The sequence below is a fragment of the Rutidosis leptorrhynchoides genome, chromosome 8 (assembly GCF_046630445.1).
Source record: "Rutidosis leptorrhynchoides isolate AG116_Rl617_1_P2 chromosome 8, CSIRO_AGI_Rlap_v1, whole genome shotgun sequence".
NCBI classification, from domain to species: Eukaryota; Viridiplantae; Streptophyta; class Magnoliopsida; order Asterales; family Asteraceae; genus Rutidosis; species Rutidosis leptorrhynchoides.
This window is the reverse complement of record NC_092340.1, coordinates 284,766,845-284,838,933: the sequence shown is the minus strand read 5'-3', so window position 1 is coordinate 284,838,933 and position 72,089 is coordinate 284,766,845. Positions and strand designations below refer to the sequence as shown.

The 72,089-nt window shown below is 36.2% G+C and overlaps 1 long non-coding RNA gene across 4 annotated transcripts; it reads left to right on the top strand.

Annotated features, from left to right (window-relative positions):
- Window positions 1–20,752: 20,752 nt before the first annotated feature.
- LOC139861563 (uncharacterized) lies at window positions 20,753–24,878 on the top strand. Of its 4 annotated transcripts, none has more exons than XR_011763813.1 (6): window positions 20,753–21,039; window positions 21,346–21,402; window positions 21,485–21,557; window positions 22,464–23,227; window positions 23,459–23,524; window positions 24,483–24,878. It is a non-coding gene; the product is annotated as an uncharacterized lncRNA (long non-coding RNA). The 4 variants fall into 4 exon arrangements; XR_011763814.1 differs by having other exon boundaries at window positions 20,753–21,085; XR_011763811.1 differs by having other exon boundaries at window positions 20,753–21,402.
- The last annotated feature ends 47,211 nt before the right edge of the window (window positions 24,879–72,089 follow it).

Below are 72,089 nucleotides of genomic sequence, written 5' to 3'. Positions count from 1 at the left end.
AGGGTAAGGTGTTAAAATATTAATGGAGAGTTTTTGCTACTCTTCCTTCAGAGAATCTTGGACAAACCTTAGAGAGATACCGCATACTGGTTGCTGAAATGGCAGATTATGGAATAGATATTTCAGACGATAAAGCAGTCAGAGTTTTGAAAGATGGACTTCCTGAGAAATGGGACAATGAAATTGAAAAGATTCAGAACAGGTACATTGCATCAGGTCGTACATTAACCTTGACGGCCTTTACATCCAAGCTGATGGAGAAGGATATTCAGGTTGAAGCAAAAAGGAAGAGACTTGGTACAGTAGCTGGTTCATCCATCATTGGGTCATCTTCAAGAGGTCATGCTCCTCTGCAAACGGCTTTCATTTCAACTAAGGCGGCACAGACCTCGGTACCACAGTCAGAGTTCGGGTATTTCAATGCTAAGTCTCAAGCACAGCACTCAACTGCTAAACTGATTGAGTCATGTACTATTCAACAGACTCAGTCACATGTGATAAAGACAGAAAACATCAAGAAGAGGTCTCTAGAGTTGATTCAGGAAGATATGGCTTTAGCAGCGATAGTGGTTAACTCTTACAATGACATGATCAGTGGGCAGATAATCAATGGTCATCTGGAGAATGAAGACTATGATCAGATTGATGAAGATGAAATTGAGAGAATGGACAACTTATATGCTATGGGCAGTGTTGTGAGACGTGCTAGAAAGTATTTGAAGAGGACAGGTCAGAGTACATTGAGTTTGAATCGTAATACTAAGTTTGGTTTTGATATGTCCAAAGTGAGATGCCATAACTGTGATGAACTTGGTTATTTCAAGAGGACATGTACAAGACCACCTAAGCCTGGTTTTCATAATCCTTTTCATAATACTTCAATTGAGGTGACTCCTGGACATGCTGGTCCAACAGTGAACAAGGAAGCAACTTCTAGTGGTCAATCCAAAGCTTTGACTACTACTTATGCTGATGAAGTGTGTGACTGGTCGATCTCAGTTGATACTGAGAAAGCTAATGTGGTTTTTGTTGGTAAGAGTGAAGCTGAGATAGAAGAAGAGAGGTTTATCAGAAGAAATGCTGGGTTCATAGGTAAAGATGATCCTGCTTGCACATGCTATGTATGCAAATGTGACGCCAGAATGAAAAGGGTAGAAGCGGTAATGAAGATGTGTCTTAGGAAGAGAATCAGTGATAAGTTGTATGATAAGTTCCGCAAAGCTAAGGACTTGTCTAATTTTGAGTTCACTACCGATTCCTCCGATGATGATGAATCCTCAGGAATGAGTTGTCATACGGGTACCTGGTTTAAAAAAGAGCTTGCACACTTGATCAAGAGTGATGTTGAAGGTAATGATGAGAAGATAGTCATGGTGACCAGTTCGGATAGTTCTGCTAAAGTTGAGGGCAAAGGAGGTTATGATGCTGATTATTCAGACAGCACAAGTTCAGAATTAGAGTCGGAATCAGATGCGGATTAGCAGGTCGGTAGAAAAGATTACGCGTTCATGGCTAACACATCCAGCAATGACAAGGTATGTAATGATTCAGACTCTTTTTGTTTAAAATGCGTTGACCTTGAACAGAAAATAGCTAGACTTGAATGTGTAGTTTCTAAGCTTAATGAGATACCTGCTACTTGTGAAACTTGTCCGAAACTTAGACTTGAACTTAAGAATTTGAGTCTAGAAAATCAAAAAAATAGGAAGAACTATGATGATGCTCTCTACTACCTTAATAAGCAGAAAGAGTATGTTGATGTTATTAAGTCCTTAGAGAATCAAGTAGGTCATTTAAAATCAACTATTGTAGATGATGAGAAAATGATTCACCTGTATTTGAGCCAGATAGAAGCACTTAAGGCAGAAAAAGATTCATACAAGTTAAAGTATGAATCAGAAAAGGCTAGGATTGATAATTGGCAGAGAATGTCATACGTGACACAAACTTTGAAACATCCTAAAAATCAATGGATAGGCTATAATCAGGTTGTACCACCGCTTTTGGGAGAGTTTGTCAATAAGCCTGTTGAGAAGAGTAAGGATCCGGTTGTAGAACCGAAGTATGGTAAGTCTGAGAAAAATCCTGTTGAGAGTAAAAGTGAGAATGGTGAGGGTAAGAAGCCCTTAGATGTAGTTTATGAGACGGAGTTCGATACTGATGTCGACACCGAAAAAGACGGGAAAACTTTTGTAGTTGTGACTAAGCCCACTACTATTTTGAAGAATTCAAAGAATGAGGCAAATAAGAGTGAGAGTAAGAAGACTGAGAAAAGGAGTGTTAGAAAACCGAAACAAACTAGGAAGAAAAACACTCAGCTCACTCCTGTTAAGTTTGTTAAGGATAGTAGTACTTTGAATTCTCAGGTTGTTGATCCTAAAGCTGAACATCCACCAAAAGGTGAGAGTTCCAATTCTGGGAGCGTGACGAAATATATTCCGCCTAATCGTCGACAGACTGTTAAACAACAAGTCTCGTCACCCCCTCCGTCTAGACAACAGACTACACCGCCGAGGAGTCAGTTTTCACCTACTAGACGTCAATTGTTTAATGCTAATAATTTTGATAAGGTTAACTGTTTCAATTATGGGATGTTGGGACATCGGGCCGGGAATTGTAAATCTGTTAATCAAACACCACATAGGAAGATTGATCATGGTCCTAAGTGAACATCTTTAAGAAGATCGTCTTCGCCTGTGTCAAAACAGTTTTCTGTAAAATCGAATGAGCTTAAAATTTTCAATGCAAATGATTACTACATAAAGCATGTTCCAAAGAATTCTATGTGGCTACGAAAAGCAGAAAGTCCATCTTTAACAAAAGGGAAATGCGTGGAGTTGCTAGTGTTTGGCGCTGATGGAAAACCCACTGCCGTTAGGGCATAGGTGGCCCTTTCTAACTAATTTCCTTATTTTAATGTGCAGGTCGCCTACAATCCTCACTGCAGTACATGGATTGTTGATAGTTAGGCATCCAGGCACATGACAGGGAACTTGTCCTTACTCTCCAATGTGAAAACAGTGGATGGAGGACCAGTTTCTTTTGCAGGTAGTGAAGGAAGTTTTATTACTGCGCAAGGGGTGATTGCCAACGAGAATGTCAGCTTTGATAAAGTCAATTTTGTGGAGCAAATATCGAACAATTTGCTTTCAGTTTCACAGGTTGCTGACAAAAAGTATACGGTTGCTTGATGACAAATTGTGTTATATCTTGAGAAAAGAAATTGTAATTCTGGAAGACATGATTTTGATGACTGTTCCAAGGTGTAAGGATCTCTATATTCTTGATATGCGAAAGGCTCATGTTAAAGCAGCTACAGGCCATCAGGCTTTTGTTTCCAAAGCTATCGAACAGGAGTCTATTATTTGGCACAAGCGTTTGGGTCATCTGAGTCTAAGAAAGATGAATAATCTAGTTCACAATGGACTAGTTGATGGTGTTAATCTTAAGAGTTTTCATATTCCTGAAGGGTGTCTTATGTGTAAGAAAGGGAAACAGACAAAGAAGTCTCATGCTACCAAGAGGCATCATTCTGTTAATATTCCTTTGGAGTTGTTGCATATGGATCTCTTTGGTCAAGTTAATTGCAAGACTATCACTGGAGAGTCATATTGCTAGGTGGTTATGGATAAGTATTCATGTTTTTCTTGGGTTGTGATGTTGAAGCATAAATCAGATACTTTTGAGCACATTAAAGTTTTGATTCTGAAGCTTGAAAGTTTGTATAAGTTGAAGTTTAGAAAGATTCGTACCGAAAATGGTACGGAGTTCAAGAATAATCAGATGCTGCTGTTCTGTAATGAAAAGGGGATACAGCAATAGTTCAGTCCTGCTTACACACCACAGTCAAATGGTGTAGCTGAATGAAAGAATAGGACGCTAATTGAGACCGCAAGAACTATGCTAGCTGATGCGTGTTTACCTATTGTTTTATGGGGAGAAGCCGTGAGCATAGCGTGTTATGTGATGAACAGAGTTCTAGTGGTGAAAAGACACGGTAAGATGTGTTATGAACTGTTGCACAAGAGAAAGCCTAACATTAAACATCTTGAACCCTTTGGTGCTCCTTGTACTATTCTGGTACGAGATACATGAGGGAAATTCAATTCGAAGGTTGTCTCTGGTATTTTCTTAGGTTATGGGAACCCAAATAAGAGAGTGTACAATACTGAATCAAAGTGTGTTGAAGAACGTTTCGAGGTTGATATTCAGCATAACGCTCCAGCTCGTTTTAGTAAAGGGTTCGCACGGCAATTTGAATATGATAAACTTTTTGATTCTTTTAACTTTCCACCAGATGCTACAGACGATGAGGTACTTACTCAGATGTTGTATGATGCTCAGAATTCCACAGAGAATGTCATCTCAATTCCTGGCCAGACTCAGGTCCTGACTCAGAGTACTCATCAGAGTCCGATTCAGAGTCTGCGGCAAAGTACCCAGAGTGACCATTCTAATGCCGATCCTAATGTGGAAATAGTGTATGAGACATATGAAGACAGTGATTCAGAAGAAGAAGAGGGTATTAATCGGGCACGGTTGACAGAAGAGCATTTGAATCCTCTTTACAATCAACCTCCAACTGTAACAGGGACTGAACAGTCAACTGAAGCAGGAGGAGTACGTAGGTCAAATCGTGTTATCATGCCTCCAAAACATTTAGATGATTATTATGTAGACACAAGGGGCATTTCTCATATTAGCATTTCTCATGCCAAGTTTAATGAAGCATCTACGTCTGAAGTTCCTACTACATCTGATGTTCCTGTGGTAAGTGAAAGTTCAACGGCAGCAGAAGATGTTGAATCAGAGAGTGCGAATGTGGTAACAGCTTTCTATTCCTCATTGAACAAGACATGGAGAGTATTTGTGCATGCTCATTCATGCTATGTGTGTCAAATTGAACCGAAAGATGCTTTTGAAGTATTGAAGTATGATGAGTGGGTTAGTGCAATGCAGGAAGAGTTGTTACAGTTTAAACATTTGAAGGTTTGGAGACTAGTCAATCCACCGCATGGTTGTGAACCCTATGGTCTTCGATGGGTGTTGAAGAATAAGAAAGATGAATGTAACAGACTGAAACCCGGGCTAGTTGTAATTGTTTATTTTTCCCTTAGGGTTTGTGCTTAGTCTTAAGTGCTTTTATATTAATTATTTTACTAGTGTTTTATTATATTTGTGTTGTGACCAGTTTGTGACAAGGGTCCCAGAACAGGTTTGTTTATTTTATTTGGACCTCGTTTGGGTTACCTAATCTTGTGCGAAAGATATCAGATAACTGGTAAATACCCGTGTGTGATGGGGTATTGTGTTTTAACACAAACATAAGCTGGTGACCAGCTCCTTTCTTGAAGTTTCCTGATTTTTCCTTTCTCTCACTCACACTCTCACCTAACCTCATCTTCATCATCTCAAACAACCCTAAATCATTTGATCTAAAATTGAAGCTTGATTTTGGTGTCAAAACTTTCCTTGTGTCATTGTGATTCTAACAAGGTAAAGTTTGTAAGATTTCATGATCAAATCTGTGATTAAATGGGTTTTTAAGTTAGTTTTTGTTAAAATGGGGTTTTGTGTCAAATTGGTTCAATTTGTGGTTGTTTGTCCATAAAAGTTGCGGGTTTATGTTTCTAAATGTCTAGTGTAAAAGATGTAACCTGTTTTGAGGTCAAAAACGTGTCCAAAGTCGAGATTTGGTGATTTTGGGTTGAAACCCGTCACTTTGCTGCTGTTGCAGCTGATGATCTACCTTTGGCCGATGGTCGTTGACCATCGACCGATGGTGAGGACGATCAGCCGATGGACGAGACCATCGACCGATGGTGTATGATTTCTGACCAGCGGATGTAATTTTGACGATCGATCGAATGGGGGAGACCATCGACCGATGGTGTGTTGACGATCGGCCGATGGATGGGACCATCGACCGATGGTCTTAGACAGTGAAATTTTTACTAAGTGTTGAATTATAGCTGTTATGCTGCCCATTTGTATTTTGGTGTTCAGGATATAAATTTTGAAAAGCATGAAAATTTTAGCGGACACATTTTTTTACTAATTTGCTATAATTCACTGTCAGTGTGTCTAATCTTGATGAGAACACTATTCTAACTTGGTTTTTGCTGTTCTCAGGAGATAAGGACAAGGAGGAAGCTCAGAAATAATAACTGAGCAGTTGCTGGTAATTGGTGAGTGGGTCTATCTCCGGATAGAGTTTAAGTAGCATATCATGCTACTGTGGTTGACTCTTTTACCATGCATAATGTAGAAATTGCCATGATAGAATAATATCGTATGCCTGATGTTGTATGTGAATTATGTGTACACTGTGTGAATGGCACCAATCAGGCTTAGGGAGACTGGGGACTCGAGACCGTGCCTAGGAGAGGTTAGAGTCCGTATGAGGTCAATCGTGCCTAGGGGAGGTTGGGTCCATATGCTACTAATTGCGGAGTATAGTGTGAATGATGCAACCCCTGCATCTGGATAACTATACTTTGAATTGAGTAGCAGGGACTATCGGTAGACTCAGGCCCGATCAGCTGGGAGTCGTGTGCTCGTACAAGCCGTCGATCCTCATATTGTCTTATTGTATGCTAGTTGGTTGTTAGCAGGTGTTGTTGTTAGTATATAGCTTGTGTGTGGCTTAAGCTATATCTGTTAGATAGATTCCATTCACTTAGCGGTGCGCTAATCCCCCACATATTCTCCCCTTGCAGGTTTAGGTACTGCTAGTTGGGATGGGTGCTGTTGCAGAAGACATGTTTGACAACCCAACTCTGATGTGGACTTTTGTATAAATAATGTTTTGTAATAACGTAACACTTCTGTGTAAGCTTAAACTTAATTATGCGATTTAATGTAATGACATGACTTATATTGTGTTTTTTATTAAAGTCTTCCGCTGTGTATAAAAAAAATGGCCGGTGTTACAATGAACAGGGTATCGTTATCAGAAATAAAGCTAGGTTGGTGGTAAAGGGATATCAACTAATCCCTGAGATTGACTATGATAAGGTTTTTGCTCCGGTTGCTAGACTAGAAGCAATTAGAATTTTCTTGGCTTTTGCATCCTTCATGGGATTTAAAGTTTATCAAATGGATGTTAAAAGCGCATTTTTGTATGGAGAGATTAACGAGAAGGTTTATGTTGAGTAACCACCTGGTTTCGAAGATCCTCATTTCCCAAAAAAGGTTTATCGACTTGAAAAGGCACTTTATGATTTTCACCAAGCTCCTAGAGTGTGGTATGTCACGTTGTCCAACTATATGCTTGAAAATGGTTTTAGGAGAGGTGTCATTGATCAGACACTTTTCATCAAGAAAAAGGGATAACATCTTATGTTAGTGCAAGTTTATGTTGATGATATTATCTTTGGGTCAACGGATCAGGGAATGGTTGATGAGTTTGAGAAGGTCATGCAGCGGAAGTTCAAAATGAGTTCCATGGGAACTATAAAGTTTTTCTTAGGTTTACAGGTAGCTCAGACGGATAAAGGCATATTCTTGCATCAGACCAAGTATGTTGCTGATATTCTGAAGAGATTTCAAGTGGAAGCAGAAAGACCAGCTAAGACTCCATTGTCAGTAAATCACGGGATCTCACCTGATTGTGAGGGTGCTAGAGTGGATCCTATGTTATACAGGGCGATCATAGGTTCTCTAATGTATCTGACAGCTTCTTGACTAGATATTATGTTTGCTGTTTTCTTGTGTGCACGTTATCAGGCGAATCCTAATGTTCATCATATGTTTGTGGTTAAGAAGATTTTGAGGTATTTGAAAGATACACTGAGTTTAGGGTTATGGTATCCGTGTGAGGAGGGTTTTGATCTCACAGCTTATAGTGATTCTGACTATGGCAGTTGCAAGAAAGATTTCAAGTCAACATCAGGAGGTTGTCAGTTCCTTGGTAGCAAGCTAGTTACTTGGCAGTGTAAGAAGCAGACAGACAGCAGTGGCTCAGTCCACATGTAAAGCAGAATATATTGCCACGGCCAGCTGTACATCACAGGTTATCTGGATTCAACAGCAGCTACGTGACTACGGTTTGCATATTTCTAACACTCATATTTATGTTGATAATACTGTTGCTATAGCTGTCACTAAAAATCTCGTAAATCACTCTAAAACGAAACATATAGGGATTAAATACCATTTCATTAGAGATTTCTATAAGAAAAAGCTGAAAGATGTAGTGCAGATAGACACTACAACCCAACGGGCTGATCTTTTCACTAAAGCTTTTGATAAACCACGCTTTGAGTTCTTGTTAAAAGAGATAGGTATTAAATTGCTGACTGACGTGGTTCCTGAAACTGAGACTCCTAACACAGAGGAATTTCCCAAAGAGACTGAGTTGTGAATGCCTTAGAACTGCCTGTATAGTATGTGTTTTTGCATGGTAGTTAGTAGGTCATTTACATGTTTAATTTTCATTTGCATGATAGATAGTTCTCTTCTGATGCTACTGCATGCTAGTTTGTGTTTTTAGTTTGTTTTTTTATGTTTTTGTACAGATAAAATCAAAAAGCCGTAAAATTATAAAACCAAAAAATCAAATAAAAAGTTGAATAATTGAAAAACAATAAAAAATTGAAAAATTCAGAAAATGAGTTGCTTATTCTGTCCATGGGAAAGTGATTGTAATACTGAACTGACATGTATAAAGAATGATTGATAGTGTATAGGTAGACTTTATTGACATAATTCTAGATAGAGATGATCACAATAACAATGCGTAAATATCATGATGAGAAAATCATGGAAAGGTTTACAGCGATTGAGGGTAGTCACCTACTTATCACTGAATATGTACTGAGAAATGATTGTTCAGAAGCTCAACAGACGGTTGGGGTCTCCCCTATTACGATTTATAATCGGTAGCAAAGGATAATTCTGTGAGTCCCCAAGGTGAGCATACTTTGTCTAGGATGCATACTTGTTTCTATTTACCTTTATTGCTTGGACCGAAAGTCAACAACATACATGTCGGGTATCTAAAGGGAGGTGTTCTCTCTAGACGGGTTGAGAATTGCAATTTTGTATCACCGACATATAATGATTTGTACAATGCAACGACATCGGGTTATAGACTTCAATATCAGAAGATTGATTTTCCGTACAAAAGTCAAAGACAGCGGTGCATCATCATGAATAATTGTGTTTATTTTATTTTATTTTTTGTAACCTAGCATGGAGAAAAATGCAACATAAAAAAAAATATGATGCACCATATTATTGCAAGAGAATCATGGATCAAGAATTGAACAAGTTTGAAGGATTCATACGTTATTTTCGTCTGAGACAACAGATATTTCAATCCAAGATCTGTTTGGATGATTTAATTATCTACATCCGAGGGGGAGAAATGTATCAGATCATCAGATATAGAGAACTTAAAAAATTATGTGATATGAGATTATACCTATTGGCATGGATAGCAGGGGATATCGTCTGTATGACACCTTAGCGTTCCATCACTCAAATATATGTCACTACCATCCATCCAACATCATACGATTTTCGTTCAAGTATGGAGTTTATAGCGACCGGTATGCGTCTTTTCAAAGTATGCAATAAATTTGAGATAAACAATGTTATCTGAAATGAAAAGTGTAAGTTTAAAGTAGAAGCTCATGTCTGACAGGGTTGCTAGAAACATCGTGAGATGGTTCTGTCCAATTAAATCGAAAGTACATTGATGTGATAAGAGGAAAGTGTCAATATATTTGTGCTCAATTGCTCTGCCTGAAACATCTTACGATCTCAAATGTGGACTGACTTTGTGATCAAATCTAACATTGAAAAATGTTAAAGTAATTAATCTAACGTGATCATCAAAGTCTAGGGTGAAAGTTGATAAATGTTTATTGATATATTTGAAAGTTGTTCAGTTTATACTATGAAAATGAATGAATCATTTCGACATAGTTCAGTTCTGATCCCTGAAATCAAATGATTAAATTAATTTGGTATGTCAACTCACAAAAATATGTGTTAAGTTCTTGTTAGTGTTGTTCATGAAAAATGATATCATTTATTGATCGATGAAACTGATGTTAAAAGCTGAATTATTACAGACATGTAAGGTTTCATATTCGCTGCATATGCTTGCTATAATAGTGTTTATCATGACATACTGGATCGTATACAATTTTTTTTTCTTGCTTTGTAGCTTTGCATGTGCTTTTATATCTGAAAACCCAAAAATATTTGCATCATTAGTTAGTTGCATGTGCATTTAAGTTTTTAATCATTATGCCTGGCAACTCAGTTCTTCGAGAGGTTCTCTGTGAAAGGAATCCCGTGCTTTTTCTTTAAATTTGAAAAATAAGTTGTTTTGAGCTTAATGGAACAAAGCGTGTTTAATTTTGTACTGTTGAGATCAGTCCCAGGGGGAGTGGACTAGGAAGGGTTTGTAGAATTGAATTTAAAATTTTCTAAGTTGTAAACCCTAAAGACCGTCGGCCGGGTGAGGGTACACACACGACCGAGTGAGTGTACACACACGACCGAGTGAGTCACTCACACGACCGACTAATGTTGCAAAAGAATGAGATGTGTTTAGAACACACTCGGTCAAGTGAGTCACACTCTCGACTGAGTGAGTGACACACTCGACCGAGTGTGTCTGGGGGTATAAAAAGGATCTGAGTGTTGAACGGCTCAGAACACTTTGTTGATTTTGGACGAGTTTTACCTAGATTTTTCAAAGTTAAGGAAAGAGTTTTTGATCTTGCGTTTTAGATACATCTTTTGATTGTGATTACATCACCATTAATGAGGTAATCTAACTCTTTTCCTTTCGTTTTAAATCGATGATTTTATGTTCGAAGAGCAAAACCTTAATCGAATGTTTTTTTTTGTTATGATATGTTGAAATTGATGGTATATGTATGTTATTCGGCCTTTATAGAGGCTTCTGTGACCAGGACTCGAACCAAAAACAACAGAATTGATTGATTTGTGAATTTGGGTGTTCTCAGATCTGAAGAACACGCTCGACCGAGTGTGTGACACACTCGACTGAGTGAGTTTACACACTCGACCGTTTGTCTAAACACACGATCATGTGTGTATACACACTCGACCGAGTGTATTGAAACCCTAATTTTTGATTTTTGCTGTCTTTGGTTATTTTTTTGAACTCATGCCATATTGTACTGAATGTTTTGTATAGTCTTGCTCTAAGTATGTCAGGTAGTGTGTTAGTTGGAACTTGGGGATTTGATCTTGACCGTAGGCGAGTTTTGGCCAAACACAGGCCTATCCAAGTGGAATCCAAAGTTGTTGCCACTCAGACCACTCATGAATAATGAAAGGGTCTAGATTGCTTAACATTCCTTGAGATAGGAGACTATTACTGTCCCAAGCTTATTCAAGAATTCTATACTTGTGTGGCCTTAGAAGAGGGTAAAAAGAAGTATGTTCATGCTATTTTCTTTGGGAAAGCATATAAGTGGACCCTAGATGAGTTTGCTGATTATTTACTATTGCCATACTGGGGAGCCAAGATTTATTGTCCTAGCAAAGATCTTAGGAAGATTTCTAGCAAGTTTGACGCTGGAGGAGTGGCTTCTCACATCACTAAGCCAGGGTATTTTATGGGTACCAATAGAATCGAGGTTAGAGACAGTGATGTTAGAAATGATTTGATACCTAACATGAGGATAACATGAGGATAATCCAAATGATGATTTGCTTTCTGGTACTGAATCCGTTCTGTTATATTGTCTTACGGAACGAATCAAAGTGAATTTTGGTCAGATTGTCATTAATATCATGAAGGATATCATGGATACTGAGGGAAAACCATTTCCCTATGCCGTTATGTTGAATCATTTGTTTGATGAGCTAGATCTGTTTGAGAACAAGAATTAAAATATGAAGCCAGTCCCAGAGGATGTTATTGTGGGATAACTTTAATGTTTGTGCTTTCGTTTGTTTATATTTAGTCTTGTTTAATGTGTAATTTGATAAGGCTAGTCTATTGGCCTTGAATCTATGGTTTGTAATAAACGATAACATCTGAACGATGTAATTGTGCGTTTATCAGTTAATGTGCTTATCATGTTTGTTTATCCACTGATTCATATAATTTACTTGATACCCCATGATTCATGGTGGTAAATGCTTAACAGTTGTGTTGTTTTGAGTTTCATACAGATTATACGAGATGTCTCAAGAACAACCACATACATCAGAGGAGACAGTACATGAAGAGCAACAGATCCTATTATCTTCTAATTTACCGGTCTCATTGGACGTGAAGATACTAACGTGTTGGCTTGTGTTGATGTTACTGGAACTGAAGCTCAAAGGGGAGGTTTTGGTCCTATTATCAAGTTTCTGAAACAAACTAGAATATTCAAGGCGATTACTATTGAAGGCACACCATATTATTCGCATCATAGAAAGTTCTGGGAGGTTGCTAGTGTTTTATTGAGGATAACAAGAAAGTGATACTAAGTTCAGTCAATAACACTATTGTTAGAATCTCAGCTCAGACTATCAGGGAAGATATTGGTTTTCCAGATGATGATACAATGCCAACTTCTTTACCCACTTTGAAAGTAAGAAGGTGTTTGAAGCGTTGTGGGTATGCTGGTGACATTACTAAGGCTGTGAAGCGTACTAAGTTCAGTAGATAGTACAGATACTTCACGTACGTGCTTTTGAGATGTTTGAGCCCAATGCAGGGTGGTTTTGATGAAATGACTGCGAAATACAGTTCGATGTTTGTTGCATAAGTTTTGAATGCGGACTTTAATTTTTATCAACTTATTTTTGATGGAATGTTGTTGAACTTGAAAAGGAAAGTTCATCTGGTGTTTCCGAGATTGCTGCAGATAATGTTGGAGAAGCAAGTTCAAGGTATAGAAAAAATTCCTCAGGATGTGCTGAAACAAAATTATTTGAATGATCAATCGTTTAATAGGTTTATGCAGAATAGAATTGGTTCTGTTGAGATTCCAGAGAAGAGATTGATTGGTCATCTGGCCAATGAAAAGTATGTATGTCCAAAGGGTCTGAACTGTCGACATGAAGATATTACTTCTGATGATGAGACAGACATCACTGTTGCTGGTGAGGAAGAGGTGAATCAGCCACCACCGAAGCAAACAGGTTCTCACTTAGTTGATGAAAATGATGTGACTGTTCTTGATGACAGTCAAATTAATTTTCTTAAAGAGAAAGTTAGCTGAAGCCCCAAAGGTGTCTACCAAACAGAGACAGAAACGTTTGAGGATTTTGGTCAAAGATGGGAGTTCGTCTTCAACTACAAAGTCTCAACCGAAGGTCACCCCAACTACTCAACCTACTGCTCAGGTTGGTGGGTCTACTTAACTTCCACCCACTCAACAACAACAAACACCACCTACTCAACAAGTTCAATCCTCACATCGACCTGAGGGTGTTACTGGCGATTTGACTGGAATAGTTAATCGACGACTTATTCAGTTGACCTCGGATTTTGCAAAGTTCCAAAAGGCTGCTGAGGAGGATAGGCAAAGAAGAGAAACAGAGATGTCTGCTATGAGAGAGTTAGTTGATAGGCAGCAAACAAGAATAGATGAACTTGAGAAGAATGTAGGAAGTCAGGCTGGTGAGATCTTGGCTTTACAAACTCAGAATCATGATTTGACAGAGAGGTTAAATGAGTGGGAAAAGAAAATCGTGATTGAAGAAGAGGGGGAAGGTCCAGATCCTTTTGGTACCCTATGATGAGGAGGACAGGGCACTAGAGATTGCTAAAGGTTACACGGAGGATAACCCACTGTACGTAACTCCACTTCAAGTTATAACTGTATCCGACTTTTTAGCTATGCAGGATCGACTTAATCACTCTACTGTTTATGATGATTTAGAAGAAGGGAAGATCCCTCCGGATCTAACCGAGACTAAACAGGAATTGATGGCGCGTCTAGAGCGAGAAGCTAAGGAATCTGCTGACGCGACATCAAAAGCCTCGACTTCAGGGGCTCATAAGTTTGATGAGGATTTGAGTGTTTCTAACGCTATTGATGAGAGCGATAACAGTTTTGATGAGGTAATAATTGAGGATGAGCCGACAGAGCCTTATCCACGTTATGAAGGTTTTGCTGAATGTTTTGTATAGTCTTGCTCTAAGTATGTCAGGTAGTGTGTTAGTTGGAGCTTGGGGATTTGATCTTGACCGTAGGCGAGTTTTGGCCAAACACAGGCCTATCCAAGTGGAATCCAAAGTTGTTGCCACTCAAACCACTCATGAATAATGGAAGGGTCTAGATTGCTTAACATTCCTTGAGATAGGAGACTATTACTGTCCCAAGCTTATTCAAGAATTCTATACTTGTGTGGCCTTAGAAGAGGGTAAAAAGAAGTATGTTCATGCTATTTTCTTTGGGAAAGCATATAAGTGGACCCTAGATGAGTTTGCTGATTATTTACTATTGCCATACTGGGGAGCCAAGATTTATTATCCTAGCAAAGATCTTAGGAAGATTTCTAGCAAGTTTGACGCTGGAGGAGTGGCTTCTCACATCACTAAGCCAGGGTATTTTATGGGTACCAATAGAATCGAGGCTAGAGACAGTGATGTTAGGAATGATTTAATACCTAACATGAGGATAACATGAGGATAATCCAAATGATGATTTGCTTTCTGGTACTGAAGCCGTTCTGTTATATTGTCTTACGGAACAAATCAAAGTGAATTTTGGTCAGATTGTCATTAATATCATGAAGGATATCATGGATACTGAGGGAAAACCATATCCCTATGTCGTTCTGTTAAATCATTTGTTTGATGAGCTAGATCTATTTGAGAACAAGAATTACAATATGAAGCCAGTCCCGGAGGATGTTATTGTGGGATAACTTTAATGTTTGTGCTTTCGTGTGTTTATATTTAGTCTTGTTTAATGTGTAATTTGATAAGGCTAGTCTATTGGCCTTGAATCTATGGTTTGTAATAAACGGTAACATCTGAACGATGTAATTGGGCATTTATCAGTTAATGTGCTTATCATGTTTGTTTATCCACTGATTCATATAATTTACTTGATACCCCATGATTCATGGTGGTAAATGCTTAACAGTTGTGTTGTTTTGAGTTTCATACAGATTATACAATATGTCTCAAGAACAACCACATACATCAGAGGAGACAGTACATGAAGAGCAACAGATCCCATTATCTTCTAATTTACCCGGTCTCATTGGACGTGAAGATACTAACGTGTTGGCTTGTGTTGATGTTACTGGAACTGAAGCTCAAAGGAGAGGTTTTGGTCCTATTATCAAGTTTTTGAAACGATCTAGAATATTTAAGGTGATTACTATTGAAGGCACACCATATTATTCGCATCATAGAAAGTTCTGGGAGGTTGCTAGTGTTGTTATTGAGGATAACAAGAAAGTGATACTAAGTTCAGTCAATAACACTATTGTTAGAATCTCAGCTCAGACTATCAGGGAGGATATTGGTTTTCCAGATGATGATACAATGCCAACTTCTTTACCCGCTTTGAAAGTAAGATGGTGTTTGAAGCATTGTGGGTATGATGGTGACATTACTAAGGCTGTGAAGCGTACTAAGTTCAGTAGACAGTACAGATACTTCACGTACGTGCTTTTGAGATGTTTGAGCCCAATGCAGGGTGGTTTTGATGAAATGACTGCGAAATATAGTTCGATGTTTGTTGCATAAGTTTTGAATGCGGACTTTAATTTTTATCAACTTATTTTTGATGGAATGTTGTTGAACTTGAAAAGGAAAGTTCATCTGGTGTTTCCGAGATTCCTGCAGATAATGTTGGAGAAGGAAGTTCAAGGCATAGAAAAAATTCCTCAGGATGTGCTGAAACAAAATTATTTGAATGATCAATCGGTTAATAGGTTTATGCAGAATAGAATTAGTTTTGTTGAGATTCCAGAGAAGAGATTGATTGGTCATCTGGCCAATGAAAAGTATGTATGTCCAGAGGGTTTGAACTGTCGACATGAAGATAGTACTTCTGATGATGAGACAGACATCACTATTGCTGGTGAGGAAGAGGTGAATCAGCCACCACCGAAGCAAACAGGTCCTCACTTAGTTGATGAAAATGATGTGACTGTTCTTGATGACAGTCAAGTTAATTTGGTAAAGAAAAAGTTAGCTGAAGCCCCAAAGGTGTCTAGCAAACAGAGACAGAAACGTTTGAGGATTTTGGTCAAAGATGGGAGTTCGTCTTCAACTACAAAGTCTCAACCGAAGGTCACCCCAACTACTCAACCTACTGCTCAGGTTGGTGGGTCTACTTAACTTCCACCCACTCAACAACAACAAACATCACCTACTCAACAAGTTCAATCCTCACAGCGACCTGAGGGTGTTAATGGCGATTTGACTGAAATAGTTAATCGATGACTTATTCAGTTGACCTCGGATTTTGCAAAGTTCCAAAAGGCTGCTGAGGAGGATAGGCAAAGAAGAGAAACAGAGATGTCTGCTATGAGAGAGTTAGTTGATAGGCAGTAGACAAGAATAGATGAACTTGAGAAGAATGTAGGAAGTCAGGCTGGTGAGATCTTGGCTTTACAAACTCAGAATCATGATTTGACAGAGAGGTTAAATGAGTGGGAAAAGAAAATCGTGATTGAAGAAGAGGGGGAAGGTCCAGATCCTTTTGGTACCCTATGATGAGGAGGACAGGGCACTAGAGGTTGCTAAAGGTTACATGGAGGATAGCCCACTGTACGTAACTCCACTTCAAGTTATAACTGTATCCGACTTTTGAGCTATGCAGGATCGACTTAATCACTCTACTGTTTATGATGATCTAGAAGAAGGGGAGATCCCTCCGGATCTAACCGAGACTAAACAGGAATTGATGGCGCGTCTAGAGCTAGAAGCTAAGGAATCTGCTGACGCGACATCAAAAGCCTCGACTTCAGGGGCTCATAAGTTTGATGAGGATTTGAGTGATTCTAACGCTGTTGATGAGAGCGATAACAGTTTTGATGAGGTAATAACTGAGGATGAGCCGACAGAGCAGTATCCACGTTATGAAGGTTTTGCTGATGATAATCTTCCAACTTTTGCTGATTATTTTAAAATGAATGACGAGCTTTTGAATAGAAAATGTAAGGAGAAAGAACAGAAAGAGCAAGAGAGTGTGTTGCCGGAAGGGTTTTTGCCGGTGAAGATTAATAAAGAAAAAGTAGAAGTTTTGGAAGAGGATTGGAAGATTTCAATGAGAATCCGTAAGTATGTGATGAAACCTGAGGTGGAGCCTCAATTTTTGAAGTTTATTGAGCACTGCGAGAGTTTGCGTGCTAAAGGGAAGATTCTTTCTTGGGCCTACATCAAAGAGTTTGATATTTACGCGATCAAGAAAGAATACGGAGTGGATTATATCAGATATGCACACGAGTTCACTTCGTTACCATATTTTGAATTTATGCAGGTTGCAAGGCTCAAGATGTTATATCAGGATTATGTTAGTATTCCTGATCTTTTGGCTCGTAAGATAAGAAGATCATTTAAGTCACCTAATTTCATAGGTTTCCGACCTCAATTTCCTAAGATCTATTACAGGACGAACAAGAAAAGGGGCATTAGAAGGAAGATAGTTAAATATCAACCGGTGAAGTATATGCGAAAGGTTCCATTGAGGAAAATGCCGCAGCACTTCAGCCCTCGTTTTTGTTGGTGGTATTATGATGAACGCTCGGAGGAAGCGGTTATTGTGTTAGATAAGGATGGAGGAGATGTCAATGATAGTATCAGGGTTCTTGATCCGATCTGGTTGAGAAATTGCTGTGCAGAGGATATGTTTACCCTATACTACAACAAAATGCTCTATCGCCCAGAAAATCATGTGCAGGCTGAACAGTATTGTAGGGTTGTGAAACTCTGTTACTTGAAGAACTGGGTGACTGATCCTTTTACTGATTAGTTGAATTTTTGTAATACAGTTAGGTCTTAGGGGGAGTTTGTTGGTGCATGAATCCCCAGCCGTGGTTTACATTATCGTTTTAATACATTCAACTATGTAATAACGTTATGGTTTGACTATTGATTACATTCGTGTTTGTGTATGCTTAATTATATAATATTCAATATGTTAATCTGCACACACAGTCAACCGAGTGTGTTCACACACTCGACCGACTGTGTGACTCAGTCGACCAACTGAGTGACTCAGTCGACCGACTGTGTCTGATATGCAGTATATATACGGGTTAAAGCCTCCTTTGTGGGGTTACATATTCCATTAACCCTAATCGTCTAGTTTTCATCTCCATTGATCCCTAACACAGATTATCACCGAAATTAATCGTTTAGGCTTCGTTCAAATCTAGATTCACCTCTAGGTTTGACCGATACGAACCCAAGGCGACCTGAATCTCGGTTTAAGTCGTCTCTAGTGTTTTCCGCCTCTAGATACGATCCAAGCGACCTAAGATCCATCCAATATTCGTCTACACACGTAATATATATGTCGTTAATATAAAAAAATCAAAAACTGAATGGAAACTAGCAATATGGTAACACATATAATACGCTAAAAACTACTCTTAAAAGATAAGAACAAAAATTTTAAACTAAAATAGTAGATAAGAATAGATAGTGTTGAAGTTTATCCACTCTTGACTTGCTGAACTTCCACGTGCATTTTCTAACTCCAAATGCTATCTTTCCTTTTCAGTATACGACAACCTCCCACTAACCTTGGCCCACTCGATCTCTACGCAGCCTAATAGGCCCAAAATAGTAGTACAATTCGATAAGTCCTAAATTGCTTTTAACGGATCATGCATCATCCTCCCCTTCTTTGAAAAAACTCGTCCTCGAGTCTACAACACCGCCACTATCCGCGACATATGGTGATAAATCAATAGCCTTAAAAGTAGCTAATACACTAGAATGACCTGAGACCTCACTCATATAGACGACGTCATTTATCTTTTTTACCACTTGAAAAGGATCATCAATTTTCTCGACTTCAATATTACGAGTGATTGGCGACATCAAAGGAGCAAAACTGATGCTTACCCCATTCGCTTGTGCCTCTTCATCCTCTTCCTTACCGGTCAGTATCATAAATAAGGACGGTATCTTCAACCACAAAAGGCTCGGGAACATACTCCATGTTGAAAACTTGATCGACCGGATTAACAAAGTCATCCAGTTGAGTATGCCCTAAAAATTTAGGATTTTCAAGCTTCATCTCTATATGACACAAGAGATGTTGCATGTCTTCCAACTCTTGAATCTTGCGATTCAGTCTCTCGAACTCAGCTTGTTTATCCATGCCTGAAATCAGATACCACATAATGTACAACCTTCTCGGTTAAACAATTAAGAATCGATCGTGGCTAAACATAACTTGAAAAGATAGAACAAGATAGTTAGTCTTGGATATTACTCACCAATACAAAAGCAAAATATGATTGGATATTACTCACCAATAATATTATCGTTAAAAGAGATCAAAGCCCAATGGTTCCCCCCATGTACTTTATGTCATGAGATAGGGAGAGGTCATGGTTTTAATCCTTAGGAATGACATGATTTTCTTTAAACTAATTGAACACCAATAATGGTAGTATATATATTGACCCTATATGGAGGTTTTACCGGATTCGTTCACGGACCTCTACCAGGACCACTGCCTGAATGGATGTGTTCTTGGGTACCGTCGATCGGGTTCAGGTTTTCGCCCGAACGTGTTTGTTACTTGCAAAGGGTCGTTGAAATAAATGATTTACTGACGCCAAAAAATCGTCGTTAAAAAAAAAGAGATCAAAGCCTTCTCGGCTATTTATTATTTCACGTAATATATATATATATATATATATATATATATATATATATATATATATATATATATATATATATATATATATATGGGGTCATAATCAAGAGGGAAGCACTTTTTTGGGGGGAAGGGGGAAGCAAATTTTTTTTTTTTTTTTCATTTTTTGAAAAAACTTTGTTCACAAACATTATAGATTAGATAAAAATATGAACATTTAAAAAAGACACTTTGTGATGAATGTCATTAATTTGGCGGGAAAATGCTCAAATAAAAAAAAATAAAACATTCAATGCATTGAATGTTTTGTTACTGAGTTTATTTGTATCGTTTTGTTTTCATCTTGTGTGAAGTGTTTTTTTCGAATTTAACCGGATTTAGAGTTTAGGTTTTAGGATTTAGGGTTTTCGGGTTTACTCCGTAAACCCTCAACCCAAAACCCTAAACCCTAAATTCTAAACCTTTCGTGTTAAAATATTCAATCTAAACCTTAATTTCTAAACCCTAAACTTAATTTCTAAACCCAAAACCCTAATTTCTAAACCCTAATAGCTAAACCCTAATTTTTAACCCCCTAATTTCTAAACTCTAATTTCTAACCCCTTAAGAAAAACTCAGAATCAAAACATTCAATGCATTGAATGTTTTCATTTTTTTCTTCGAGCATTTTACCGCTAAAATAATAACATTCATCACAAAGTGTCGCTTTTAAATGTTCATATTTTCATGTGATCTTGATGCCTGAAAAAAAATTCGAAAAAAACGAAAAAAAATTACTTCTCGTCAAAAAAGTGTTTCTCTCTTGATTAAATCAATCTCTCTCTCTATATATATATATATATATATATATATATATATATATATATATATATATATATATATATATATTAATAACAGAACTCAAAAACTGAATGAAAACTAGCAATATGGAAATCTTCTCTACACATTACAAAGCACAAAGATAAATCTGAAGTGTCACACTGCTAATTACTCTACTAATGACTGTTCACGTGTAATTAACTCTGTTAATTACAATTGAATCAGTTAATAACCAAAATAATACACGTGTCCAAGAGAGAGCCGATCCTATCAGTTTTACAAACAATATCGCTTCTTAAACACACCCTCCTCCTCTTTGTTCCTAACTGAAAAAACCCCAATCTTCAAACCGTCGATTACGGCTGACTGCCATCGTAAATCATCACGCCGCTATCACTAATTAATCCGTTGCGATTTTATCATCTTAACGGTACCAATTTCATAAACTATAGCCACTTTTTTCAAATCACCGGAAGGTTAGTCGTTACGCCGTATGAAGAACACGGGAATTACAGCCTGTTTTTAGCAGTGCTTTAATTTGCTGTTTTTAGTCGATGTTTTTGATTCTAAAATTGGTACAAAAATCATCGTCTGTATCTTTATTAGGGTTCTTAAACTACTTTTTCAAATCGGCCGAAAAAATCCATCCGTGTAAATCGAATTGATCTGTACTCCATTAATGATGAGGATGTTTGCTTTATATTATTCCAGTTATCTTTATTTTTGTTTATTACAGACCATCTTATAAGTACAATTGTGGTGATATCGACGGTTTACTTGAACCTTATTTTCGGTACTTTTAAGATTAATTTGCACTTCTTATTTTGTTTACATAATGAATGGGTTGAATTTTGTTTTATCTTAATCACATACAGGTAGCCTTTTTCTTTCAAGATTTATTTGTTCTTGCAACAACACAAATTCACTATTCAATTGATGACTACGAAGGTTAACTTACTTATACTCTCTGTTTCTTCGAACATAATTAATTATGTATTGTTAGTTCATAATTTTCAGTTGATGGTTAATTAATATTGAATGTTTAATTTGTTTTCAACACTTCACTGCTAACGTAATGTAGTAAATAACTTCTGGGCTAACAATCAGAAGGGTCACACACTGAAAGAAAAAAAATCCTGAAGATATCGTAATTTTTGAGTATATTAAAGGATTATGCAGGTGTTGTTGTTTGTTAGGGTTTTTGGTTACAAATAGATTTTGGCTAGGATTTGTATAGTAATTCAATAATAATGGGAATACTGAATGTAGCTTGACAGAGTATACATCTAAACACATTCTTGGTTATTCATTGATTGATTGGCAGTTTTCAGGTTATTCATCACAGTTACTATTTCTATTGTTGTTTATGTTTGAAATTAGGTCGTGGACGTATATGTTCTAACAGTTGATTTTAAGTTGCATCATAGTTGCTTTGGTCCAAAAATTCTTTGTTTTTCTGTTTTGATGAATCCAACGTAGAAGCTATATGCGATTAAATTGTGTTTTTTGTTAACCAGATAATATGATTTTTTGTTGATATTATATGATTTTGTTATCAAAATAATATATATATGATTTTGTGTTTTTTAAGCTATATGATTTTGTTGATATTATATAATATATCAACTTCGTGTTGGCATCTTCCCAAGTAAGGAGTTCATCTTATTGTGTGTGCTAATTTGTTGGCATCTTTATATTGTATAAGTTTTGAACTTTGATTTGGTGATGATAGTAATAATCATAAAAAAAATTAGGATGTACACTCATAGTTGTTTACTAGAACTCTAAAGACACCTACTTTCTTAAGAACTGCACATAATTGCACTCACTGATTGTTGTTATTTGTCTATTTAGATTCGAAGATGTGCTTGATGAGTGTCCAAAAGCAGCCTAATTTCATGGTACTACTAACTTCCAAGTTAGATGTCGATCACCTTTTACTTAATGTTCGAATTTTATATTAATTATCATTAGTTTAAGTACAGTTAACTGTAACGGCCATATACATGCTTAAATTGGCTTCCACATAGATCCACTTATTCTTTTGTTATGAACGTGAAGGATTATGTGCAGGTGCCTTTTTGTTGTTTCACTTCATTCTCTTTTAGAAGTTGCAATTGCAATTGACCCATTTATAGATTAATGAGACGATATGGGTTGCAATTTGCCTCTTAATGGGTCATGTGAATGACCTTAAAGTACAAGATTTTTCTAACAACAGTAACTCTGTTTGACTTGGATAATGAGGATGATCAACTTGTCGAAACATGCAACTATCCCACAATATTTTTTATATCGTTTGTAGTAACATAATATATGTTTATGTTAAATTTGATATTAAGGTTATAAGTTTGTACTAAAGTTGTAATTATGCTACGGTTAGTCCAAACCATAACTTTCTTATTAGTTATGTCACTTCTTCCTACCTTAGTTGTAAAAATATTCTTGATGGACCAGAAAGAGCAGTCAAGGAACAAAAGATGAAACAAATCAAATGATAGTGCTTCTTTAGAGCTTATTACTTCTGCGGAGGGAGAAAAAGCATAACTCCCCGGTCTCATAGGTTACCCCTATTCACATCAGCATCCAGGAGTTTAGTTTTATGGTTCTTTTATGTGGTAAGATTTGGTAAGGTTGTTACCTTTGCCCATTTGAATCTTTTTTAGTTGCATAATCTCTTCGAAACCTCTTTGCATTTTCTGTTAGTTATGGTGTTCCATCATCCAACATTAATCTTACTATCTTTTTTAGTTGCATAGTCTCTTCGAAACCTCTTTGCATTTTATGATAGTTATGGTGTTCAATCATCCAAACATTAATCTTACTGACTTTTTTTTACTGTATTGTAGGAAGCGGATTCATCAACTACACATGCGATATTAGTTTTGGAGTACAATTGTCTTGCTACTTTTTAAGTAAGTACTACATTATAAATACTCCTTTGAGCTCATGACTATATTTTTGTAGAGTTGTTAGTTTAATATACGTTACCCATTTGAGTACTTCACGATATAACTTCAAATATGTTGCATGGTGTGCATAATAAATGTGCTATTTTTATCAGCAAAATTCTGAACATCAGATCCTTCGCCAGACTTCGTTACTAACTTTGATAAAAACTTTGATTTGAATGTGGAAGAAAAATAGTACAAAAGTAAGCATTTTACGTAAAATTGTATGCTATTACATCTATTGTATTGGAGGTGTCAACCTTAACTGGTCGGGTATGTTGGGAAACGAGGCAGGATGTAACATATGACTTGGGTTGTAACAATTTCTAATTAAATTGGAGTTGCTATGGGTTGGGTCAAAGGCCTTACAACTATGCATCTTTGGCCTCAGTGGGTCAGAAACTCACAACCACATGTTTGGTGATCGCCTAACATTCACATTGGCCACCCTTATGCCAAATGCCTGTTAGCGCAGAATGGGTAGAGATATGTATATGTTTAACAAGTAATCTCAGGAATATTTATGTTTATTGTCTAGACTAGAGGTGTCAATTTTGACCCATTTACATATATATGGCTCCATGTTATGTACCCATCTTCATTTTCTTTGGTGCATATATATGTGCACGTTGCATAAATGATTTATATATGCAATTGTGTATACATAAATAGGTGTATAGATAGGATATGTTGAATGCTATATACGAATATGTTGCTACTGCCTATACTGTTAAGATGATGGTTTATAGAAAATGGGTTAGGATTCAACCTACATACAATACAAAGTTACCATGAGACACGTAGCATCATATATGACATGCATATTCATGAGTTTGTGAAAACGTAGTTTTACGACTTCTGTTTAACGGACGGGTTCATAAACTGTTAACACACATAGACTAACTTTTAATGTTATTTTCAGGGTTATAAATTTGTAAAAAACGAAAGAAGGAAATCTGGACCAGTAGTTTGAAAATGCAGTATTCAAGGTTGAAAACTTGCTAACATCAAGTAAAGCAAATAGCTTATAGCTGGAAGACATGACTGCAGCCCTTTTACCTATGAATACATTCCTTTTTAGTCTAACATAGTAGTAGTTTTAGTTGAATGTGGAAATTATGACCCATTTAATTTATATTGAGCCGGTTTATGATGTTGTTGATATATATTCAACATTTATTGGCAGTGAGAATAGAGTCAAGAAATTTAGTTCATGAAGTCGAAGGTGATATTTAGATTTATTTTTTTGGAGTTTGTACAACTGGTATCAACAACAAACACTACTGTACAAATTTTAAGGATTACGAAAACTATTTTTTAGAGCTGACGTGTAACGCACGGGCTCTTAAAATTTAGTATATATAATAAGCTAAAAACTACTCTTAAAATAAAAGATAAGAACAAAAAATTAAAAGTAAAATAATAGATAAGAATAGATAGTGTTTGAAGTTTATCCACTCTTGACTTGCTGAACCTTCACGTGCATTTTCTAACTCCGAATGCTATCTTTCCTCATGTATACGACAACCTCCCACTAACCCCACTAACCTTGATTCACTCGATCTCTACGCAGCCCAATAGGCCCAAAATAGTAGTGCAGTTCAATAAGCCCATAATTACTTTTAACGGATATCATCTCTCAAATGTGTAAAGAAAAAATGTATTCTTCAAAAAGGTAACATTAGGTACTTGTTGGCTTGTGGGTGCCTGTGCCACCATTCAGGCCCACGACGCAATAAGAAAGTTGGCCCAGTAGTCATTTTTAAATGCTTCATATATTAATTAAGTGACCACTTATACAGTGACACCAGACCAACTAACTTTGATTACCCATAAGTCCAATAATCCACTTTAGTATTTATACATAGTTTATGTTTGAAAGCCCAACCTAGTCCACTAATTTCATTTGGATATATATTTAGATAAGCCCAACAGTTCACTAGAATATGTATACAAACGGATTTGTCGTTTTTCTTTTGGACTTTTATTTAAGTTTCTTTTATTTTATTAACAATCATAAATTTCTTAATGATTTCGACCAACCTTTCAAAGTTTTGTGCTTATTAGTTTCACTCTTTCAAGTGTATTTATGCTTGAATTCTTTTTTTATTTTTTTGAAAATCAGGCAATAAAATATATTAAACGAAATAAAATGTACAAAATGTACAAAATACAAAATATAAAGGAACCAAATAACCACGAAGCACGGATGAATTCTTTTTTTATTTATTTATTATTTTGCAATATCTAGTATCTTAAAAGTTGATAATTTTAAATTTTATGTAGAATTTAATTCAATAATTATACTCCGTAGTTTATAATGTGTTTTTCATTCCCCCTGCCAAAGTACAAATTTCTATTATTCCTATTATTCGTACAAGTTTATAATGTGTTTTTTTCTATTGTAATGTTTCGATGATACAACTTTATAATGTGTTTTTGTAATTACCATAGACTTGCTATATTATTCATATATTTCTATTTTTCTCCCGTGGCATGTTACAAATTTTTGGATACCATACAATACGCCTTAAAGAAGCTATCTACGCCACTGATGTAACATTAAATATAAATAATAATAATTAATATTAAAAGAATTATAATAAATACAAGAGTCGCCGTCATATTTAAGCATACATATTTATTATATTAAAATTAATATAAATATAAATATAAATACAAGAGTAACGTAAATCATCAAGAAATAAAAGAAGAATCACACTTTAACGGCATTTTCTCGTGAATAGGAAGACGTCGATTCCAAATCGTACACCAAAATGTAGTATGTTTATGCGCGTACGGTAAGAAGAATAGTTTTCCTTTCTTCGAATGCCATGCAAAATCGCCGTGAAGGTGTAGCCACAACTTTCCTTCTTCATGCCACTTCTTAAATTCATCAAATGCTTCATCCGGCATGTGAGTTTGAAAAGTATCAAAACTCACCATAACTGACTGCTTCGTGTTCTCGGTGATCTTAAATGTATTAGTTGCAAATGTATAAACCGGGTGATCCGGATTAGTCATTGCACTAATATTGAACCTCCCCAACTCTGGGCAGGGTTCAATATCACCGGTTTTGTTAAAAGTTATTGTTAAACTCATAGTTGCGTTAGTCGCAATAGAGTTATTTTTTTGAAAAACGAAACCTACATCTAAATCTTTTATTCCTACTTCTACCTTTAAACTCCCTACGTCGAATACTAGACGGATTATAATTAGGTACAAAAAGAACATAACGGAGGGAACTATAAATATGTAAAGTGCAGATCGCGGTGGGATGTCGTTGTTGTCGTTCTGTTCAGGTGCAGGTGCAAGTGCAGGTGCAGGTGCAGGTGCTACCTGCATATTTGAATCAAATTTGTGATTAAATAATTAAAGAATAAAACTTATTTCTCAATTCTTAAACACGCTTTAACTTTCCCAACCAATGTACAGTTGTTTAGTATACACAAATGAACCTATGGCCACCGTACTATTACACAACCATACATATAATACATCCCATGAGTTGAAGGTTAAAACGTTTATGTCAGTTAATTTATGTCACAATAAAAAATTGATAATTAAGTTTTATGTCAAATGAGTGAGCTTTTGGTATGTTTGGGTCGTACTTTTGTAACTCTAATAGTCTAATACAGAGTCCCGATTTTCTAGAATTCTTCCCTTTAGTTATGATCATATATATTTTGACCCTCAACTTTTACTCATATTTACGGAAAGGCAAATAGAACTTTATCATGATAGCATATGATCATAACTAAATTAATACTTAGTAATTTCCAAAAAAAGTAATGGCCTCAATTATGCTCAAAAAATATATTGTAATATTTTGAGCTAAAACTGGATATTTTAGACTTTTTATTTTTTATTTTTTATTGAAAGTTACCAAAAGCTAAGAAAACTTTTGTATATTTGTAATTTGTATTTGTATACTATATACAAAATACAATTTTATATGTTGTACAGTTAAAAAATACATGAAGTGATTATTGAATACCTAGCACGAACAGCACGTGCACATTATATGTCAAACTTGAACATGACAAGATACTTGGTAACTATTTTTTCACAAAAAAGAACACATGAACTATACAAGTAAAAGTAACGCATATTTTCCTAAATCAAACATGTCAAATGTGTATTTAAACTTTATCTTCTCAAACTGTAACATGTAACTTATTATGACTGAGTTGGTGATTCTTGGTGATCGAAGGTTCAAACGTTTATGTCAAATGACTGAGTTGTCAGTTAATTCAACAGAATATTATTGTGGCTTAAAAACTATTTTAAAAAACTTACTACATCAAAAATCAACAATAACAAGTTATAACAAAAGAAATCGTCAAATTCACACCCACATGGCCATATCTAAATCATTTCCCCACAAAACACCCATTATTAACCCTTAAAACATCCATAAATTTTTTACCCTTCCTTAAATAACCGAATTGCATAACTGAAAAGATAATTACTTACATTGTTATCACCGTCGTCAACCGGAGCTACTTGATTGCGATTCAAATTGGACATCTCGATCACTGCCGCCATTGATGATCCAAAATATATACGGAGTATTAATTACAATTTGAAATGTGTTTTGGAATTCAATAGTGGTGATTGAATTGAAGCTTAATGTAAATATATATATAGTGGTGTTATGGCCGGGCATAGGTTCTCTTTTGATATAGCCCCATGTATGCATTCGTAATTTTCTATATTTGCAACAAGATGCTATTTTGCTTATCAAAGAAAAAAAGAAAAGGATAACACATAATATCCATACGTTTAACAAACATATAAGTACCATATAAGTAAATTATGTATGTTTTTGGTTTATAAGCTACTTTATTCATGTCTTCCATAAAAATAGAAACGTGATAATGGGCGGGAACTGGAGGATATGGGGTGGAGAGCGACGGGATCTAAAAACAAAGGTGGGGAGGAAGGCAACAGAGGTGAGAAGTGAAGGGTGTGGTGAGAGATATATGTGGGCCCTCAAAGTTTGAGAGAAAGGAAAGAAAGATGAAGATGTGTATTTGCTCAAAATGAAATGGAATGGAAGTGGAGACAAAGGAATGGCTAATCTGAGTGGAGACCTGTGCGGTTATGAGACACCGTTAGTTTAAAAAATTTTAATAATAAATATTCCGTAAATTGTATAGGACATCGTTAAATTTAAATGTATGATCTCATATATATTTCAAATCAATAGTTTTTCCTTTCAATTATATATGACACAACTAAATTATACTACTCAGGCCCGATATATCTTTTGAATTTATATATTTTTTTAAAGTAAAATATCACTAAAATAGCATTTTAATATAATTAGTACTGGAAAAAATTCAGGACCCCATTCAGTTAAAATTCTTGAATCATCACTATAAATGATGTGTTTATTAAAGAGATATATGTGGGCCCTCAAAAGTTTGAGAAATACGGCATACGGAGCATGGTTGCAAACGGCGTCCGTTTCGCGTTCGTTGCGGCATTTTGTTGACTAGCTTGTCTCGACCTCGTCTCGACGTCTAATAAGTAGGTCAACGGTCAAAAGTCGGTTCAAAGACGAGAAAAGTCGGGTCAATGCTGGTCAAAAGTAAAATTGCTACGTTTATATATAAGTATATGTGTGTGTGTGTGTGTGTGTGTGTGTATATATTGTATTTATATATTTAAAAGTCGACGGCCATCTCAAGCCCTGTCTTGACCTTTTAGTATCCCAAATGTCTCGACCTCGTCTCTCATCTTTTTAACCTTTCTAGCTAGTAGTGCAAAGTCTTTCCCTATCTCGTTATTGGGGCCGTTAACCAGCTTTAGTGGATAACTGCGATAGGCAGCAAATCGCCGTCTCCCTCACCATCAATTACTACGACAATGCTCACGGATGAAACTTGGGTCCACAAAGTCATGTGGCCGTTTAATATATATATATATATATATATATATATATATATATATATATATATATATATATATATATATATATATATATATATATATATATATATATATATATATAGGGGCAGGATCAATGGGGAAGTAATCAATCGGGGGGAAACGGGGGAAGCAAAAAAAAAAATTCGTTTTTTTTTTAATTATTTTTCCGGCATCAAGATCACACGAAAATATGAACATTTAGAAGAGACACTTCGTGATGAATATTATTATTTAGGCTGGAAAACGATCGACAAAAATAATATTCAAGATAATATTGTTCGTGGAGAATATGAACGTTTTTTTTTCATGTTTTGTGAAGTAAAATTTAGCCCGATTTAGAGTTTAGGGTTTAGGGTTTAGGGACCCAAAACACCAAACCCTAAACCATAAACCCAAAACACCAAACCCTAAACCCTAAACTCTAAACCGTTCGTGTTAAAAACTCAATCTAAATCCTAAATCTAAATCCTAAATCTAAACCCTAAATCTAAACCCTAAATTTCTAAACCCTAATATCTAAACCATATAAACCCTAATATATAAACCCTAATATCTAAACCCCAATAGCTAAAACCTCAATATACGCTCGAAAAATACGATAATTGTTATATATTACTTCTTCGACCGTTTTCCAGCCAAAATAAAAATATTTATCACAAAGTGTCTATACTAAATGTTCATATTTTCATCTCACCTATAATGTTCGTGAATAAAGTTTTTTCAAAAAACGAAGAAAAAAAAAATTGCTTCCCCCCGCTTCCCCCCGATTGGTTACTTCCCTCTTGATCCTACCACTATATATATATATATATATATATATATATATATATATATATATATATATATATATATACTTTAAATTTTGCTTAAAACCCTCCAAAATTTGTTTAAAAAAACTCCATATTTTGCTCAAAAACCTCCATATTTTAACCAAAAAAATTGCTATGTTTTTAGATATTTTTTACCTAGGTGAAATAAATTTCTCTTTTCGCCACTATATATATATATATATGTATATATATATATATATATACACGATGGGTTTTTTAAAGGATGGATCGTTTTTATGGTGATAATAATTCCACTTACTTTTTTGATAAATTTACTTTGTGCAGTATGTGTGTGTATTGTACAAGTCATCAATACATCATGTAAGTGAATTTATCGGATAAGTGAATGGATTTTACCTTTTTTTAAGGAAAACGTGAACGAACCTTGAAAAAATGAATTGAAAATTTGATTATATATTTAGACAAGTAATATACTAAGAGTAATAAAGTAGCACTATAGTGTTGGATCATAGGGTTTGAATGCCGGATAAACCTTTGAATCGTGTAATCACTTTTGCGATAAATTATTTCGACCCTATACATAGATTGCCTTAGGGTTACACGAAATCTTTATTCGGAATAAGACAAAAGCACAACTCCAATATAGGCAATTAAAATTGGAAGTCAAGAACAAAGAGTTTTATGTATGTTGTGAATGTTCATGTTTTCATCATCTTGAAAATGAGAAAAATCTTCTATATTTATAGAGTATGAATGGTTACTATGAAAAGACACATCTCTTGGTATAAAAGATTCCATGAAAAGTCATACCTTTTGATTAAAAGGTAAGGCACCATTTCATTACAAATTACACCATTTCAATAATGATAGTCACCATTCCATGAATAGTTGTGTTCTTTGACCAAAAAGACTCCAACTAATAAACATAACCTTTCAATTAAATGACTCTAGTTAGCTTAAACAAGCGTGTACTCCACACTCTCCTAACTTGTTATAAAGCTTAACTAGAAATCCATTTGTCTCAAGTAAATCACTTTATCACACAAAATGACCGATGACACTAAAATCACCAACAATCCCCCCATTTTAGTGTAATCTTTAACAAACACACAAACTAATGCGTAAATGGAAATGTTCGTGAAGAATTGAATTTCCATTTAGTATATTATTTATGAGAATTTCATAAATCAGGGTGTTCGTGAAGAATTGAACCCTTCAATTCATTTGAAAACTATAAAATAATATACACATCAGTTTCTTACAATCTCTATTGTTCGTCTTGACGCTTTTATAAGCCATGCGTCCATATCCATTCATGAGTATATAGGAAACCAAGTCCAAGCTTCTTTGAAGCGGCAAAACTTCATACTCACTTAGGTAGCTTTCTTTAATCTTGCTCCCGCGATGCAATTTTTCAAAAAAACTATTAAGAAGTTTAACTTCAACCTACTCAACTCACGGGTCTAAACACATACTTTGGGATCAGTATATTTATGTGTTTCAATCTTCAGAAAGTAAGCTTACCTCATTGAATTCAGCTTTAGCGTTGTACTAGAAGGGAATTGGGCGTCTCACTTTGGAAGATTTAATGGACTTCAATCCCATAACATTAGCCAACTTGTGCGCACTTCTGGCTAATGTTTTGTCCAGTGATTTAGTCAAATTTTGTTGTGACCCAACAAAATCCACATATATCACTCCATTCGTGATATACCCACTAAACATAATCTGTCTAAGGCATAAGTGTCTAGACTTTTCCTTGTACATTTAACTATATGCCTTAGTCATAGGACATCACATACCTAGGATCTAATTGGACTTAAATCTCATTCACTTCGACTTCAATCAATTTCTCTTAGTAATCCTTTAATCCAAGGACTTACTAAATTCTTATTCTACCATAAAAAACTCGTGTACACTCGTTTATTCATTGATTGATCGGTCGACTCCTAAGTCCAATTTCTCTACAACTCACCAATGTAAACCTATAATTTGTACATACTTGATAATGAATTTTCATTTTCATTAAGCACACAATTATCACCATTACATTGGATAGAGAGATTATAACTATAAACATACCTCTGTCAATCCACTTCTAGAACCAAGAAGAAATGACAACATGTTAATTTATAGTGTCATTAATCTCAACATTAATCATTTGATCCAAGATACCACATCTACACCAAGAGTAAAATCCAATAAATGTAACATCTTTCATCTATACCAAGTGTAATAATCCAACAACTTGTAGATGAATCACAATCTTGATCAATAGTAAACTCAATACCATCTTAATATGCTTTAAGAATTCTCATTGTGAATTAAACCATGATTCAAAGCTTCTACAAGTACAATAGTACTTATATTCCATCACAATGTGTACTTTCAAGATTATACTAGAGATGATTAACATCTGCATCACATACACTATATTGGTGATTTGATTTCATAACCTAAATCATCCTTCCAATTTCAAAGCATATTATCAATTCAATACCATACCGGTATATTACTAGACAATTAAACAAGCAACATGCGAACTAAATTCGTCATTAATTTTAGATAAGCATGAATATTGTAAAATTCTAATTCATCCCAGAAGCAACATATGTTATTTAGGATCAATACATGGTATAACCCATGAAATACATAATAACATGCAAATTCGTTGCATAAGTTTCGTACAAATTATTGTAACAAAATTATCCTAACTGTTTAGTTTAGTTAGCAGTTACAATTGTAATGCTACATACAACCGATATGCACAAACATTATGTCAAAAATGGCGGTTAATTTCATTTTTCATGCGTCATTTCAAATAGTAGTATCCACAAATATTCAAATGATACTCAAAGAGGATGAACCAATATCATGAGTGGATTAGTTTAATTTCTCCACCTATGTAAATGATCAGTGATAATTATATGAATCCACAATCATGTTGTATATGTATGCAGACCCGTTATTTATTAATGCATACCCATAACCCATTCATTTGAATCTACATATTAATATAGTACTCCGTAATAATCACAAGTAATTGTTTGATGATAATCAATCAATTATAATAATTATAATTACCAATTTCATTAACACCGTTGGGGTGCCATGTGCGCCACTTTACTAAAACAATATACATCTTCAATTCACGATAAACGCATTGTAACATCCCGCGTTTTTCCGTTAAATTTAATTTTAACACCGTTTTTTTTTTTTTAAAAACATAATCTTTCGTATTTAAATTAATAGTTTCCGTGAGTAACGTTCATTATATTCCCGCTATTTAATTTTGACATCACCCGTTTACTCGAGCGTTTTAAAAATATTCGTTTGGTTAATTCCCGCACCCGCTTTGAAACTTGAGGGACAAATCTTGTCACTTGGCCAAATTGGAGCAACTAGTCACCACCTCCCACCATTACCTCCTCATTTCTTTTCTTTTTGATTTTTCTTTCACTTATCTCTTCCAAACTTACATCCTTTTCACCTTCAACATAAATTCATCATCTAAATTCGGATCGGGAAGCAAACTTCAAAACAAATTACATATTCGTGATCCTCTCTTCATCCTCTACATTTTGATACCAATTTCATCAAGTTTGGGTAACATTTCTAAAACACTAAATTTCTCTAAATTCGTTTTATATACTTGAAATTGTGTTAGTTAGTGTCTATGGCTCGTGTGTAACATGAATATATGTTTTGTTTGCTCGATTTGTGGTTTGGAGTAACTAGTTTGAGTTTTTGAAATGGGTTTGCTTAATCCTTGATTTTGGATGAGTTAATGTTGTTAGATTGTTAAAGTGCATGTTTTAATTGTGTTACTAGTATCATTAGCCACATTTTGATGTGTAGGTTGATTAAGAAAACTTCAAAAACCCGATTAATGATTTTGTGATGTTTGACTAGGGTTTGATAGTTCTTGACATGAACTTTTGATGCTTGAATGCCATGAAATGTTAATTGTTAGTGTTTAGTAGTAATGTATGCTTCATTACCTTCAAAACGGCATATCATATGTGTGAATTGGATTCCCGAAACTTAAAATGCGATTGATGAACTTGAAACTTTGAAAATGGACTTTTATTGATCACTTGATGAGATTTCGGCTATTGTAAATGATGTTTGTGATTGATGAATTGTGTTTAGTTGTATTCCTTGTAAAAATACCTTTCCGATGATATAAGATACATGTTCTAATTGTTTGCGGATCATAAAATGTGATTGTTTGTGTTTTGGTTCGTGCATACTTTGAAAAACAGAAAAATGTCTGCCCAGATGGTGGCGCGGCGCGCCCCATCCCCGCGCGGCGCGCGAACTGGCCTGGCCAGAATTCTGCTCACTTTGTCACTTTTCACGCGAAATGTTTGACTAGCTATCGACCTCCGATTCACATGAAACTTGTTCTAATATGCTTATATATGAATAACTAGCATAGAAAAATAGTTCGGGACCCGACCCGAACGCGTTGACTTTTTCGTTGACTTTGACCAAGTTTGACTTTTAGTCAAACTTAACCAAACTTTTATACAATCATTCTAACATGCTTTTATACTTGTTTCTTGTATGAAACTTGACAACGTGATTCACATGCTATACTTAATCGAGTCGTAACGAGCCATAGGACTAATTGAACACATTTCACCCGACCTTGTGTCGTAACCGGTTAATTGATATAACTTACTTGTTTAGGTCAAGGCTAAGCAACTTTCATGCACACGTTTACTTGTTGAAGTACCTTTATACTCGTGCACTCGAGGTGAGATCATAGTCCCACTTTTACTCTTTTAAACTTACTTTTGGGATGAGAAAACATAAACGATTCTTTTGAACTAAGTGAACACAAGAACGGGAAAACAAACATTCTACATACGAGTTTAGAACGAAAATCCTCAATCCGATTATCATTAGTTACATCAGATGGTGTAAGCGAGAACTTATGTTATATGGCCATATGGGTTGACAACCCTCATCCTTGACGGTTCGCTACCGTCTACGGATGAAATATATTTTCGAGAACAGTGTTGTTCTAGCACTAATTGATGGGGTATTCAACGGACGGAACGTTAAGCTTTGATAATTGGGTGCTCGTGAATATTAACTTTTAGAATGTACTACTATTATTTCAACTTTGCAAATCTTGTGGTTCGACTTACTTTACTTTTACTCACTTACTCAAACCTATGATTTCACCAACGTTTTTGCGTTGACAGATTCTTCTATGTTTTCTCAGGTTTTCACATGGCTATTTGTTACACGCTTCCGCACTCTTTGATTACTTGATTGGAGTCTACCATGCATGCATACGCTAGGGATAGCATTTTTGGATTCAAACTTTTGTCTACTTACTTACGCTATTTATAGCAACTGTGGTTTCAAACTAATTATGTCGCAAGTTATTTCATTCATACTTTATAACTTTGTAAACTTAAACTTATTGTCGATCCGTTTGTTAAACTAAACTTTGTACCTTTCAAATGAACGCGACATAATTTTGGTCAAACGAGTCTCATATAGGGACTACGACCACGTAACGGGACCTAAGTTAACGACGCCGTCAATAACGGTTTTGGTCGGGTCGTTACAAGTGGTATCAGAGCGTTGGTTGTAGAGAACTAGGATGCATTAGTGTGTCTAACAAAGTCGTTAGGACGCATTAGTAAGTCTAGACTACAACCGGATAGTTAATCATTGCATTCTGACATACATTTGCTATAGATAACACTTACTTGACTACTTGTGCATTATACTTGAATCATTCTTAGGAAAACTTTTTAATGGTACCCAACCTTCATTATACGAACTCGTATCCTGCCACTTTAGTTCGGGAACTCTGACTCCTTGGTTGTTATTTCCCCCGTCTCATCTTACTATCCATGAATATTGTAAAGTCACTGTCACTACTCTAGATGAGTATCTTCATCACCATTTATCGCTACGGTTGCGTATTACTTGTTATCATGACTCGTTACTCTTTTCATACCTAAATACAATATTGTCTGACTCGAACCACATTGACGTGAACACTCAACTATACACTTCCCTCGGGGAACGCATCTTCAGAGTTGCACCAATTCTTTCGATTTAATACGAGTCACGTGTGAGACGTCGTTACATTTTGTTCATTTTAGATTTTCGCGATTACACGAACTTGAATCTATAGAGTGATGTGGGAATAGAGGTATGAGTTAGCGTAATATAACGACACTCGATCAACGTGGTTATATTACGGTAAGACATACCAAAGTTCTAGTGACGCGTGATGGTGGTTAGACTCGATCAACCTAAACACCACCATGTGCCATGTACATGACTTCATCCTTTCAGGTTTGGACATCCGAAAACTCCGAGAATATTTATAACAACCATACCGGGGACACACCTTCAATTATTGTCAAATTATATTTATGCTTCCGAATGAATTACCGATTCCATTCGATTTCAACCGTATGTCACACGGGTATACTAGCTCGTCCTCGCGCAGTCTTATTGACTAACTACAATTTACTCGTTATGCTCACATCGGGGCGGAAACTTCTCTTGCATCACCCTCGTACTTCCGGTTCAGGAGGTCCTTATTCTAAATTCTCAATGGAGAGCGACTCTTCACGTCATACAAGTATTCGCCGCGAGGGTGGATAGTCCTAACAATCGTTTTCAAAACCCGATAAGAACTTGCCCCGACGAACGTTTTTGGAAACCGATAAATCTTCCGCGACGCGAATTTTCTTGAGAAACTTGTCCTAGCTAACGTTTTCAATTCCTAGCAAACTTGTTCAATATGCCCTAGGGAAATGTACCCCGTTTCGGATCGAGATCCTCGTTTCACTTCTAGATTTTGGAGTACCTTACAAAAAGCCTCGGGACCGCATTTAGACATGAGTACCGCGTACCATCCACAACCCGACGGACCGAACAAACATGCGATTTAAACCTTGGAAACCATAATACAAGTTTGTATTACCAACTTCAAATTTACTTGAGAAAAGTATTTTCCTTTAACCGAATCCTCGTACTACAATGATTTTCATTCGAGTTTTAACGTCACTCCTTTTGAAACCACATGTGACCGGAAACGTCATTCTCCTTTGTCGAACCAAGTAAACGATGATCAATTCACCGGGGCCGAGGTTATTCATGAGCAACCGAGAAAATTTATTCATATTCAGGTAAAACCCTACGCGACTCGTAATCACCAAGAGCTACGCCGATGTTAGACGTAAACATTTCAAATTCCACGTGGGAAACCGCGTCACGTTAAGAGTCGCACCTTGGAAAGGTGCAATCCGTTTCGGGAAAACGTAGGAAGCTAAATCCGCGATATTTTGATCCTTTAAATTCTTGGGGTGTTTTGGACCCGTCGCTAGCCGTTTAGACTTTTCCGACTCATTTTGGGTCTCCGTTTATCCTACATTCGATGTATCAACTCAAAGACGTGTTTTGCGAAACGAGAACTTGTTATCTCCTTTGATGAACTCACTATCGACGATAACCCTCACTTCTTAGGAGGACCGGTTGAAACCATAAATCGTGAAGCCAAACCTTAAAACAACATATGATCCCGACCGTCAAAAATTCGTTGAAATACCCTAGGACGTACTTCTCCCTCACTCGTAGAATTGGCAACGCAAGATCTCGAGGAAGATTCAACAACTACTACTTCCAACTAAATTTCGGGACGAAATTTCTTTTGAGGCGTGGATAATGTAACATCCCGCGTTTTTCCGTTAAATTTAATTTTAACACCGTTTTTTTTTTTTTTAAAAACATAATCTTTCGTATTTAAATTAATAGTTTCCGTGAGTAACGTTCATTATATTCCTGCTATTTAATTTTGACATCACCCGTTTACTCGAGCGTTTTAAAAATATTCGTTTGGTTAATTCCCGCACCCGCTTTGAAACTTGAGGGACAAATCTTGTCACTTGGCCAAATTGGAGCAACTAGTCACCACCTCCCACCATTACCTCCTCATTTCTTTTCTTTTTGATTTTTCTTTCACTCATCTCTTCCAAACTTACATCCTTTTCACCTTCAACATAAATTCATCATCTAAATTCGGATCGGGAAGCAAACTTCAAAACAAATTACATATTCGTGATCCTCTCTTCATCCTCTACATTTTGATACCAATTTCATCAAGTTTGGGTAACATTTCTAAAACACTAAATTTCTCTAAATTCGTTTTATATACTTGAAATTGTGTTAGTTAGTGTCTATGGCTCGTGTGTAACATGAATATATGTTTTGTTTGCTCGATTTGTGGTTTGGAGTAACTAGTTTGAGTTTTTGAAATGGGTTTGCTTAATCCTTGATTTTGGATGAGTTAATGTTGTTAGATTGTTAAAGTGCATGTTTTAATTGTGTTACTAGTATCATTAGCCACATTTTGATGTGTAGGTTGATTAAGAAAACTTCAAAAACCCGATTAATGATTTTGTGATGTTTGACTAGGGTTTGATAGTTCTTGACATGAACTTTTGATGCTTGAATGCCATGAAATGTTAATTGTTAGTGTTTAGTAGTAATGTATGCTTCATTACCTTCAAAACGGCATATCATATGTGTGAATTGGATTCCCGAAACTTAAAATGCGATTGATGAACTTGAAACTTTGAAAATGGACTTTTATTGATCACTTGATGAGATTTCGGCTATTGTAAATGATGTTTGTGATTGATGAATTGTGTTTAGTTGTATTCCTTGTAAAAATACCTTTCCGATGATATAAGATACATGTTCTAATTGTTTGCGGATCATAAAATGTGATTGTTTGTGTTTTGGTTCGTGCATACTTTGAAAAACAGAAAAATGTCTGCCCAGATGGTGGCGCGGCGCGCCCCATCCCAGCGCGGCGCGCGAACTGGCCTGGCCAGAATTCTGCTCACTTTGTCACTTTTCACGCGAAATGTTTGACTAGCTATCGACCTCCGATTCACATGAAACTTGTTCTAATATGCTTATATATGAATAACTAGCATAGAAAAATAGTTCGGGACCCGACCCGAACGCGTTGACTTTTTCGTTGACTTTGACCAAGTTTGACTTTTAGTCAAACTTAACCAAACTTTTATACAATCATTCTAACATGCTTTTATACTTGTTTCTTGTATGAAACTTGACAACGTGATTCACATGCTATACTTAATCGAGTCGTAACGAGCCATAGGACTAATTGAACACATTTCACCCGACCTTGTGTCGTAACCGGTTAATTGATATAACTTACTTGTTTAGGTCAAGGCTAAGCAACTTTCATGCACACGTTTACTTGTTGAAGTACCTTTATACTCGTGCACTCGAGGTGAGATCATAGTCCCACTTTTACTCTTTTAAACTTACTTTTGGGATGAGAAAACATAAACGATTCTTTTGAACTAAGTGAACACAAGAACGGGAAAACAAACATTCTACATACGAGTTTAGAACGAAAATCCTCAATCCGATTATCATTAGTTACATCAGATGGTGTAAGCGAGAACTTATGTTATATGGCCATATGGGTTGACAACCCTCATCCTTGACGGTTCGCTACCGTCTACGGATGAAATATATTTTCGAGAACAGTGTTGTTCTAGCACTAATTGATGGGGTATTCAACGGACGGAACGTTAAGCTTTGATAATTGGGTGCTCGTGAATATTAACTTTTAGAATGTACTACTATTATTTCAACTTTGCAAATCTTGTGGTTCGACTTACTTTACTTTTACTCACTTACTCAAACCTATGATTTCACCAACGTTTTTGCGTTGACAGATTCTTCTATGTTTTCTCAGGTTTTCACATGGCTATTTGTTACACGCTTCCGCACTCTTTGATTACTTGATTGGAGTCTACCATGCATGCATACGCTAGGGATAGCATTTTTGGATTCAAACTTTTGTCTACTTACTTACGCTATTTATAGCAACTGTGGTTTCAAACTAATTATGTCGCAAGTTATTTCATTCATACTTTATAACTTTGTAAACTTAAACTTATTGTCGATCCGTTTGTTAAACTAAACTTTGTACCTTTCAAATGAACGCGACATAATTTTGGTCAAACGAGTCTCATATAGGGACTACGACCACGCAACGGGACCTAAGTTAACGACGCCGTCAATAACAGTTTTGGTCGGGTCGTTACACGCATGATATCATAACAGTAGCATGTTTTACGATGATGAATTAAATTAAAAACTTACATGCACGAGTCAGAAGTGACTCGTTAGTCCGATTGATAGTAGAAATTCGCATATCCTCCGCACAAAGGAAGTTCCATGATTATTTCCACCAACGTATCTCTATCTTTCCAAAATTCATCAACCATTCACTAATCTTGTGAATCAAAATAACACAAACAACTTGTTTGTAAAAATGTTTCTTTCGTCAACCCAACATAACAATTATATGGTTTGGTTTCCATGTGCATCATGAATGCCAAAAGGAAAATAGTTTTTCCTTGAAACCAAAATCAAGACACAACTTCCTGTACGTGTTTTGTCTTCACATTAGTCAACCCAATATTTGTTTGACCACATGATCACCATTTAATTCTTTGGTTGCCATCGATCTGATTAAATTTTAAATCACGAAAGAAACTTTACTCCAAATCGCCTATGTCTTCATGATTCATCAAAGGTTTATCAGTAGGAAATACTTTATCGCTTTGTTGGATCATAGGGTTTGAATGCCGGATAAACCTTTGAATCGTGTAATCACTTTCGCGATAAAGTATTTCGACCCTATACATAGATTGCCTTGGGATTACACGAAATATTTATTCGGGATAAGACAAAGGCACAACTCCAATATAGCCAATTAAAATTGGAAGTCAAGAACAAAGAGTTTTATGTATGTTGTGAATGTTCATGTTTTCGTCATCTTGAAAATGAGACAAATCTTCTCTATTTATAGAGTATGAATGGTTACTATGAAAAAACACATCTCTTGGTATAAAAGATTTCATGAAAAGTCATACCTTTTGATTAAAAGGTAAGACACCATTTCATTACAAGTTACACTATTTCATCAATGATAGTCACCATTCCATGAATAGTTGTGTTCTTTGACCAAAAAGACACCAACTAATAAACACAACATTTCAATTAAATGACTCTAGTTAGCTTAAACAAGCGTGTACTGCACACTCTCCTAACTTGTTATAAAGCTTAACTAGAAATCCATTTGTCTCAAGTAAATCACTTTATCACACAAAATGACCGATGACACTAAAATCACCAACATATAGGGTAAAAGAAAGTTAATCGTGCCTTGGAACGAACATATGGTGTTTTTTTTCTTTTGGGAAAGTAAGCATTCTATAGAAGGGCAAAAAGCAAATGTACATGGATATTTAGAGTCCACTATAAACTACAATCTAGACAGGGTACATCTATATATGAACTAAACTGGCCACTATAAACGTTTGGTGTTTACTTTGAGTAATTGAGATACATTAGTGTAGTGTTATGATGACGAACTAACAATTTACTAGCTACTTCTAATTTTAACATATATGAGTGAAAGTATGTGGACATAAGAGTTTGAAAAAGAGTAATTACCTCTTCACAAACCAATGAGCATAGTCATATCTTTTATATTCTGCACGCTCATTCTATAAATAACCAACAGCATATATTCCACTTGCTACAAAACTAGACAATTGCCTATTTGCCTTAAAGTACTTGACTTTTTATTAGGTAAGATTTAATATGCTTGGCTTCTGTTTGATACTCCCAATTACTTACTCTCGTAATATAATATTTGTGTCTTTTCACTACTCATTTCCATTTCATTTGTAATGGTAAAATAAAAAACATCTTCGTACCTGATAAACATCCACTCGATCCGATCCGTTAGTGATGAATGAATATGGGTAAAAGGTAGAAGGATTTTCCTGTTCGGGCTACCTGAGAGGGTGAGTAAACCGACCACATACTCTGATGTACGCAGCCCAGCAGGATTGCTCTCTGATTATATTGTTTTCAAATCCTTCCCTAGCCACCGGAATATAATCGTCCTAGAAAAGATTTGAACCTGAGACCTCTTGCAAGGAACTCAGGGCCCAACCACTTGGCTATCTTATGATGGTTTAGTGATGAATGAATATAGATACACTGAATGGATGAATATTGGATATGAATATGAATGTTCAGTTGACTGGATATCATGACAATACGTAATGAGTATCGTTTATTTACTTGCGCAATAAATCTTTGAATCCAACGTTATACAATGTTGATCGAACACTATGAGTTTTGATTGTATAAACTATAAGATATTTACTTTTGGTTGTACATAGTTGGAAATATGAAGTAATTTATTTTTGGTTGTACACAGTGCACAACTATCATTCAAATTCAAATTTAGTCTAAAATAGAAAAAAAAAAAAAATTAAAAGACAAAATTACACGGGGAGTCTCAGTGGTACGTATATCAAAAAATGCTAACGGGGTCCAAAAGAATATTTTGACCTTTGAGAATCCTTGTACTTTGCCATTGTTGCGTGGGGAGTCAAATTGGCGCCGTAGTTGGGTTCATTAGTTTGCCTTCGGCCAATTAGGAATGATCCATTTATATAGATGAAACTAATCATCTTTTTTTAGATGGAAGCCGGTTCCACAACTTTAGTAAAGAGAACTAGATTCATCCATCAATATAAATATTTGTCGTTGGTGCTGTTGAGGTGTTTAAGTCTAATGAAGGGAGGTTTTGATGAGACATATTCCTCAATGTTCGTTGCTTTGGTTTTGAATGCAAACTTTGTAAGGACCCGTTCATATACATTATAAACGATTCTCAATAGTTGATTACATCGTGAGGTATTTGACCTCTATATGATACATTTTTCAGACATTGCATTCGTTTTTAAAAGATAAACTCTCTTTACATCGAAAATTAACAGGCATGCATACTATTTCTTAATGTCCAACTATAAATGACCTAATCTATCATTTAGTTAATAATAATCTCTACTGAACTCAACGACTTGAATGCAACGTCTATTGAAATATGCCATGAATGACTCCAAGTAATGTAACAACCCAAACCGTAACCGACCAAACACGACGAAATTTCAAACAAAAAAAAATTTTCTGGTGCAGATCATCTGCGCGGCGCGCCAGGTGGCCGCGCGGCGCGCCAAACCACCTGGACAGCCCGCTGTCCCCGGAAGTCAATTTAACGAAAATGTTTGACTAGTTCCCGACATATTTAGCCAAAACGCTTTTAACCGTACATTAATATATGTAAAACTAGCACATAACTAAGGTTTGAGCGAGTTTTACAAAGTGGGGCCCACACGTGCCCAAATTACCCTTTAAGTATAAAAATACAATTTTAGGCCATAAGACTCTTAATACAAGACAAAGCCGAGCATGGCGATTGGGGGTACACTACCCAATCCTAATAAATCCAAAAGCAAGCCTTCTACGCAAACTATGCAAGTCCTCTAATCCTTGCGCTTACCCGAGCCACCATCCGCATGCAATCTATAAAAAGAGTCAACAACGAGAGGGTAAGCTAACGCTTAGTGAATGATAATATACTACATACATATACATGTATAAAATGAATACGCCACACAAACAAATACCGCATACCGTAGCATCCAAATATAAAGCAACTACACTAAGCATACCGTACAATCTCTAAGCATCAAGCTAAAGGTACAACAACAAATATGAGTCCACCAACGACAAAGTGAACATCTCCAAATAGCTACACCCGGAGGGTTAGCTACAACACAACAATACATTAATATAATAATAATATGAACGAACAAGGTTAACACCTTAACCTATTACCGAGAACCCAAAGATACCACAATGAAGATTGGCCGAACTACACGAGCCTTAGTAATCCGAAACCACACGAGATTACTACCTCAACAAGATGACCGAACTACACGAGTCACCATGAATCCGAACTACACGAGATTCATTCGATAAGATGACCGAAACTACACGCGTCATCGTGAGTCCGAAACCACACGCGATTCACTACTCCAACTCAAACCCACGGTCACGGGATTATAAAAATCCACCACATCGGGGCCACAACATCCAAATCACAATCACGTGTGATAATGTACACACGAACGTGTACTTCGCCAAAGATGGTCAACCAAAACGCACAACCGTGCCAATTGGACTCATACAAAAGTCCATCAAGTCCACCTACATGTGAAGTGAGCTCTCTAGCCGAGAATCACTTCACCCGACCCGCACCCATCCTACACATACATATGTACATAGGATAATATCACTCACCTTGAAGTCTTGAAGAAAGCTTCCAAGTAATCCGCAACTCGCCAATGGAAAATACCTATTCCATTATCACAATTACAACAATACAATTAGGATGGATTTACAAACCAACCCAATTCAACACTTAGTGCAATTTCGACCCAATTGCACTTCCAAGCACAAACCGTGCCCGAACTAACCAATAATCACTAACACCAGTGAGAATGGTCCTAATAAGCCAATTAAACCCGAACTCAAGTGTCAAACACGTGTCATACCCATTTAGACACTTAAACCCTAATTTTGACCCATAAAGGTCAAAATCTCGTCCTTTATAAGTTTTGACACCAAAACACATTTAACTCGGACTTATACTTCAACTTAATCCATTTTAAGTTCGTAAACCTCATTAAGTCACCAAATGGGTCATAATCACCACCAAACCCTAATTTGACCCAAAGTCAAAGTTAGTCAATCAAATAACCCTAAATGGGTTCCAATACTTCCATAATCACTAACTTAAGTGATTAAACTAAATTTCAAGTTCTAAACATGGCCAAATAGTTCACCAACCCGAAATCCACCAACAAATAACAACAAACCCGATTACTAGCATCACTAAACCCATTTCATCACCTAAAAGGGTTTTACAACTAATTAACTCAAAACCCTAACTTTATATCAAATTAAACAAATGAAATTCGGAGTTTGAGCTTACCAATACTATCACCGTGTAGCCGAGAACGAAAGGAACAACTTTAAAACCCGAGACTTTGAACGATTCGAGCTTCTTCCTCACCAAAACCTCCAATCTCTCTCTAAACTCTTACTCTCTCTCTAAAATGGATGAAGATGATGAGTGGATGTGAATGGGATCCAAAACTGATCCAAACTAGCTCATAAGCCTCACAAATCCGGCCTCAAGTGAAATTACCCATTTGCCCTTCATTTAAACCAATTAAGAAAACAAGGGATTCTGTCAGCAGCAAACGGCGCGGCGCGCCGAATCCCCGCGCGGCGCGCGACATAACTGAAACAGATTCTTTTGCATTTTAAACTTTATATAAATAATCCGCGAAACCCAATCTCGAACGTCTTAATACACAAACAAGCAAGATAAATATTCGGGTCTTACAACTCTCCCCCACTTAAACTCGATCACGTCCTCGTGATCCTCATCACTTAACCAAGTGGACCTCACCCTACGGTCCTCGACATAAGTCCCATTCCGACTTTCCTAAGCAATCCCTTCCCAACGAATCGCCTTCCACAACTAAATCGTCACCCGCGATTTATTCAAATCACCATCCGAGCACTAAAACCATGCTCATTCCCTAACATCAAGAAAACTCAACCAATCTCGTACCGAGATATAAATCCCTTAGCGTACTATTACCGAGTACAACGCTAAAAGCAACCAAGTCTCAACCTAAGGTCAACAACCCGAAACGATGAGGACCGAACCAAACGAATCCTTACGGACAACACCAACCACTAACATCCCTTGTAGTGCGCAATACGACCCAAGCGCAACTACCGTAACATCAAAACAAACGGCTAAAACCGATAGCGTCCAAAACGATGATGGCAACGCTAGAACCCAAGGTGTACAAAATCGACTATTGTCACACCCGTAACAACACGTGAGCGAAACACGGCTATCGCATCACTAATCACACAACATGGTCCTTAAGACCCCACCATCGGTGTATCAAACAACCGATAGATCAAACAATACGGTCCTTACGACCCCACCATCGGTGTATCAACCACCAATGGATCACACAACACATGAAGGCTGGCCGAAAACACACGCGCCTTAGTGAATCCGAACTACACGCGACTCACTACCTTCAACACAACAACAATCGGGAATGGCCGAACTACACGCGCCATAGTGAATCCGAACTACACGAGAGTCACTATCCCGGAGGAATGACCGTACTACACGAGTCAATTGTGAATCCGAACTACACGAGACTCACTCCTCAATACAATGACCGAAACCACACGAGTCATTTGTGAATCCGAAACCACACGCGATCCACTTCCACAATATGATGACCGAAACCACACGCGTCATCGTGAATCCGAAACCACACGCGATCCACTACTATGGCGAAGTCAGCGGACCCGAAGATCATGCTTCACCAAATCTCAACACCGGATAAAGTCAGCGGACCCGAAGATCATGCTTCACCGATCACGTACTCCCGTGATGAAGTCAGCGGACCCTAAAGATCATGCTCCATCACTCAACCGTACCATAATGAAGTCAGCGGACCCCGAAGGTCATGCTTCATAAATCATCAATACCACGATGAAGTCAGCGGACCCTAAAGATCATGCTTCATCGATCACATACGCACTTTCGGCCTCAAACAACGAGTAGTGCAACATCGCGCCCTGCTACACTATAGTGAATCCTAACGGATACCACTAACCATCCCCACAATCGAGCAAGAACCACCTATATCAAACATAGGTACCAAACAATGATTCCCCAAAAGAGAACCCGACACACACCTCCCTTAACCGAAGGATTTCACCTTGCTCACCAAACACGTCCATTATCTCTCAACGAGATTTACCACATTACCACCTCAGTGGTAATTCCAATCCAACATCATAAGTACAATTTAACCAAAATTGTACTCTACCACAAGTTGACCAAAACTAGGTCTCGACGAAATTTCCGGATCTACTAAAAAACATCATCCGAAATATCACACTAAAACTTCCTCGTGCGGAAATGCGACTCCCCCTCTTGGAACCACGTTCCTATATCACACTCGTACAACCGTACAATGCTACCAAAGGTAGACTTTACCAACGATTGGGTACACACGACCCATCACTACACCTTGCTCCAACCTTGAGCATACGAAGGATTTCAAACAATCCTTAAACATTTCGAACGAAAAGTGTACCACGCATTACACAAACTACACCCTCGCAATCATCCAATTACTATAGTTGTCAATTTCACCGAGTCACTCGTGTACTTAAGGGTTCCTCCCGGTACCCTAAGTACAATGTAACTACAACACAATCGGAGTCGACACCACGCTAGTAGGTATAAAAGAGGCACCTAATGTCGCGTCATAAAGACTCCATTACCAACGCCCATCGAGATTTAAAACACTCGATCTCAAGGGTTCCAACCAACCGACGAACCTCATGATTCGTCAACTTCGACACGCAAGCGAACACGCGCTTAACAATCGAACACCAAAACCATTTCCGTGGCTTGGTAGAAACATACCCCAAATACTAAGGAACGCTTGGTTGCACCAAGTCTTACGCCCTTCGCCCGACAATCAAACATCACCTTAGGGTACTTCCATTAGGAACGTCACCCATAGCATAACATACACAACAAGGGCATGCAACTCAAACTCAAACGGCATTTAATAAATAATCAAAAGACATATTTATCAAAATTAAACGTACCTTAACGTCTCCTCGCCGCACCCGTCCCCGCTAACTTGGGACATTCCGACTTACGATGTCCTTCCTTTTGGCAATTGAAGCACACCATACTACCACCCTTTGGTACCGAACATTCCCAAGACTTGTGACCCCTTACGCCACAATTGTAACATCTAGCCGTACTAGAATCCGATATACCCGTTCGCGTACCACCCGTGCTCACACTCGGACCCTTAGTCCTCTTACTCGGAGCACCATAAGAAACAACTCTTCTCTCACTTGAAGATTCACCCCTCTTCGATCGTGAATACGACTCGAAACCTCTAGCCAAGTCGAATAATTCCGAAAACGATTTCGCTTGACCCCGACTAATCTTACCCTTCAAGTCATCATTCAAGGTCCGATAGAAATCCCCCATTAACAAACGATCATTCCCCAAATACTCCGGACAAAAACGAGCCTTCGCCATAAAGGTCGTCTTAAGAGTACTCAAATCCATAGATCCTTGTCGCAAATTTCGCAACTCATTACGCAATTCCCACAAATCGGCCGAAGTCCGGAACTCCTCAAAGAATTCCTCCTTAAACTCATCCCACGATAAGGCCATAAACGTCTCACCACCGACAAGATCAATCTTACCATCCAACCAATCCCTTGCCCTACCCCGCAACAAACTCGTAGCGAGTCTCGTCTTTCTCTCGGGAGGGCAATCAATAGTACGGAAACACCCTTCGACGTCCGAAATCCAAGTTGTGCTTACCAAAGGATCCGGCTTTCCATCATACATCGGGGGTTTAGTCCTCATGAAGCTCTTAAGATAACGCTCCATTTCACCACTACTTTGAAGTTCGGAATACTTCCTTTCCATTCTTTCTTCCAACCCACGCATTTGCTCCGCAACGGCGGCCGCAACTCTAGTATTAAACTCCTCGTCATTCGTCTCGATCTCGTTTCGCGTCGCCATTCTAAAGAATGCAAAACGATTAGTCCACGAACGTGTAAAACCGTACGCACGACACAGCCCCATCTTGCTAAACACTCATCGTACATCACTTGTTAGACACGATTTGCACCCGTAATAAGGTTTGCAAGTTCTTATTACGCACACATGCCGCATCGACTCGTTAGTACAACGACCGTCTCGCTCGATGATATACACAAACATAACCAAAATTCTACGCGGTACAAACACACGCGAGAATTATTATCACAACACAACAACATATTAATAATATCCGCATTACTAATATAAACGTTAGTCAACCTATAGCCAAGGCACTAACCAAACCCATTCCGACCCGTAATCCTACAAGTCCCGCAACAAATTAAGCACACACAAAAGTCTAAGTCTAGGCACCTATCTCAAGTCACCTAAATCCCTTAGACCATGCTCTGATACCACTTGTAACAACCCGAAACGAAACCACAACAATTCCCGTTAAATTTCTCAACAAAAAAAAATTTTCTGGTGCAGATCATCTGCGCGGCGCGCCAGGTGGCCGCGCGGCGCGCCAAACCACCTGGACAGCCCGCTGTCCCCGGAAGTCAATTTAACGAAAATGTTTGACTAGTTCCCGACATATTTAGCCAAAACGCTTTTAACCGTACATTAATATATGTAAAACTAGCACATAACTAAGGTTTGAGCGAGTTTTACAAAGTGGGGCCCACACGTGCCCAAATTACCCTTTAAGTATAAAAATACAATTTTAGGCCATAAGACTCTTAATACAAGACAAAGCCGAGCATGGCGATTGGGGGTACACTACCCAATCCTAATAAATCCAAAAGCAAGCCTTCTACGCAAACTATGCAAGTCCTCTAATCCTTGCGCTTACCCGAGCCACCATCCGCATGCAATCTATAAAAAGAGTCAACAACGAGAGGGTAAGCTAACGCTTAGTGAATGATAATATACTACATACATATACATGTATAAAATGAATACGCCACACAAACAAATACCGCATACCGTAGCATCCAAATATAAAGCAACTACACTAAGCATACCGTACAATCTCTAAGCATCAAGCTAAAGGTACAACAACAAATATGAGTCCACCAACGACAAAGTGAACATCTCCAAATAGCTACACCCGGAGGGTTAGCTACAACACAACAATACATTAATATAATAATAATATGAACGAACAAGGTTAACACCTTAACCTATTACCGAGAACCCAAAGATACCACAATGAAGATTGGCCGAACTACACGAGCCTTAGTAATCCGAAACCACACGAGATTACTACCTCAACAAGATGACCGAACTACACGAGTCACCATGAATCCGAACTACACGAGATTCATTCGATAAGATGACCGAAACTACACGCGTCATCGTGAGTCCGAAACCACACGCGATTCACTACTCCAACTCAAACCCACGGTCACGGGATTATAAAAATCCACCACATCGGGGCCACAACATCCAAATCACAATCACGTGTGATAATGTACACACGAACGTGTACTTCGCCAAAGATGGTCAACCAAAACGCACAACCGTGCCAATTGGACTCATACAAAAGTCCATCAAGTCCACCTACATGTGAAGTGAGCTCTCTAGCCGAGAATCACTTCACCCGACCCGCACCCATCCTACACATACATATGTACATAGGATAATATCACTCACCTTGAAGTCTTGAAGAAAGCTTCCAAGTAATCCGCAACTCGCCAATGGAAAATACCTATTCCATTATCACAATTACAACAATACAATTAGGATGGATTTACAAACCAACCCAATTCAACACTTAGTGCAATTTCGACCCAATTGCACTTCCAAGCACAAACCGTGCCCGAACTAACCAATAATCACTAACACCAGTGAGAATGGTCCTAATAAGCCAATTAAACCCGAACTCAAGTGTCAAACACGTGTCATACCCATTTAGACACTTAAACCCTAATTTTGACCCATAAAGGTCAAAATCTCGTCCTTTATAAGTTTTGACACCAAAACACATTTAACTCGGACTTATACTTCAACTTAATCCATTTTAAGTTCGTAAACCTCATTAAGTCACCAAATGGGTCATAATCACCACCAAACCCTAATTTGACCCAAAGTCAAAGTTAGTCAATCAAATAACCCTAAATGGGTTCCAATACTTCCATAATCACTAACTTAAGTGATTAAACTAAATTTCAAGTTCTAAACATGGCCAAATAGTTCACCAACCCGAAATCCACCAACAAATAACAACAAACCCGATTACTAGCATCACTAAACCCATTTCATCACCTAAAAGGGTTTTACAACTAATTAACTCAAAACCCTAACTTTATATCAAATTAAACAAATGAAATTCGGAGTTTGAGCTTACCAATACTATCACCGTGTAGCCGAGAACGAAAGGAACAACTTTAAAACCCGAGACTTTGAACGATTCGAGCTTCTTCCTCACCAAAACCTCCAATCTCTCTCTAAACTCTTACTCTCTCTCTAAAATGGATGAAGATGATGAGTGGATGTGAATGGGATCCAAAACTGATCTAAACTAGCTCATAAGCCTCACAAATCCGGCCTCAAGTGAAATTACCCATTTGTCCTTCATTTAAACCAATTAAGAAAACAAGGGATTCTGTCAGCAGCAAACGGCGCGGCGCGCCGAATCCCCGCGCGGCGCGCGACATAACTGAAACAGATTCTTTTGCATTTTAAACTTTATATAAATAATCCGCGAAACCCAATCTCGAACGTCTTAATACACAAACAAGCAAGATAAATATTCGGGTCTTACAAGTAATATCTTTAAAAATGAGCAAATGCACAACGGAAGATTTCTTTAACACCTGAGAATAAACATGCTTTAAAGTGTCAACCAAAAGGTTGGTGAGTTCATTAGTTTATCATAATCATTCATTTTCATCAATTTAATAGACCACAAGAATTTCATTTCCAGTTCTCATAAATATACGTCCCATGCATAGAGACAAAAATCATTCATATGGTGAACACCTGGTAACCGACCTTAACAAGATGCATATAGAATATCTCCATCATTCCGGGACTCCCTTCGGACATGATAAATTCGAAGTACTAAAGCATCCGGTACTTTGGATGGGGCTTTTTGGGCCCAATAGATCTATCTTTAGGATTCGCGTCAATTAGGGTGTCTGTTCCCTAATTCTTAGATTACCAGACTAAAAAGGGGCATATTCGATTTCGATCATTCAACCATATAATGTAGTTCGATTACTTGTGTCTATTTCGTAAAATATTTATAAAAGCAGAGCATGTATTCTCAGTCCCAAAAATATATATTGCAAAAGCATTTAAAAAAAGAGCAAATGAAACTCACAATACTGTATTTCGTAGTAAAAATACATATAACGTCATTGAACAAGTGCAAGGTTGGCCTCGGATTCACGAACCTAAATTAATTTTATATATATATATATATATATATATATATATATATATATATATATATATATATATATATATATATATATATATATATATATACATATATATATACATATACATATATATATACATATACATATATATATATATATACATATATATATATATATATATATATATGTTGGTCAATATTTGTATAACAAATTAGGTCAAGTCTTAGTGTATCACAATTCTAATGCTCGAGACTAATATGCAAAGGTCAACAAAAATCAATTTGACTCAAAATGATTTCCAAAATCTATATATAATTTAATATATAGTTTAAATATCGTCGTTTTATATTTTTAAATATTTTTTAAAAGATCTATTAGAGTAAATAATATAATTCATTTATTAATAAATAAAATTTTATATAAAATATACTTTTATATATCTTAGGTAATAAAATTTATAAAGTTCACTTAACATCATAAAAATAATATGATAGGTAGTATTAATGTAATTATGTTACACGTAGTAAAACATCTTTGTATTACATATTTATTTGATAAAATAATATCGATAATAATAATAGTAAGTAAAAATTATATTATTTTGTAATAATAATTATTATTATTCTATTAATAATAATATCAATATTTATAATTATTAAAAAATGACATTATGATAAAATGATAATTCTAATTATGATAACTTTAATATTTACGATACTTTTTAATATTATCTTTAAAATAATAATTCTATTTAAAATGATAATAATAGTGATATTTTATAATAACAATGACATTTCTATTAAAATGATAATTTTTGTTAAAATGATAGTTTTAATACTAACGATACTTTTAATAATAATAGTAATGATAAAAAATAATAAGAACGATAATTTTATCTAAATCAGTATCTTATAATATTTTAATTTCATCAAGATACTCTTACTCATTATTTCCCAATCGATTCATTTAATAGTTTTTAATCATCTTTTATATCGCGTTCATTTTAATGATAATAATAGTAATCATAATAATTAAGTGTTACTTATATTAGTTTTAAATACTAATAATAATAAATATTATGATAATATTAATACTAATAACTATTTTAATGATAATAATAATAATGATACTAATCATAACTTTAACGATAATAACGATAGTAATAATAATAAAATAACAATTTTTAATGATAATACTTTTTATGGATAATGATAATAATAATAATCATAATAATAATGATAATAATAATAATTAGATAAAACTAGAACGACGATAATAACGACGATAATAATTATTATTTTTTAATAATAATACAAAAATTCATTTGACTATAACTTCAAATCCGTTCATCGAAACCATTCGATATCTAAATGAAAAGTTCTTAATTTTTTGCTAGCTTTCCAACGACATGCATATCTTATACCTTATCTCAACCGCATATGTAACTAATTCAAGATTCAACATAACCTATCTAAGGGCAATATCAAATGTACAAGCATGCATAATCCTATATACTCGAGCACTAGTCAGGGATACACTATTAGTATGTAAAAATTAAATTACGAGTACTCACGTATCAATATTGAGATTCAATATTGCAGGAAAGGTACGTAGACGCAACGGAGATGATAAACACTAGATTGACCTCACGAGCATACCCATGAACATTACCCATCACCTCCATAGCTATAACCCATAATTTTTTTAGCCCTATCCTACTCGAACACCAGTTTTGAAATAGCTCGCTCATGACCTCGTCTTAATATTTTATGTAATAATAATAATACTAATAATAATAATAAGATTAATAATAATAATAATATTAATCTTAATAATAATAATATATATATATATATATATATATATATATATATATATATATATATATATATATATATATATAGATATAGATATCGAGAGATAGATTGAGGGATGAAATGGTTCGGCAGAAAAATGTGAGCTTTATACACAAATCTTGAAACTGACACCTCCGCAAGTGCAGAGGTTTTATGCACATATGCTCCTCTAGTGCGGAGTTCCCCTATCCAGCTCATTCCCAATGATTTCAAGGCTGCCTACGGTTTATATATTTATTTAATATATAATATATTTAATTTATATAATTAATTATATATTATATTATATTTACGTGCATAGTTAACCTATAATTTTAGTTCTAATGACTCGTACGTTGTCACTCGACTTATGTCCTAGTTTCGGTTTTTCGAACGCATATTCGTACGCTTAGAAAACTAGCTCTTTATGTTACGCGACGTGTACCTATTATAAATAATTAGACTTAATCATATATAATTTATATTACCCAAAGTATAACTTCTTTATTTGAGTGTTGTGGTCATTTGCTTCTATAAATCAATGTCTCGTTGTTTATTAAAATACGTTTAATAATACCGAAACGTTTTATGTTTAAATAAAAGCATTGTATATATATATATATATATATATATATATATATATATATATATATATATATATATATATATATATATATATATATATATATATATATATATATATTCTTATTTAAAAATATAATTTTGTATATCTTATATATAATTGAAATATCTATTTAATAATATAATGTTTAGTTTTTCAAAACTAATTATTTTTCAAAGTTCATTTCAAAATTGTTTAAGTAATAGAAAGTATTATGTCGTAACACGTTTACGTTATCAATATATATATATATATATATATATATATATATATATATATATATATATATATATATATATATATATATATATATATATATATATATATGTAATTTATAATACAAAGCCTTAATTAAGGTCTTTAAAACTTATGAACAAATTATCTTATAAAATGTTTTAATGATAAAGCTCTTTTTAAACCAAACTGTTTTTGTACATTGAAACAATATTAAATAAATATGAAAACTTTGTTTTTCCAAAATTAAATATATTTAAGAATCATTTTACTAAAGAGGTTATAATTATTATATCGTAAAACATTTTAGAAAAGTAAGATTAAATATACTCTTAATAGGTTTCAAGCTTTTAAATTAACGTTTGTTGGTGAAACGGAATGTAGAGTCCAAAGGTAGATAAACGTATGAAATCATCTTAATGTAAACTGTCGATATCCAACGTCTAAGTTATTTACTTTTCTCTTTCCAACTTTAAGATGAAAGTTAAGATAGTTATTTTATTAAAATCACGAGGAAAATGTTATATAGCATGAATTGAAAATCAAATAGGAATCTCCACTAACTCTTGTCTAGTTCCTGTTAATTGACACTTTGTTCATATATGTAATTTACTTTGCCAATTATTCCGAATACCGTTAAAAAAGGAAAGGTTTCCTAAATCAAAGTGGACCTCTCAACATAGACTCGTAATTATAATTCAATGTATCTGATAAATCAATCATTTGATATTATCTTCTATTTCTATCGATAATCATATTGAAACAAATACGTTCATGTAAAGTATTATATGTTTAATACTTTGTTAACATTTTCAAGTTGTAATATATATACATATACATATATAATCATATCCGTTCATATAATAGTTCGTGAATCATTGGAATTTGGTCGAGGTTAAATGAATGTATGAACATAGTTTAAAATTCTTGAGATATAACTTAACAAACTTTGCTTATCGTGTCGGAATAATATAAAGATAAAGTTTAAATTTGGTCGAAAATTTCTGGGTTGTCACAGTACCTACCCGTTAAAGAAATTTCGTCCCGAAATTTGACTGGGATGGTCATGGTTGACAATAAGTATGTTTTTATGACACATATGAGCTGAAAATTTGAGTTTTATCATCCTTGAGTAATATAGATAAAACAATTTGTTTAAGTGAAGCGTACGAGTGAAGTTATCACAAAAGAGTGAAATGTGTAAGTGTAGATTCATCATATCTTTTGACGTAGATAGGATTGATTTCTAGAGTTCAAAGGATTTGGATAAAATCTTCATAATAAGATTTGATTTATCGGTAATCAAGGAAATTAGGATCCGCTTTAAATGCGACTATCTGTTTTGATTGCTCTGTCGGATATTTTACTATAAATCCACCCCCTTCGTTTCCTTACCACTTACACCTTCTATTCTTTCTCCTCAATTCATACTTTAAAGCATTCATCAATATGCTCCATCCAGTTCTGATTCTTAATATATTCCTAACTTTCATATCTGTCATTCTTCTCTTTCATCTGCCACCGAAATAATCTATTTACTTTTACTATACTCTTGGTTTTATAGTGTTTTTAGTTCTCTCGTGTCTTTATATTGCTATATGCATCGATATATACGGTTTATAGTTTCTGGGTTGTTGTTGGGTTTTATATCTTCCCTTATATTTCGATGTCCCTGCTTCTGTCTTCTATAATCATTGTCATCTCCAATTAATGCTCTCTTTTATTTGTTGCGATTTATACCCCAATTTCTATTTCAGAGTTTTTGTCCTTTCATTTCTTCTTCTTGCGATTAAGCACCATTTGTAATGGTCCATAATTCGCAGATATGAATATTGGAATGAACATAGTTAATATTCTAAGGAAGGAAATCGAAATGGCACGATCTTAATTTGTCAAATTACCAGAATACTTCGGAAAAGGCCGAATCATCAAGAAATATTTTCTTGATATTTTAGAGGTTAAAGAGAATACAAGAGTCGTGTAACATGGCACATGATGATGTTATGATCTGTGAATCATCACGTTTCATTTAGAAACTCAGCATGACTTATTGTAATATAATCACGTTGATCAAGTGTCATTATATTATACTAACTCATACTTCAGCTCCCAACACTACTTCAAAAATATTCCTATTTTAAACTCGAATGTTTCAGAATTTAGAAACTAAAATAGTTTCTTTTATGATGTAATACAGATAGCGCGAAGAGGTAAATGATTTCAGATAAGAATAATTAAGAAAATATCTTCAGAAATATGGAGGATATTTATAATGAAAGATACGATGATATCTTAGAATTTCTAATATCAGAGGATGATGAAGAATATTGTCCGCAGGGGTCTAAAATCAGGAGCAAGGTGTTCATTAATGACTTCAGCAGATACTGAATCATTTGGATTCTTTGAAGGCGGGTTTAGTCTTTGTGATTTATTCACAACCTCTTTCATACTTTGCTCAATCCGTTTTCCAGTTTCAAACATTCTCTTTTTCTGAGCTTTGATAGCACACTATTCTTTATCATCAAACTTTTTACTGTTAAGGTCATTTATAGTTTTTGCAGCTTCATCAGCATTTCGAGAAATATTCTGCAGTTCGGGGTGTTTTTCAGAAACTTTACATTCGAAGTATTTATGTCCGTTATATGTACACATGTAACTGTTGGTGTAGACATGCTGTGAGATTTCAAAATACTGATTGCTAATTTCTGATGATTCGTATGGTAATTCTCGTTACAAGATGCAGATGAATAAATGATGGGGTTTTGATAAATATAATGATTTTTCGGAAAAATCAAAGATCAATGGAGTTGTTGGTAAGTTTATTGCTAATGTGGTGGAACATAAACGGTTTCCCGGTAATGATGGCGAAAGGGCAACGTATATATTGAGGTTATAATAAGATGTTTCAACTGAAAAGTTGAAGTTGACTTGCTGGAGCTGTGACAAAACTGGCTACTTTGAAAAGGAATCACAAAGTTATTTTTGCTAATAAATGCCAAAGAATCTGACGCGGATACGTGTTTAAACTTTTACTTTGGTTTCAAGAGTTCTTCAGGTTCATAACTGTGGGTAACAAGTGGTTAGATCATCATCTCGATTGTTCATTATTTGAAGTGTCTTTCAGGGATTTCGAGGGGTTTAAACACAAATTGTAATCGTTAGTATACATATGATGTTCTACACAGTTTTGAAGTCAAAGTATAACCTTGAAAGATGTAAGAATCTAAGAGTGATGATACCGGTTGAATCTTGACTTAAATTTTGATTTATCAAAATCAAAATACGTAATCAAATTTGGTTGAGAATGGTTATTTTGATTTCTATAAAGAATGTATATTATTGTGAAATTAGGAAGTATAGTTGATAATTTGCTTGATCAGATTCGAAGAATGTAACATATTAATTGTGAATATATATATATCTCTCGGGTATTACCTACCCGTTAAAAAAAAAATTTCACAATTAATATTTTGTACATAAGAATTTTATTACAGTCTTTATGAAAATATATATGTATATATTCTCCTCAGATGTAACATAGATTTTAATGAGTTAATACTAAATTAAACTCATTCGATTTACGGTTGGAACTAGAATTGAATAATCCCTTGAAGGCTTTAGAGATTACATAAGTATTTCTTTAATAATATTGAAATTATGAATCAATACTTAGTTATTTGTTGAGGCGTGATGTTGGTTTTTGTTAAATTCTTGTGAACTTCGCAAAGTACGAATGATGGTATCTGAAAAGTTTCGGTTACATCGATGATGAAAGTGTAAAATCAAATATATACTCGATTTATTATGAATTGGAATTTGTTGAATTGAGACAGAGATTGTAGTTAACGATGGTTAAGTTGAGGGAGAAGGACGTACATTATTGCATATTTGTAATATGAATTAACCGAGTAGTTAAGATTCACACACAATAGCTTAGCACGGAAAGATTTATTTTTATTTCAATATATATATATATATATATATATATATATATATATATATATATATATATAAAATATACATATAATTTCTTCAGAGGGAATGAGTTAATTCTTCATAACTCGTTGATACAATATACGCGTTATTGATTCGTAATGATGTTCACAGTGATTCATGAACTGAAGGAGTTTGTGATGTTATAGGCGTTGTTGATTCTGATGTTGACGGTACTGACGATGCTGGTGACACTGACGTTACTGTTGATGCTCTTGGTAAAACAAGTTTAGCTTGTTAATCACACACCATTTTTGTCAAGGTTTCTACTCTTCCTTCTATCATTTTGACTCTTCCTTCTATCATTTTAGTTCGCTTAACTGATTTTTGGTTAGGGCTAGATTAGATAATCTCTAAGACTTTAGAGATTACATAATCATCGCGGAATGTTTCTCCAATGAAGTTATGAATTAATATTTTGTTTAGTTATTGTTGTTGGTACTCCTTGGTATCTATGGTGCGTATGACGTTGATGCTTGAGGTACATATTGTGACGCCCCGTACAAAACCATCGTGTACGATTCGTCAACAACATGATCTTCACACGGTCAAACACTATATATGCTGTTTGAAAACCAGTTTGCATTCATAAAAAGATAGCGTTTTACAAAAGATAACGTGCATCCTACGAATAGGAGCATAAACATAAGTATTTGACCCTAAGGTCGTTACAAAGCCATTGTTTGAAATTAACATTAACTACGAATGCAACAGAAAAGTTCCATGAATGAGACATCTCTAGTAATGCAGCGGATAACTAATACAGCAGGTCCTTAACAGCAATTCAATAATAGCATGATAGCAAATCTAACAGCGGAAGCAAGAAACCTCTAGGCATCTGAGAAATACACGCTTAAAAGTCAACACGAATGTTGGTGAGCTATAGTTTAAGTTGTAACAGTAACGTAAGGTAGGCCACGAGATTTCAGTGTAACAAAATAGTATGAAAAGTATATGTATAACCGTGGGCACCCGGTAACTAGACTTAACGTTTATAACCCCCTGAAAGTACACTTGGCGAGTGCGTATGTTCACGAAGTATTAAACACCCGTTAAATGCTAGCGTGACTAGCCCGAGTGGGGATGTCAAACCCTATGGATCCATATCTAAGATTCGCGTTCACCGGTTCAAAAACCAATGACTAAACGTTACCGTGCTAAGGGGAATGTTTATGCCGTTGTATAACCCACACACATATAAAGTTTAAGTACTCGTGCATAGTATGTAAAACGTAAAAAGCGCATGTATTCTCAGCCCTAAAATAGTTAAAGTAAAAAGAGATGCTATAACTCACAGTGATAAAAGCGGTAAAGTCAGTAATGAAAGTACGCAAGTAGTAAGTCGGTCCGAAAGGTCGTCAACCTAAATAAAGGGTTACTAGGTCAGTAGGTTGTCTTTATAAATTCTAATAGTGCATAAAATAAGTTTAATTGTCATCATCATCATCATTCATCATCAAAAAGCTAAGTAAGTTCGACAAGAATAGAGGTCGAAACAATAGCCTGACTTCGGTCAGCTGCTACGACCTCTACGTAAATCGAAAAGACGCAAAGTAAGTGGCTATGGCTCCGTATATGAGTCCCCTAACCGCTGACCAATTTTAAGAACCTAACTCGTCTTCTTTTGACCGTGGCGACGGTTTAAGTGCGAGTAGGTCCGAATTTTCAGCACAACGTTACAAAGGAGTATTGACTTTCGGGAGGCCATAGATCCTAAATCGTAACTCGGATTAAGACGAGGTCTAAATGGAAATTATCTACTCGAAACGAACTAACTGAAAATAAACTTTTTAGTAGCCTAGGTGGTCTTATCAGATACGAAAAACAGTAGGTAAGTGCTCCGGTGGGGTTCTTAATTCTTGATGCTCATCACGGTTCTCATCCTTGATGCTTGTAGCTTCAAGTGTACAACTCGTTGATGGATTAGCATCACTTTGACTAAGATTCCACCATCAACACACAATATGTTAAGACCAAGTAAGGATACAACTCAATCAAGTGTCTTAGATGGATGATGAACCAAGGTTACATCATATCCTTAGTCTTAACACAAATACAAGTCCTATTTACAAATAAAGTTACAAACTTTACATCAATCAAACAAGTATGAACATGATCTAAGTCAAATGAAGTGATGGAACCCTAAGCTAGAGAGCTTGGATCCCTTTCACACAATTTATAAGGTCACAAAGCTAGAAAGCTTGAACCTTTATTGTTCTTGAAGATCTTGAAGCATAAAGCTTGGATCTTTAAGTTACATGAAGATAACAAACACAAGTTTGAATCTTTTAAACAAAATAACAAGATCATAAGTTAGAAAACTTAGATCTAATAACAAGATATGGAGATTCAAGCTAGAAAGCTTGCATCTTGATTGTTCTTGAAGATCTTGAAGCATAAAGCTTGGATCTTTAAGATACATGAAGATTACAAACACAAGTTTGAATCTTTATAACAAAATAACAAGATTAAAGTAAAAATAATCTAGATCTACAAAGTTGGTGAAGATTCAAAGCTAGAAAGCTTGAATCTTCCATGTTCTTGAAGGATTCATGCTTGAATCTACAAGATCTAATCAAGATCAAAGCTAAAAAGCAAGACCTTTAATGATGATGATGACCACGAATTAGAAAGGAGAAGAAGAAGAAGAAAAAGCAAAACTTACAAGTTTCTAGAGTGAGAAAGACTAGAAAGGAAATAAGAGAGCAAGTGTGTGTGAAATTCAAATGAGAGCAAGTGTTAAATGGATGAAATGAAGCTAGTATTTATAGTGAAATGAGGGTAAGGGTGGTGGTGGTAGCCGTGATTTTGAGGGGGGAACAAGGGGGACAAAAAGTTGCTTTTTGGTTAATGGTTGTCTAAAGTAGGTACTTATGCTAGGATCCCATGTAACATTATGGATAATACTTGACATTTTTGCTAGCATGTTCCCTCTAATTAAATGGGTAATTGTCTTATATATTAATGGGTCACTAGTAATTAATAAGTGGGCTAATTAATTGGGCCACTAGCTAGAGTAGGGTGGGCTTAAGTCCAATAAGGTAGAAAGTCCAACAAGACTAACTAGTAAGCTTAATTAAATTCCTACGCGTAATTAAGCATCCAAAAACCCAGGTAATTATTATTATAAAATAATAATTAATATTTCGCAGTCATAATATTCCGGTTACGACAAAAGTCAAACGTGTGCACAGTCCGCGGTTTATTCGAAACGTCAAGTAACACTAACGGTTATAAAGGATTCCGGTGAACAAGTTAAGTATCCTACGTACTCTAAGGCACGTTTTAACATATAATTGGAAGTAAACCACGTATATCAAATTTCCAGAGTATAAAGTAGCATAGTACAAACAAAATCGCAGTTTCACAAAAATACAAGGCACGAAAGCAAGTCGAAAAAGTCGGGTCGTTATATTACCCACCTGTTATTGGAAATTTCGTCCCGAAATTTAAGCTGATGGTGATGGAGTCGGGAAAAGGTGAGGGTACTTCTGCATCATTTGATCCTCTCTTTCCCAGGTAAACTCAGGTCCACGCTTGGCATTCCATCGAACTCGGACAATTGGAATCGTATTGCGTTTCAAGATTTTGACCTCACGGTCCATAATTTCGACAGGTTCTTCCATGAAGTGGAGTTTGTCATCAATCGTAAGTTCTTCCAATGGTATGACAAGTTCCGGTGGAGCAAGACACTTCTTCAAATTTGATACATGGAAGGTAGGATGAACAGCACTCAACTGAGTCGGAAGATCCAGACGATAAGCAACGGGTCCAACACGTTCCAAAATTTCAAAAGGACCAATATTTCGCGGGTTCAACTTTCCGCACTTTCTAAAACGAATTACACCTTTCCAAGGTGCGACCTTCAACATTACTCGGTCACCCACGTTGAATTCGAAGTCTTTACATTTAAGATCAGCATAACTCTTTTGGCGATCGCAGGCCATCTTAAGTCTCGCCTGAATCTGAGAAATCTTCTCCGTCATTTCATGGACTATCTCGGGTCCGGTGATTTGCATTTCTCCTAACTCGGCCCAACAAATAGGAGAACGGCACTTGCGGCCATACAACGCTTCAAAAGGTGTAGCTCTAATACTCGAATGATAACTGTTGTTGTAAGAGAATTCGGCTAGCGGCAGATGCCTTTCCCGAGACTTTCCGAAGTCAATAACACAAGCATGCAACATGTCCTCCAAAGTCTGAATCGTTCGTTCGCTCTGACCATCGGTCTGGGGGTGATACGAGGTGCTCATGTCGAGACGAGTTCCCAAGGCTTCTTGCAAAGAACGCCAGAATCTGGAAGCAAAACGGGGATCGCGATCGGAGATAATTGATAAGGGCACGCCATGACGAGATACAACCTCTTTGATGTACAGTTGAGCAAGTCTCTCCATTGTATCTGTTTCTTTCATTGCTAGGAAATGAGCAGATTTGGTAAGACGGTCAACGATAACCCAGATTGTATCGTATCCGCCCACCGTCTTTGGTAGCTTCGTGATGAAATCCATCGTAATTGCTTCCCATTTCCATTGTGGGATTTTTGGTTGTCGGAGTAATCTAGATGGCCTCTGATGCTCAGCCTTAACCTTCAAGCAAGTCAAACACCTCCCAACATAAGTTGCAACATCCTTCTTAAGATTTGGCCACCAATACTGTTCCTTAAGATCGTGGTACATTTTTCCGGCTCCTGGATGAATCGAATATCTCGACTTGTGGGCTTCATCAAGTAAAAGGCTTCGTAAATCTTCATAACGAGGTACCCAAATTCTTCCGGCATAACATCGGAGTCCAGACTCCTTAACCTCGAATTTAGAGACAAGTATGTTCAGGTATTCACGAGTTATGTTCTCCTCCTTGAGAGCCTCTTCTTGGGCTACTCGGATCTGGCTATGGAGGTTCGAATGAATGGTGATGTTCAGAGCCCGAACACGAAGAGGTACAATCCTCTCCTTCTGACTCAGAGCTTCGGCTACAACATTGGCTTTACCAGGATGGTAACGAAGTTCACAATTATAGTCGTTCAGCGTCTCAATCCATCATCGTTGCCTCATGTTCAGGTTTTTCTGGTCAAAGATGTGTTGGAGACTTTTGTGATCGGTGAATATGGTACTCTTTATCCCATAAAGATAGTGTCTCCACAACTTCAAAGCGAAGACAACGGCTCTAAGTTCGAGATCGTGAGTAGTGTAGTTTCGCTCATGAATCTTCAGCTGACGAGATGCATAAGCAATGACCTTCGTTCTTTGCATCAATACACAACCAAAACCATTCTTTGAAGCATCGCAGTACACAACGAAGTCGTCACTGCCTTCGGGAAGAGATAAGATAGGTGCGGTGGTTAACTTCTGCTTCAGGGTTTGAAATGCTGCTTCTTGTTCGGTTTCCCAAACGAACTTCTTTCCTTTGTGAGTCAGTGTGGTCAAAGGACGCGCAATCAGTGAAAAACCTTTAATAAACCTTCTGTAGTAACTGGCAAGACCTAGAAATTGGCGGATGTGAGTCGGAGTAGTGGGTGTCTCCCACTTGCTGATAGCTTCAATCTTGGCGGGGTTAACTTTGATACCTTGATCAGTCACAATATGACCCAAAAATTGGACTTCCTTCAGCCAAAATTCACACTTGGAGAATTTGGCATAAAGCTGCTCTCATCTCAAGAGTTCAAGCACTAACCGAAGATGTTGCTCATGTTCTTCTTCGCTCTTGGAGTAGATGAGGATATCATCTATGAAGACGATAACGAATTTATCCAGATAAGGCTTGCAGACACGATTCATGAGGTCCATGAACACGGCTGGTGCGTTGGTTAATCCGAACGGCATCACGAGAAACTCGTAATGACCATAGCGGGTTCTAAACGCAGTCTTCATCACATCACACTCTTTCACCCTCAACTGGTGGTAACCGGATCGCAAATCGATCTTAGAGTACACGCTCGATCCTTGTAGCTGATCAAAAAGATCATCAATTCGGGGAAGAGGATATCGATTCTTGATCGTCAATTTGTTGAGTTCACGGTAGTCGATACACATGCGGAAGGATCCGTCCTTCTTCTTCACGAATAAAATGGGCGCACCCCAAGGCGACAAGCTTGGTTGGATAAACCCTCGGTCGAGCAATTCCTGAAGTTGACTCTGCAACTCTTGCAGTTCGGAAGGTGCTAGTCGATAAGGTGCACGAGCTACGGGTGCAGCTCCCGGCACTAGATCGATCTGGAATTCCACGGCTCTCAGTGGCGGTAATCCAGGAAATTCTTCCGGAAAGACATCGGGAAATTCGTTCACGATCCGTACATCATTCACACTCTTCTCCTCTGTTTCTAAAGCCTTCACGTGTGCTAAAACAGCAAGTCGTCCTTTCTTCATGATCTTCTGCGCTTTCATACAACTAATGAGGTTCAGCTTCGAGTTACATCTCTCTCCGTAAATAGTCAATGGCTCACCGTCTCCTTGTGGTATACGAAGAGCTTTATCTCTACAGATAATATCGGCCCTTACTTTAGTCAACAGTCCATGCCGATAATCACGTCAAAGCTTTCTAATTTGATGGGTATCAGGTCAATTTCGAAATCCATGCCAGCTATGTTAATAATAGCTCCTTGGCCAATTTGGTCAACTTTCTCAAGTTTCCCATTGGCTACCTCAACTAGCATATTCTCCTCTAAAGGCACTAATGACCAATCTATCTTAGAGCAAAAGTTTCTGCAGACATAGCTTCTATCGGCACCAGTATCAAATAGGACAGAGGCTAATAGTTTATTGATAGTGAATATACCTGTAACCAAGTTGGGGTTCTCACGGGCATCCATTGCGTTCACATTGAAAGCTCTTCCACGCGGGGGTCCGCCATCCTTTCGCTTGTTGGGACACTCATTCCTGAAGTGGCCCTGTTTTCCACACTCATAACACTTTCTTGGTCCATTGGGGTTGGTCCTCACAGCTGGGATGGGAATCTTGCAGTCCTTGCCAATATGCCCGGTCTTTTTGCACTTTTCACAGACCACATTACAGTACCTGGTATGGTGCTTGTAGCACCTCTTGTACTGTGGTAGACTACCCTTGTAGTTGGGGTTCGAGCTAGTGTTTGGGTTGGGGTTCCTTCCATCGTTAGGCCTCTTAGCGGGGGTTTGATCATAGGTTCTCCCCTTGTTGTTGTAGTCCCACTTACGCTTCTCACCACTGGCCCTCGATTCGGATTTACCCTTTTTCGGTTCTTTGCTGATAATTTGGTTCATAAGGGTATGCGCCATGCGCATAGCTTCCGGGACGTTGGGTGGATTAGAAGAGGTGACATTTCCTTGAATGGACTTGGGAAGTCCCCACAAGTATCGTTCCATTCTCTTAAATTCCAGGGTGACCATCGTAGGACACATCAGCGCTAATTCCAGATACCTACGGTTGTAACCATCAAGATCGTTGCCCACAACCTTTAACTCCCAGAACTCAGCCTCCATCTTCTGTATCTCTGTCCTGGGGTAGTACTCTTCGATCCTGGCCCCCTTGAATTCTTCCCACGGAATGGAATAAGCCTCATCAATACCCTTAGCTTGAGCCAGTGTATTACACCAGGTTAGGGCGCCGTCTGACAGCGTACATGAGGCATACTTGGTTTTGTTCGCCTCTGAGCAGTTGCTGACGCGGAACACAGCTTCTAATTTCTCAAACCACCTAGTCAAACCAACTGGCCCCTCAGTGCCACTAAAGTTGTGGGGCTTGCAGCTTTGAAACTCTTTGTAAGTACAACCGTTCTGGACGTTCTGGTTAACCGGTGGGGCTGGGGGAATAGCATTTGCCATGGCTGCGGCTAATCGTTCCGCAATCATTTCATCAATTTGTCCTGCTGTGGGCGCTGCTCTTCCGTTTGCCATTGCTCTTCTAAACAGAAATTTTGACTTAAGTCAAAATCCAGCATTTAATATATAATCATACAGTATGTGGTAAACAGGGGAACAACACAACGCATGCCAATTAGGTAACGCAACCAGGTACAAATACCGCAAAACCAACATACAGTAACATAAATAGAACACTGTGCAAGAATTAAACAATACAAAGTTCCATTCATTAATAAAGAGTTGCATACATCCGCATAGGTTCGTATAATACATAAGTAAAACATGAACTACAAACGAGATTACATAATGAAATCTACTATAATGCCCTATGGTGATGGTGGGTAAAGGATGTCCATTACGTGGGACATCTGGTCCTCGAGCTCAGTTACCCGAGCACGGAGGATCTCCACTTCCCTCGCCAGTACCTTGACTGAGGGAGATGGTGGGGCAGGCGGTGCAGTCGGTACAAGTGGTGCAGGTGGTGCAGATGGTCCAGCGCCAGAAGCAGATGCTGCTGATGTCGAACGAGGTGTATATAAAATAGTTTATAATTTTAGCAGAAAATACTATTAAATACGATACAATTTTACACAAGATATTTATTTATTTATAGAATGGATATACTTAAACCTTGCTACAACACTTATAGGCAGTGTACCTAATCGTACAGTAGTGTAGTTTTTAGTAAGTCCGGTTCGTTCCACAGGGAAATCTTTAAACAAAGCTCAACGCTATATTAGTTAACTTTTATAAAAATACAAATATATATATAGGTAATATTATTATTATAAAGGGGGGTTTTTACCGTTTAATGACCGGTTTGTCGATTTTAAAACTTTAGTCGCAGTTAAAACCTAATGTAAAATATAAAATAAATACAAGACTTTTAAATTAAAGCGTAAAGTAAATAACGATAATGAAATTGCGAATAATAAAAATGCGATAAAATTAAATTGCGATAATTAAAAAGTACGATAATTAAAAGTGCGATAAAATAAAATAAATAAAAGTGCGATAATTAGAAGTGCAATTAAATATAAAATAAAGGAAATTAAATATGAAATAAAAGAATTATGCTTATTTAAACTTCCGTAATCATGATGTTTGACGTGTTGATTTTAGTTTTATGCCCTTGGGTTAATTGTCCTTTGTCCTGGATTATTCAATATGTCCGTCTAGTTTTTGTCCATAACAGTCCATCAGTCATAAATATAAATTGCAAGTGTCCTTGTCAAATTATTATTATACCCGAAGATAAATATTCCAACTAATTGGGGATTCGAATTGTAACAAGGTTTTAATACTTTGTTTAATGAATACACCAGGTTATCGACTGCGTGTAAACCAAGGTTTTACTACTTTGTTAACAATTACACCAATTACCCTTGAATGTAATTTCACCCCTGTTTTAATTATTCTAGTGGCTATTAATCCATTCCCGTGTCCGGTTAAATGAACGATTATTCGTACAAATAAATACCCCGCCCATCGTGTCCGATCGAGTGTATATGGTAATTTATAGGGACGCCCAATTGTAAATCTTTATATTAACATTAACAAACTTTCATTTAGTTAAACAAATATAAAGCCCATTAATAGCCCATAGCCTAGTTTCCACAAGTGTCGTTCTTTTATCCAAACCCCAATTATGGTACAAAGCCCAATTACCCAATTTTAGTAATTAGCCCAACATCATGATTACTTCGTTTTAAATAAGCATAATAATAACTTAGCTACGAGACATTAATATAAAAAGGTTGAACATAACTTACAATGATTAAAAATAGCGTAGCGTTACACGGACAGAATTTCGACTTACACCCTTACAACATTCGCTAACATACCCTTATTATTAGAATTATAATTAAAATTAAAATATAAATTATAAATATAAATATATATTACTTCGTATGAAGAGAAGAAAAAAATGGTGATGATTTTGATCAGAATTCGGGTTGATTTATAGCCAGGAATGATTTTTGGGGCTCCGCGACTCGCGGCAAAATGGCCTTCAAACTCCGCGAGTCGCGGAGAGGTATTTTCATTTCACACCCTTGGAGTTTCTGGCTGCCGACGGTTTTTATTATATATATATAATATATATATAATTAATATAATTAATTATATATTATATTATATTTATATATATAGTTAACTTGTAATTTTTAGTCCGTTGCGTCGAGCGTTAAGAATTGACTCTGGTCCCGGTTCCGGATTTTCGAACGTCCTCGCGTACAATTTAATATCTTGTACTTTGCGTTTTGAATCTTGTACTCTTGTGATTTTGAGACGTTTCTTATCAATAATTGGAACCTTTTTGATTGTCTTTTGTTCTTTTGAGCTTTCTGGTCGTTTGCGTCTTCAAATCGTCGAATCTGTCTTTTGTCTTCACCTTTTATTATTTAAACGAATATCACTTGTAAATAGAACAATTGCAACTAAAAGCTTGTCTTTCTTGAGGAATAATGCTATGAAATATATGTTCGTTTTTAGCATTATCAAATATTCCCACACTTGAGCGTTGCTTGTCCTCAAGCAATATCGTCTTGAAATACTAGAATCACTTCTTTATTCTTCACACTTTGTACATCAGTGATTTCTATACGGCGGTATAAACAATGGTAGTAACGATATGGTTTACAGTCCCACATGACTTATAAAAATTTAGATCCATTAAGGAAATTGGATCTTTATGAAAACATTTGATCTTTTGAAAATTAAATCTAGTTTTTACCCTAGATAAATTTTCCGGAATAACCCTTTACCGGTGTTTGCAAAATATTTTTGTGGGTTTGGTGGGTTTCAGATTTGAAAATTTTAGCTCAAAACTTGCGGTTTTGTGTCACCCACTTGCTAACCTTGTATTTGGAAAGCAACACGTCCAGTTTACTTGTTCCGTATATTACCTTTCGGCAAACTACCGTCCGGTTGTAAAGGAAAGCGTTGAACAAGCAACTGTTTAAGGCAATGTCCCGTGACATGCTTTTGATTATGGTCTATAACGTGTCGGACGCAATTACTATCCTTGGTAGGAGCAATAGTAAAGCTCACCCTTATAATTTGTCGGTCTGGCACAAGGTTCTGTCTTTGACCATGCTATGCAACCACCGTTCTTACGGTTGACACCCGATTTAGTTCAGGTGACCTAATGAATTCCAGGTGAATTCCTAGGATTTTACGTTCAATGGTAATGAACGTATTGAAAATAGGGTTTTCAGAAAACAAATCGGTTTGTATTTTTGATCAAAATATTTTCTCGTTCAAGCTCGAGTTTAGATATCATCGAATTCCATGAGTTTGAATTCTCAATCTTTAAGGTCAATCTCAAGGATTGAGTGATATCAGTCTTAAAAGCTGATTTTTAATCTTTAAGGAGATTATCCTTTCTGGGGATCTGATTCATTAGTCTTATCCAGCTAATTTGCACGGTGCCTCCCCATTGTACGAGATAAATCCTTCTCATGGTTAGGATAAATCTGACCACTTGGCGACCCTGTTTAATGCTGAGGTCCGTGGATTTCCTGCTGATTTTAGTGATGACTTTTCTAGATTTTTCGTCAACCTACAGCTGGTCTGAACGACAACTTCATGACCTAAATCAAGAAGCGCGTGTCTTTTTCGGAAGACTTTACTTCCTTTTAATGATGGAATTGATTCATCGTGTAGATCCATCTCTTCTTTTCTTTCATTGGGTAAAACAGTTTAGTTTAGTTCAAAGCAAAAAGTATTTTCAGTTATTTGTTACAAATATATGTGGCATATGTTTAAAATAACTTGGTAAATTTTCCCACACTTGGCTTTTTATTTCTTTTTATCGTCCTCTATTCCATTTTAAATGAATTTTAACATTTTAGTTTGTTTCTCAATTTATCTCCTTTCCGAGGTAACAATAATTTCGGTGTTAAAACCTAGTTTTATCGTTCATAAATATGTATAAACATGTTTTTGAATTCATTTAATTGAAAATTTTGAAAAATTTTACTAGAATTGGGTAGTCAGTATATAAGACCAGGGCTGTTCTTTATTATCAGAGAGCACTAGATTCTAATACAACTACTGCTTTACTAGTATTTTTAATGGTAACCAAGTGTTTAATATAAAAATTTTAAAATCCGAAAGAATTTAATCCCTTCCCACACTTAAGATCTTGCAATGCCCTCATTTGCAAGAAATCAGTAACAATTTAAATTATTGAGGGTGATTTGTGTGAAAATGATTAAATTTTTACCAAAGTTTCCAAATATATTGGCGTTTGTTTGCTGAATGATAAATGGTGCACGTCATTTGTTCATTCCGTCTTGTTGTTATTTCACATATATTTTGCATCATTGTCGTCAAAATTACTTGCTTTTGCTGAATTTAATGCCAGTCTTTGAAAATGCGTTGTTTTACCCTGTTGTGTACATAAGATAAACTGCAAACATATATACATATTTTTGAAGTTTGGTTTATTACCCCACATTCAAAAATTATTAAAATCTAAGAATAAAAGTTAGAAATTATAAAAATGATTACAATATTAACAAAAATATTAAATATATCAATAATTACAAATTACAAAATAATAAAAAAAAAAATAAGTAAACTAAGGATGATATTGGTACCAATAGGGGTTCCACGCATAACCATAAGTGCTATAGAATGCTTCGGCAGGGTCATACGTAGGATATGGTGGCTGCATCTCTATCGACCAAGGAGGGAAGACGGGTTTCGGTGTAGGAATATAGTTTCTACCTATGTGTTGGCAATGCGCTATGATCTGGTTCTGATGAACTTGCCAATCTTCGAATGCTCTCTGTCTAGCATTTTCGTATTCCTGAGAAGCTATAAACCTATGCATTTCTTGCCCCCCTCCTACATTACCTTGTTCCTGGTTTCTCTCTACCTGTGGATGTCTACCATTGTATCGTACTGCGGCGTTATTTCGCCGCTTCAACACTTTCGCACCATGGTATACATTTAAACCTATAGTGTCGCGGGGTTCTGGCTCTTCTACTAATAATCCCCCCCGACTTATATCCACACCGAGATATTCACCAATCAAAGTAATAAAAATACCACCTCCTATTATGCTATGTGGACGCATCCCTCGAACCATAGCTGATAAATAATAACCCACACAATATGGTATACTTACAGCGCTGTGTGGGTCTCGAATACACATATGGTAAAACAAATCTTGTTCATTTACCTTTTCTTTGTTTTTACCCCTTTGTGTAATCGAGTTAGCTAAAAATCTATGTAT